The 60948-nt window shown below is 39.2% G+C and overlaps 2 protein-coding genes across 4 annotated transcripts; one reads left to right on the top strand and one right to left on the bottom strand.

Moving 5' to 3' along the window:
• Positions 1-10412: 10412 nt before the first annotated feature.
• On the bottom strand, positions 10413-16736 carry METTL6 (methyltransferase 6, tRNA N3-cytidine). 2 transcript variants are annotated; one of them, XM_075212422.1, is made up of 7 exons: positions 16550-16736; positions 15857-15931; positions 13606-13922; positions 13216-13350; positions 12157-12327; positions 11906-12047; positions 10413-10613 (listed from the first exon to the last, which is right to left on the bottom strand). In XM_075212422.1, exons 3-7 carry the CDS (start codon positions 13891-13893, stop codon positions 10474-10476), a joined length of 876 nt encoding a protein of 291 aa, XP_075068523.1. In that variant the 5' UTR covers positions 13894-13922; positions 15857-15931; positions 16550-16736; the 3' UTR covers positions 10413-10473. The 2 variants fall into 2 exon arrangements, with proteins under 2 accessions (XP_075068523.1, XP_075068522.1); XM_075212421.1 differs by lacking the exon at positions 15857-15931.
• EAF1 (ELL associated factor 1) lies at positions 16467-43515 on the top strand. 2 transcript variants are annotated; one of them, XM_075212424.1, is made up of 6 exons: positions 16467-16712; positions 21293-21387; positions 33256-33392; positions 35526-35692; positions 37572-37790; positions 39131-43515. In XM_075212424.1, the coding sequence occupies exons 1-6, from the start codon at positions 16607-16609 to the stop codon at positions 39175-39177; spliced, it is 771 nt and encodes a 256-aa protein (XP_075068525.1). In that variant the 5' UTR covers positions 16467-16606; the 3' UTR covers positions 39178-43515. The 2 variants fall into 2 exon arrangements, with proteins under 2 accessions (XP_075068525.1, XP_075068524.1); XM_075212423.1 differs by having other exon boundaries at positions 21293-21399.
• Positions 43516-60948: the final 17433 nt, after the last annotated feature.

Below are 60948 nucleotides of genomic sequence, written 5' to 3'. Positions count from 1 at the left end.
TCAGTGGAGGCGCACATACGTTTCACTGCGGAGGTAAGTAAAAGGCTGAACACCGCTAATTTCATTTGTTTAAAAGGTTATCTCCAGGGGGGTTAATTGTCCTCTTGTAAATATAATAGTTAAATATCTCAACTGATAATCCAAGGTATCTATCTGCACGAGGAGGAATAGAGATTCCCAGATGAATAACTGCTGTGCTTCTAAACCTACTGCCTCTAATGCATGCAATACAATATGCGGGGGTTAAATAATCCACTACCTCCTATTTGTGACAGACTGTCTTGGAATTGAAGGAGCTGCACATACTAATATACCGGTAGGTATATTATCTGTAGCTGTTATGCTATAAGTATCTATTTAGTCTTGAAAAAGGCCTTGAAAAAGCATAGCGAAACACTTAACAGATTTTAATAAATGTAACTGTTATGAAGATTGACTCTGCTAGTTTTCAATTCCTCTTAATATCGTCTGTGTTTTCTCTCCCCCACCTCTTCTCTCTCCCTCCTTTTTCTCTCCTTCTCCCTTCCTCTCCCTGCATTTCCCACCCTAGGCTTATATTCGAGTCAATAAGTTTTCCCAGTTTTTTGTGGTAAAATTAGGTGCCTCGGCTTATATTCGGGTCGACTTATACTCGAGTATATACGGTATATATTTTTCTTTATTGCTGCAACCATTATGATTATCGTGCTGGAGGAAGAGGAGTGTAAATAAAGAGTTGAGTTTGTTATAGAGATGGTCTGGCACCCAAATTATTGTGACTTTTATTACACTGCACCACAAAGTGACATTACCTGTGTCCTACTAACTACAAAGAAACACCTGCATGTGCAGGAACCCCCTGATCATTTACACCCATGCCCATCAGCTAGTTAGGGCTTGAGAAGGAGGTGCATTGTGTACCCTTTGCACCTCATACTACACACAGTGACAGGGGGTTACACCTAATTAGTTTATTAATATACTGCTACAATAAGTAGCCAGTCCTTATCTACTATTCACTTTCTCACACCCAACTTATCAGCACACAATTCCAACCGACTGATCTGTAAATAAACTATCGGCACGTACACTTGCCCTGTAGCTGTTGGAACATTATTAATTATTAACATTATTATTAATAAAAGTTTTTGTGGGGTGCGCTGCTCACAGTCAAACACTATCAATCGACAGTCAAAACACTATCAATCGGCACAAACACTTGTCCTGTAGCTGGTGGAACTATGTCTGAAAATAACATACCTGAGAGATGCCCAGAGATTGAATTGGACGGATGAGCGTGTGCTTGACCTTGGCACGTCCTTACTATACATTGACTACATGCATACACCACTTTCCTCCCACATTCCATCCATTAAATCGTAGACTGTCAGAAGTATTCTTTGCATTCGAAGATTAATTGGATGTATTTGCGTTCACTGGCGAATAGGTCTTTTCTGAACAAGTGCAGTACAATTTTACGAAAAATACGCCATGTACCGGCATTTACGTTCCTTAATGAACCGGGCCCACAATTTCGACAACAGTTTTATTTGCGTCTTGTGTCTGAGGCAATTTTATGGGCATAAACTTTTCAACAGACAATCACTTCCTCTCCAGGTACAAATCATTTTTAGTTTTAATGATGGAAACAGGATTTTTATAACTGCTAATCTGAAAAGATACAAAGCCATTTTCTTGGATACATCATCTCCCTGGAAGATACGGTATGGTATGAGTCCTAGAAAAATTGATTGTTTACTGGAATGGCTAATTCCCAAAATGAGAAATAATTGTAAAAATATGTAGTTTTGCAAATGTCTGTATAAAATGTATTAGAAATTTCTCCTGACCATGTTGTCATGTTTAATTGGTCTCCTGATGCAAAAGTGGAAACTGCAACTGAAAACTCTCTTTACACCTGTTCCTATTCTCATCCATTCAAATCCAGAATTGCCATTTGTAAGTCAAACTGCTGTGGGAGCTGGGGCTAAAATGATGTTACATCCTTGCACTTACTATTCATACCAGGGTGTAAATGTTTTAAGCTGCGATTTTGAAAATTCTGCGATTTTCTCGGGAGAGTTGAAACTCGCCGATGTATTAAACTGATATTTAATGTAAAATTGCAGGAGATTAGTTTTTTTAAGCATCGCAGGTTTCCAAATCGCAGCAAATCGCTGTCCTGATTTTTTCCCACTCTAGTTTTACAAGTCTCCAAATGTATGAAGCTCTGTTTTTGCTAACCCGACGGAGTTCCAAATAAAAATCACAAGATACAACAGGCTGCTTCCTAACAGGGTTATACAGCTGCAGGTCCCGGTGGCTGTCAAAAGTTTAAAAATAGATGTTTGAAAAATAAATGAATGGGGTCCCCCCGTCCGAGCACTGTTAAACCTAGTGCTGCCAGCCTACTGCTGTTTGCGCGAAAACCGTGAAAAAATTTGCTTGGGGTCCCCTGATTTTAACGTAACCAGCACTAGGTAAATCAGCTGGGGTGATTGGCACTATAACAGGGACATTTTCATTTTAAAAAATGGTGGGGTCTATGTGACCCAAAGAACAGAAGATTTTATTCAAGCATGGACATTTGGATTTTCAAATACGGGGGTCTATGTTACATTAAGAACAGAAGATTTTATTCAGGAATGGACTTTTTGAATTACAAATATTTTGGGGACATGGTTAACAAGCATTTTTGGATTAAAACCTGCTGACAAAAGAATGGTGTTGTGATTTTAACAATTTTGTTTTAGAACTACAGGTCGCAGCCAGGCATAGGTGTCAGGCCATGTTAGCACTTCTGGTTCTCCAAGTACCAGCATGACCTGGCTGCCATAGGTATGCTGGTGCTTGTAGTTCTACAAGCACCAGTATGCCCAGACTGATTAGAGCAGCCTGGCTTGGCTGGGACTTGTAGTTCCACAAAACAAAAATGGCATCCATTTGTTTTTTTTAACAATTTCATTGCCATAATTACCCTACACCCACCACCCAGGGGTGTAGGAAGAGCCCTAGTGCTTTCAGCACTGGGCTGGTTATTCCTGGAGGGGGGTCTGCTCGTCTTTTTAGCGGACCCCACTCCCTAGGGAATCCAGCCCAGCATTGAACAGCTTGGGGTAGGTTTGTCATTATGGCAGGGGGATCCCTGCCACGTGTACTCCTGCTATAGTGCCAACCACCCCGGCTGATTTGCCTAGTGCTGGTGAAAATCGGGGGGACCCAAGGCAAATTTTTCCCCGGTTTTCGCGCAAACAGCAGTAGGCTGGCAGCATTAGGATTAATAGTGCTCGGACAGGGGACCCCACACATTTATTTTACTTAAAATATTTCTCTATTTTTAAACTGTAAACAGCCACCAGGACCTGAGGCTGTATAGCCCTGTAGTGTAATAGTAATGTTTGCTAATTTCGCAGCTAGAAAGCAGCGTGTTGTATATCATCATCATCAATATCTATTTATATAACACCAGCAGATTCCGTAGGGCTTTACAATTGGGAACAAACATTAATAAAACAATACTGGGTAATACAGACAGACAGAGCGGTAAGAGGGCCCTGCTCGCAAGCTTACAATCTATGAATGGCAATTTTCACCTAAATATGGGAGAGTTAGCTACACACGGGCTTTAATTCCCAGCAAATCACGATTGAAAATCAATAAAAAAAGATATTAGGAAGGATAGCAACATTGTCAGGAGGAAAGATGATGAGCTCAGATTTGGAGATGTTGAGTTTCAACAAGCTCTGTGACATCCAGGTAGTTACAGCAGAGAGACAGCTATACACCTGGGTTTGTTACTTTAGTGAGGGCAGTTTCAGTTGAGTGAAGGGGACAGAAGCCAGAATTGAGAAGGTCAAAAAGAGAGTGGGTCAGACACTTGAAGACAAGCCGTTCGTGAATTTTAGAAGCAAAGGAAAACAGAAATATGGGGCGATAGTTGGAGAGAGAAGATGGGTTAAGGGAGGGTTTCCTAGGAACAGGGGAGATGAGAGCATGCTTGAAGGCCGAGGGGAAAATACCAGTGGAGAGCGAGTGGTTAAAGAGGTGAGCAAGGCGACAACAGGCAATGGAAGAAGGGGAGCAAAGCAACTTGAAGGAGACAGGTTGTAGAAGTAGAGGAGGAGAGAAGAGAGAGGAACTCAGGTACAGTCACAGGAGGGTAGGAGTCAAGGGTGGCAGAGTGAGTGATAGATAGGACAGATGGGGAGACGCAAATCTGATGAGAACAGATATCATTGTGGATAGAGTCAATTTTATTTTTGAAGTAGGTGGCAAAGGTTATGGACAAGGTGGGAGGAGGTGGCGGAGATTAGAAGGCAGGCTATTGTCTGTAAGGTGCATGGCGGCTAAAGGACTATAGTGTGCATTATCCAGAATGGAAGAAAAGTATTAGCCACAGCCAAAGCAGAAAAACAACTGTATCGTCATAAGACTGCAAAACCACAGGTGAGATTAAGCACATGCAGACACATTGACCGTATTTATGTGTAGCACAGGCGACTAGCACGCAGGTACCCAGATAGCATTACAGAACTGCAAATAAGAGACCTAACAAAGGATCTCACAGTATGAGACTGTTTAACCATGAGGGGTGAATGCTGTATAAAAACAAAAGCCACAAGAATATCAATTCCAAAACAAAGTGAGAGCAGAGCATTGAGACCATTTGATCTTATACACAGCGACATGTGTGGCCCAATGAAACCTCCAGCTGTGTGCACTAACATATATAGTGACCTTCACTGATAACTACTCCAGATACAGTCACTTACTTGACACAAAGCAAAGATGAAGTACTGGACAAGTTGCAGGACTATGTAACAATGACTAGAAATACATTTCAAAGAAATCCACTTGCATGTCATAGTGACAATGGTGAATTCACAGGACACAGAATAGAACACTTTCTAAGACAACTCGGCATAGAGAACCACAAGACAGTACCCTACACACTGCAACAAAAAGGGGTATCCGAAAGGAAGAACAGAACCTTGACTGAAATGGTCAGATGTATTTTAACAGATTCAGGACTATCTGAAGAATATTGGGGAGAAGCCACCATGACAGCCAGTTATTTGCAGGACAGACTATTTTCCATAACAGTGGAAAAAAGCAAGAATCCCAATAAACATTAAGGGCTAGATTTACTAAGCTGCGGGTTTGAAAAAGTGGGGATGTTGCCTATAGCAACCAATCAGATTCTAGCTGTCATTTTGTAGAAGGTACTAAATAAATGAAAGCTAGAATCTGATTGGTTGCTATAGGCAACATCCCCACTTTTTCAAACCCGCAGCTTAGTAAATCTAGCCCTAAGAGTTTTCGGGTGTAGGGCATTTGTCTACATTACCACAGAAAGATGTAGTAAACTGCAGAACTGGGCAGTGGAAGGCATTCTTGTTGGGCACACCGTAATTTAAATCCAAAAACAGAAAAAGTAAGTATAACCAATACTGTGACATTTGTTGAGGAACAGGTGTGGTGTAAAATTCAAGTCCTTTTATGGAGTGGAAATGTCTGTGCCTTCCACACAGCAAGCAATGACCCTAAAAATGTGCCACTTTACCACTTTTATGCTCATTTTAATAAACGCATTCAGCAAAATTAAATATTGTTTTTAAGTGTTCTGTAAAACTCTGCGGTTCGCTGCATTTACTCCTTACTTACCAGAAAATGTCTTGAAAGTAGGAAGGCAGTTCTGGACAAGACTCTTCTGACAACAGTCCCACCATTTTGAGCTTGGTATATTTACAGACAACCTCTGCAGTATATATGTTCTTTAAGGCAGTCAGATTCTTAGGGGCATATTCAATTGACGGCGGGATTGCCGAAAATCCCGCGCTCGAAAAATATTACCGTTAATACGGTAATCCTGCACGGGAAAACCGTTAATACGGTAATTTACTCACTGGATTTCAGCTCGCAGCTGCTGAAATCCAGCGAGATATTACCGTATAAAGGGTAATATTTTTCGAGCGCGGCATTTTCGGCGATCCCGCTGTCAATTGAATACCCCCTTAATACTCTTTCAGAAGACCAATGGGCCATGCCATTGTACTATCAAAAATGTATTCAAACTATTGACTTTTACTGAGAGTATTACTGGACTAATGGAATGTTCAAGTTGTACCGCCCAAATCTAGATATCCTACGCACCTACCTAAAAGCCCTGCAATCGAATATACTGTATTGCCAATTGATACGTCTCATTCTGAATATTTTTTTCTCTACTTGGCCTCTCACCATACACATTTAACAGTTACAACACATCTGAATGTCACACTCATTGACTAATGACAGAACGACCCTGCGCTTATGTATAGGGGACCTACATTTTAAACTTCAATAAGTTTATTTGAAGGACAAATTTGATAGCCAAACCTATGTATAACCAAATGGAACCGTGTCTAAAACTGCACTTAAGCACAGATCAACAGATATGCTGAAAATAAAAAGACTCGGAAAACAAGGAAGAATAATATAAGCAAACTAGTTAAACATTTATTTATGGTTCATACAATAAATATCTAATTTCAAACTTAATCTTATCTATCAATGTTTATAATAACCAATATAGACACTTAAATAGACTTACACATACGCTATCTTAAAATAGAACAGAGCACCACAAAAACTCGCAATAAAATAAAAAGAGGATACTGTTTACGGCTCATTATACTGTAGAAGCCAGATCATTTTGAGAGTAAATGAAAAGGGTGATGATCTATACTATTGAAGGAGCAAAATAATGAATCATTCCTATATAGGGAAATGGTTTTCAAATTTTATCTCCAGTATGTGTGGTAAAATTCACTCTTATATTTGTTCTTATCTAACATCTACAATAGTTTACATGTCAGAGATCAAATTTATGATTTATTAACAACTTTAGTGAATTATCCACTTTTACCCTAATATCATAAAATGTTGTTTGATAGGTCTCTGTAAAGCAAAGGGGCATATTCAATTAGCTTTCCGGTTCGCGGTAACGCGCGTCACCGCGAATCCTGCGCAGTATTGCCGTTAATACGGTACCGCATTAATGCAGATTTTCGTACGCAACCCTGTGGGCTGGGAACAAAAATCCACGTTATTGCGGCACCATGGATTGACTACGCGGCCCGTTCCGGCGCGATCCCGCAGACCGGAAAGCTAATTGAATATGACCCAAAGAGTAATTTAAACTCCTTAGACGCACCATTCATATTCAGACTAAAACAGTAAATAATTGCCTTGGAAATGATGACACATTAGTGACATCTAGTGGTGGTTTCAAAATATGAGACATCAGTCAACAGATCTCTTCCACTTTAGAAGGGCATTAATGCCCTGGAGTGCATATGCAAACTTCGGGACTATGGAACAGATCTGTAAACTCACTGGGGCATATTTAATTAGCTTTCCGGTCCATGGGATCGCGCCGGAACGGGCCGCGTAGTCAATCCACGGTACCGCAATAACGTGGATTTTCGTTCGCAGTCCATACGGTTGCATACAAAAATCCGCGTTAATGCGGTACCGTAGTAACGGCAATACTGCGCAGGCGCGTTACCGCGAACCGGAAAGCTAATTGAATATGCCCCTCTGAGTCTCAAATTAAAAACTTGCTGTTCCCATTGAGTTTTCAAACATTTGAAAGGAAAGGAATTAAAAATGACCAGAGCTGTAAAGCAACTATAGCCCGATCTATCATTAATACAAGTGCTTCCAAGACTTAAAAATACTAAAATGATCAACCCTTTCCTATTTTTCCATGAATAAAGTTCCTCTACAGAGACTATGCAAACTGTCATGATTAATTCACTTCTAGAAGATAATCTTTTAAAGTGTGTTAATTACAGGCTCTCTCTGATCTATACTGATCATATATTTGCCAAAATTCTGTCTCACAATCTGTGCATGCCCTGGTGAATCTAGACCAGGTTGGCTTCAGCATGGGCAGTGAGGACCTAACATTATTAATATTATAATCAACGTGTGTTTCCTCTGATTTCTACCAGGGTTCTGGAGAAAAATGCCAAGGTTGTTCTAACCCACCCTCTTAATTTTTGCCCTGCGCTTGGAGTCCTTCAAAAATGCATTACGAAGTAGTCTCTCGTGTGTGGTACATGGCCTCTATGGAATACATCACCAGCCTTCTCCATGACAAAATTATAAATTTCAATAAGGTGTGGAACTTTTGGTACTCCTTTCATCAAGCAAATATGCCCGCTACTTAAAAGGCTATTTTATTCAGAAGCTCTTACCAGGTCCTCCCCCTCCCCCATCCCCCCTCCCTCCTCTTTCTCTCTTCTATCTCTCTCTCTAAAAAATAAAAAAATAAAAACAGCATCGATATAGAGTTCCAGGGCAGTTGAGTCTTCCAACATCCTTGGCTGGGTCAGCCTATCTCCTTTCCATGGGTTAACTTACTGCTTTTTTTATGTTTAGGAATTTGTGTAACAATATGTCATTTGCCTGACTTTTTTTTTTTTTTTTTTCGTTTCTCAATTGACATGTTTTGGCCCTTATGTTCAAATGTTTTTCTTTTTTTTTTTTATTATCTGCTATGTGGAACTCCTTTTTTTTTGCATAAATAGTTTAAAAAAAAAAAAATGCATTACGAATATATCTTGTGTAAGGATTGACTGTTAAATTGAGTTCTTGAACAAATCATATAATTTTCGCTACCATTTTACTGCAAATTTCAAGAATGTACTGTACCCTTTTTTATGACTTATGCACACATTTATACTATTATATAAGCATCAGGTCATATAAATCAAACTTAATCCAAGTACTTAGTTTACAAATTCTTGGTATCATAAACGGGATGTAGAAATGCTGGAGTGGTGGAAAACTAGTACATTGGACTATTTTGAGCTAAGCAAAGGCGCTACTCTATGTAAGGTTTTGCTCTAAGACTACACTTCTCTCCTCTCAGCAACCAGAGCTACTGCATCCAACATTTTAAGTCTTGATTGATCAGACTGTATTTATATTGTTTAGCAAAAGTATTTTCATAAGTAGTCATGGCAGGAGTCATTAGATTTTGCTTTTTGTCTGGGCAGTGACATTGTAATGTTCTAGGTTATGCTGGTATGATGAATGCATATTTCATGAATTGAGTTGTCCTTGTGTGTTGAAAGAATGATTGTTGTTACCAGGTCAGGGACTAAATACAGGCCTGTCCCTATAAAACCAAGTGACTCACAGGAGTGCCATACACCCATAAAACTTTATCTGTCTATGTTCTGTATTGCTCCATACAAAAGTTTGACATAATAGGTTTGTCATTTCAATTGATGCTGATTATTAACAACCTGGGGGTATATTTACTAAACTGTGGGTTTAAAAAAGGGGAGATGGTGCCAATAGCAACCAATCAGATTCTAGTTATTTATTTAGTACAATCTACAAAATGACAGCTAGAATCTGATTGGTTGCTATAGGCAACATCTCCACTTTTTCAAACCCGCAGTTTTGTTTCTCCTTGCCTAAATCCAGATTAACATTTCACGTTGTCCTTGAAGTGATTATGTGAGGCAGATGGAACATGAAAGTGTTGATCTTTTGCTTGTCACTCATGGTTGGACAAAACAGTACCCCAGAATGCTATTGGCATTCACACCCAGAAAAGATTGATTTAATTATATTATCCTATAATGCACATGAATAGGAAGCTTGAATAAGGGTAGCTGTGTTGGATAGAGAACTGAGGAAACCCTTTCCTCTCAGTTCTGAAAGTCGTTCGTTTATATTAAATGATAGAAATACATTAAACTTATGAAAATGTTGCTATGATAATTATGTTGTGTATTAATCACATAGCACCTTATTGTAGTGTACAGAACTTATTGATTACCACCTTTGTCTAATTATTAAACTTCAACAATCTATACTCAGTCCCATAGTTTATTTAAAGTTTTTCTTTATTAACAGACAGCCAATTTAACAGAACATAAAGCACAGTTTTTTAAAGACACGTCCTTGTAAAAGGATTTGGTCCCCCACTATACAGGATTAAAAAGAAGTGTGCATAAATATATGCACACCAACCCATTCATACATACTGCATATCTATTTATAAAACATGTATTTATGAAATGGGGAAAGCGCACAATGTGTAGTGTTTTGAAGTTGATGCGGTTGGAGGCAGGGACAGAATTTGCACATCACATTGCGCTCACACACAAACTATGAGAAGAACATAAGGCCCAGAAGCTGTAGTTAAGTTAAAAGCGGCTTATGAGTACGTAACTTTCTCCTTCCAGATAGGGTATAAAATCTCTGAGGATATATGCTGATTGTGGATGTAATCTTCACTTTTAAAACATAAAACCAAATACATTTCTAAATTATGACACTAAAGTCTAATTTGTTCTAATCGCTTTGCAGGCATGCTTTAAGCAGGCGCAACATCTGCATTACTTATGTGAAAATATACACACAGCCCAAAAAATTAAATAAGATTTTATTCTATACAAAAATATTTCAATGACATTTATAAAAGAGATCTCATAATGGTCTATAGAATTTGCTCTGAACAAAGACCCGTGGGACACAGAGGCCTTCCTTCTTGTTCACGGTCTCTCGCAGCACGTACGCATTCGAAACTTCCTTGTACCCGGCCGTGGTGAAGAGATGTTGCAAATATTCTGAAATAAAGGAAATACAAATATTACTAAAGACTCTTTTGCAAGCACTTTACTTCTGTTTTTAAAAAGGTTAATGAAATATGCTTATACTTTTACAAATATGAGTGCAGTTGACATGATATAATTTTCTATAATATTTAAAAGTAATATACAGTGTTTCTGGAAAATAACTATATTTGAGAAATGAAGCAGCAACGTCTGTGCGGTGGATACTTGCCCTGCTTATTTTCCCTTCTTTTTAAATGGGATCATGCATTTATAACATGTATAAAGCCTTTTCCATAAAACTTGTGAACGCTGCATGCACAGTTATTTTGAAAGTTTCCTTCCTCTTAAGCTATTAAGAACTTTAGGTGCTAAATATATGCGAATTGCAGACTTAATTTTGTCACATGTAAAATGCAAGAACATGTTGATACCATTAAGAAAAATGCTAAATAGAAAAAATGTATGCATGTAATACAAATTATGTAGCTTTGTAATTAGCTTTGATTGACAGATCAACAGCATCTTGGAGAACTATCATAAGAGACAACGTGAAAAATGGTTATTGTAATTTAGCTGCTTTTTACCACACTGGGGCGCTAATGGGATGGAGACCTTACAGACACAAGAGGTATGGTTCAGTGCAAGTTCAACTGTAATCTATGAAGCAAACTTTCATAATGTGTAGCAAAAAATATTTTTTTATTATTAATGCAGTACCGTATTAGCCAGAAAAATCTATGTGATGTTAAATACTTTCGTGTCAAAAAAGACAAAAGTATTATAGGAGCGATACCTTTATTGGCTAACCAAAAAAAATTATTATATTTGCTAACTTTTAGATCTTCCAAAAGTTTTTAGATGGATAAGGATTTTTCTGTTGTAATGTGGAAACTCATTACAAAATTACCCTCTTTCCCATAATGCCTTTACATTCCTCCTACCTCATGTAGCAGTGCTCCTCACTGTGACTAATGTCGACCACACATTCAGCAATATTGGGTGTGCCCCCAAAACAACTGCAATGCCCCAATAACGTCCTCATCCAACAATGTGAACAGGCTCAAGTAGCACCAGAAGTGAATAGGCCTGTGTCTTTGTGTTAATTTGGGCACCCCAGGGTCTCACCAAATTGAACAGTAATTGTATAATTAATATTGTTACCAACCACCAGCAATTATTTATGGTCTTTTTTCAAGACTCTCTAAACACTGGCACATCGGTAAAAAAAGACAACTTGCAGTAGCACTGATCAGTTACCGAACAGGTGTTTATGGTCTAAGGTACAAGCTAACTGAGTGATTCACCTGTGGTGAAAAAGTAACACCGAGTCCCATCTTGTCTCACATAGAAGTTTTCTCCGAGTTTATTTCCTGATTTAAAGCGTAACATGGCATGGTCATGCAGCCCGTAGTCTCGGAATAAAACACAACCACCAGGTTTCAGCACCTGCAAAAAAACACATGCATTAGCTAATTATGTAATTGCATGTTATTGTTTTAATCACTGCCTTGCTGTAAGATCTATAGACAAACTCTGTTAAACTCATTGCGTATACCTTGTAAATGTTTTCTATAGCAAGGTGCATTTTGTCTGGATGGACAGCAGAGAGAACAAAGATTAACATGGTAACATCTATGCTGCCTGCGGGAATGTTGTCTGTCAGATCATCCTTTGTCAGATCACACTGGAAAGCTTTGCAGGTATCTGTATTGTAAGAAGGATTTTCCTGTGTATGTAAACAAATAAAATTAATACTCCAGTAAGGAATTTTCATCAGTGATTTGGGTTCAACATTGATATGCACCAACTTGCTAAAGAATCCAAAGAAAAAAAAAAAACAAGACTTGTATCTATAAGTGAATTATTTATATACACAAAAGGCGAACGCACATCACCTCCACAAATTTAGTAAAATGTTTGCAAATGACCATTCTCTACTGACAAGATCAGGCCTGGCCAACCTGTAGCTCTCCAGGTGTTGTTAAACTACAAGTTGCAAAGCATGATGGGGCTTGTAGTTTCACAACACCTGAAGAGCCACAGGTTGACCAGGCCTGGTCTAGATTTTCATAATTTCTTCGGCTTCTTTGTTTGATTTATTTACAACCAGGAACTCATAATTTAAACTAATGCGCTTGTTTGGGTTAATATCCTGGACCATTTTTTTTTTACATGCTCTAATGATAAATACATCCACACAAAGAATGCCTGTACCAAGAAGAGTTGGGGAGAATAGTGTGTAAAACCTCTCAATACAAATACACTGCTGCTTTCAACTGAAGATTAAAAACAGAATATGAGGAAAATACTGTCATTTGCATCAGTCAGAAAACGACAGATCAAAGAAATTAAGGCTTGCAAAATTACAGCCATTAGCGGACGTTTGACTTGATGCAACAGCATGTGCGGCCCAAAATGCTATCGACCTGGGAGCGTCAACATCCTACTACCACATTAACAAGCCCAATGAGGCTGGAAATTATCTGGCTTTCTGCCTAACAGGCTGAGCTTCATTCAATTTGGCCACCAATGCATGGCAAAATTTGGCACGTACAATCAGTGTGAGGCTTAAGAAATGTAATTTATAAATTCTTTTTTCCATATTGATACAAACCTTCACAAATTGTATAGCTCTAGGCGAAAAGTCACAAGCATAAACAAACAGACCAGGATCTTCTTCCAGGAGGGGAAATAAGCAGTTGCCTACACCACATCCTGCTTCTAGGATAGTCAGACTTTGGTTCTCAAACTGAAAGGCAAGAAATGTACCAGAGTTTATTATTACGTTATATCAAAATAGCAAATTGTGCCTTCAAGTATCACACAATCTAAACACAAAAGTGTTGTTTACACACAACAGACATCCATTTGATTGCTGGACTAATATTAATAAGGAAGGAAAACCTGCATCATGAATATTAGCAAATAAGTGCATCAGTGTATTATATATACATGCACAGATGTAATATAATATAAAGTGTAGTGACTGTGTCAGACATTTCACCTCTCTGCAGGCTTTAAGTTCCTCAAACTCCCTTGTTGTCCAGTGTCTGTCTTTAAAGAAATTAGTGCTGTTTCTTTTGTAGAATAGGTCCCAATTCTTCTGTACTTCTCTTTCTAGCTTGAGCTGTTTGAAATCCGATACCAGCTCCCCATCGTCGTTTTGGACCTTTTGGCCAACTTCAGGTATACGACTTATCACATCATCAACTTTCTTCTGAGATGGCACCTCAGAAGAGGAAAATGTTTCACAGTGAGAGCAATTATTTTCTGTCGATTTACTCCCATCCATAGTATGGGAGACGATGTTATACTGCTACACTGTAATGGGAAAAAGAACAATCCCAAGTAAGAAAAACCATTACCTTATTTGGTTAACCGAGAAGATCAATATTGCAAATTTGCATAACTGCTTAAGCCTATGTTTCGGGTTATAGTGCAAAACAATTATGATGGTCAATTATGGACTAGACATAAAAGAGGATACTATAAGCTGCCCAACTCTGGCTAAAATTGTTAGGACAAACTTGTTTTCTGTTTGATTAGATTATGCCACCTCACCTCCTGACCTTACAGGTCACCAAAAAACTGCAGTTGTTTATGCTTCCTGCAAAATACAATCCCTTATGGTGCTTTTAATATCCATCAATCTAATAATGCTTGATGACGGTGGGGCAATGTCTAAAACAAAGTACAGAGTTTAGTGTGTGATGCAGTTTACCGAAAAAATAAAATACTGAACATATAACATAGGACACTGTACATTATATAACATAACATTTCCATGCCCACTTCATACAGTACATATGTTCTATACAGGTATATCATGGCCAGCATAACAGCCCACAAAGGTATCTATGTAATTTGAAGTTTCAATTATTATCATAGATTTGTAAGGTGCCACAATGCTCCGCGGTGCCGTACAGTAGAGGAGACAAGGACATACATAAAACAGGACATACATATTACAAGAACAGACAAAATTAATGGAGACATGAAAACAAAGGGTATGGAGGACCCTGCCATTAGAGAGCTTACATTCTAAAGGGAAGAAGGCACAGCTGAAACAAGAGGAGCGAGTGTGGCTCAGAGTGGAGATTGGGATAGTTGTGAGGGTGCCTTAGTGTGAATAGTGTTATCGATTATAAGGTTACCTCTAAAAAAGAGATGGGTTTTCAAAGAGCAACTAAAGATTTGAAGGCCGTGGGAAAGTCTGATTGAGCATGGTAGGGAATTTCATAAGTGGGGAGCAGCACAGGAGAAGTTTTGTAGGCTAGAGTGAGAGGTGGTTATCAGAGACGAGAAAAGGCATGGGTCAGAGGTAGATCTATGGGTGGGAGGGAGAGAATTTTGATATGAGACTTGAGATATATGCAGGGGTGTTGTTGTTGAGGGCTTGTAGGTAAGGGTGAATAATTTGAATTTGATTCTGGAGGACACAGGGAGCCAGTGTAGGGATTTGCAAAGTGGTGCAGCAGATGTGAAGCGGTGAGAGAGGAAGATCAGTCTTGCAGCAGCATTTAGGATGGATTGAAGTGTGGATATATGGGTGTCAGGAATGTCAGATAGCAGGAGGTTGCAATAGTCAAGAAGGGAAATGATGAGAGAATGGATGAGCTTTGGTAGCCGGTTGAGTAAGAAAGGGAATATTCTGGCAATGTTTTTAAGGTGGAGTTGACAGGACTGGAAGAGAGCGTGGATGTGAGGAATAAAGCAGAGGGCGGAGTAAAGTGTAACACCAAGGCAGCAGGCTTAGGAGACTGAGGAAATCTTGGTGTTATTGACAGTGAGGGAGATTTGAGGGCAGGTGGTGAAGGAAGGAAGGAAGATAATAAGTTCTGTTTTGGACATGTTGAGCTTTAGGTAGTGTTGGGACATCCATGTGCAGATAGCAGAAAGACAGTTGGTTACACGAGATAGAATAGAAGGATAGAGGTCAGGGGAAGAGAAATAGATTTGGGTGTCATCAGCGTAGAGGTGGTCTTGAATGCAGAATGAGTGAATTAGTGCCCCAAGAGAAGAGGTGTACAATAAAAAAGTAAAGGGCCAAGAACAGAGCCTTGTGGGACCCCAACTGATAGTGGGAGTGGAGAGGATGTGCCAGGTATAGAAACACTAAAGGAGCAGTTCGATATGTAGGAAGTGAACCAGGAAAGGATTGTGTCACAAAGATCAATGGTGTGAAGGGTGTGTAATAAGAGAAGAGGGCGATTAACAGTATCAAAAGCAGTAAGGAATATGTATGGAAAAATTACCATTAGATTTTGCAGTAAGTAGATCATTGGTCACTTTTGTGAGAGCAGTTTCAGTGGAATTTTGGGGGCAGAAGCCTGATTGCAGAGTCGAGAATGGAATGAGAGGAGAGAAAATTAGACAGCTGTACACTAATTGCTCAAGTAGTTTGGAGGCAGAAAACTGTTGTTTTCAGGGATTTTAAAGGGGGCAAACATTTGATAAATAGGCCCCTAAGTAAGAATAAGATGTGCAACTCATGCAAAATTGTACTGTGTATTTGGTAAATATTAAACACAGTGACGTTTATAATGGCAGATCTTTAAAAGCTGATATTGCACAGATAACTTAGGAACTATGTAATTAATGTAGAGGGGCAAGGCAATGCCCTTCTAATATAATAACCAATGTGTACGGCTACAAGTAAAGCGCCTGTTTGGGGCACCAGCTGGTGTTATATAATCTGAGGTAATAACGTTGTGCACCAGCTCAGCATAATACATAAAAAAAAAACAAGGAGCAGCCAAATTCATCTCCCTTTCTCTTCCTATTATTATGATGAATGCACGCTGCTGTGAGACGCTCCGTACCGGAGGAGGGACTCTATGGTAAGGAGTAGTACGTCACAATCTACATTGTGCTTGGGGGAAAGGTACCAGCTACTGGTATCAACGCTACACATGCGTGCAGTACAGTAGAGGTGGAGCCGCATTTACCTTTTTTTGCTTATGCAATTACCGACATAATCTTCTAAAAGATAACAGCTGACGGGAATGAACGGGACTCCACCCCCACCGCCCCTGGACCGAGAAGAGCACCCGCTGAGATTAGGAGAGAGCTTCGAGAAGAGGCCGCGCTCCTCCTTCCACACAGTGCGCTGTGAGTACCCCGAGTGACGTCACACGACTTCCACCAGTAACATTCGGCCAGTTCTCGTGGTGACGTCATCCGTCCTTATTCCTGACCTCCGAGGTCATGTCATGTTAGTGATGTCATCCTGTCATTGCCGTTAAGCCAATTTGTTGTATGATGTGACTCTTTTTTTCAGTTATAAAGATGATGAGGTGACCTCAGGCATTCTTTTATTACCAGATAAAATTGCAACTTTTATTTTTTGGACTGAGATTATGTGTTTGTTTAGGACTGTTAAAGGATATGTAACTTTTGTTTTGTATTGCATTTTGTTTGTTCAGTATTTGCGGAGTCACCATAAATTAACTTTGTTCAGTTCGTTTTCTCTGTTGGTGTCTCTAGTTTAAATCTTGTTCATTTTGTATTCTACTTATTTATCATATCTAATTTTTCCATCACCTTGCGCTTTGTCTGCATGTTGTGTTTTTCTTGGCTGTATTTCAGAACACATCATGCATATGGTAGATAATGTAAATGTAATATTCGGATAGTCTACAGATCTGTAGCAAAAAGGTTCTCTCATCCTACTCCAATGGACCTTAAATAAATTAAAAAAGGCAAATATTATTCCTTTTCCAATATCCTGTATACAGAATAGTCCCTTTCATGTTCATTATACAGTATAGCCACATTGTGTCAAGTGTACAGTACTGTGTCCCTATGCTAGTACACAGTTCGCCCTCAGCCCAAGTTACTCATCTACTCCAGATGCTTCTCAAGCAGAGGCTGTTGTCAAAGTAATCAATAGGAATCAGTTTGTGCTGTGATTGGTTAACACATAGGCAAATGAGGGGGGGGGGGGTTCCTAGTTCCTGGAATCCCCCCTTCCCCAAGCCTGGGGCACTGTATAATTGAGGTGGCTGAACCCTGCCCCTGCTTCACACGGCTCTGCTTGAAAAGGGAGAGCTGCGTGCACCTAACAGTAGTGCATGCAGCATTGCCAATGTATATTATAGGGATAGGAAGAGTTGGAGAGCAGCCAATCACTGTCTAAAATTATAGCCACTCCCCCATGCATGCTGGTCACGCCCACTGGTGGCGTGGTGTGGAAACCCCCTCTACAAATATTGCGTTGGCCCCTGTAACACTACAAGCAACAAAGCTAATGAGAAAATATCGTAACAGTATAATTTCCTCACAGATATTATATTTGTCATACAAAAAAGAACCATAATTACAAACCACCAGAGTTATGTGACCTTTTAATATCACACAGCGAAGTGTCTTTATACTTGTCAAAATACTCTGATATGACTTGTAATTCCCATACTGTTACAGTTGGGTTATTGTTTATAATACATAAATGGTGTAATTGATGACATAACTATTATAAGATTATAAGTAATAATGGGCCTGATTCATCGTCAGACATAAGTCCCATTGTGTGCTGTATTTGCCATGAAATTGCTATGTGCATGCTCATAAATGGACTTTACACCAGTGAACGCAATTGCATCTAATTCATGTCAAAACGCAAATGACACTTTTGACTGCCTCTGACTTAAAAAGCGGAACGGGGGTGGATGCATGTAGGCCATGTACAATAAGGGCGTGCTGAGGTTGAGCTTTAATTGTAAATAATCTTTATTAAATGTTTTTGCTTGTGTTCTGATGGGACTTTCTAATGCACATATGCATGTTCTTATCCTGCACTGTGTTCTGTCTGTCTCCATACGGCAACTGATGTATAGCCAAAGCGTACTTGTACCCAGATTCAAATGGAGATGTTTTGTTACATCTGCTAGTACTTGAATACAGGCGTACATGCGTGCAAGTTGCGTCCAATTTTTTTAAATGTAAGTTGCGTTCACTTTGCGTACACAGATGAATCAGGCCCAATATATACAGCAGATTACATCATAGTAATATTAACATTGCTTGTTTTTTTTTTATATAAAACAAATATTAGACATTGCTGGGCATGGTACCAGTTTGGGAAGCTAACCATTTTCCGGCCTATAACCAACCATATGGGCACTAGTGTTTCTCTAAGTTGTTTTATCCTAATGGTAAAAATGTGCACTAGCTGAGGCTCTGGCAACCAGTTACTATGATTGAGAGCTCAATGCTTTTAGAGTTTAAATATCTGGAACCCAATATCAATGAGTGGAACACTGGTGTCTCTCTCTGGTTGATATAATCTATGCTGTCTATGGGTCAGATTCAATTCGGTGCGAAGTGCTGCAATATTTCTCCAGAACAGCCTGCAGAGACACATCACCTCAGTGTTTTTACTGAAATTTGAGCTCATTTTCCCTTGTGTTGCATAACACAGCCATGTCTTACATTATGCCTCTAACATTATTTAATATATAAATTGCATACTTCTACGTTTGGAGGCTTCAGCTGCTGAACGCTGATTTATATTTCTATATGGTGAAATTAGTACTTAACATCATGAATTATTGTTCATGAATTATCATGAGTCCTTGCTCTAGTACACTTGTCAGTAAGTAAATTTGACATTACACCAGTGTTGGCATTTACTTGATAATGTGTCACATTGCATGGCAAATAACTAATAACAAACTAGAGACTCACAAAAGGGAGTACTTGCAGTCTGGTTTGCTTTCTGAGAACCACCACGTAATGTTAATTTTGCATTAGAGACATTTAAGGGACTCAAAACCTGCTAGTCTTCACACCCATCTTAATCTCCCTTATTGTAGTCGTGTATGAAGGCACTTGCGTGTGTCTGTGTGTGATATAAATTTAATATTAGGGTTGCCAGTTATAAAAACTGGTGCACAAGCAGTGATGTAAAGAGGTCTTGTAACCCATAGCAACTTCTTAGAAAATATAAACATTGTACTGGTGCTGATTAAATGCCAGTAGTAAGGTGGCCATGGCAACTAAAAACATCACAATGGCAAATGCTGGGCTCTGTTTTATAAAGTTTATTTCTGTAGTGTAAGTTGCATTTAATAGCTCAGTATACAATTTTCACATTCTTTTGTGATGTGTTCTGCATGCCACCTATGACTGGCTGTGATTTCCTCCAATGAGAAGTGGCAGTGCTGTAAACTCTGACTCCTAACCAGACTGTAGTATTGGGGGCTGGCCCACATGGAGAAAGAGAGTGGGGAAGTATGCAACTATGGTATCCCAGCATGTTTAATCGACTATAATAACAAAAGAGAAACGCCAGTGTGTATGAATCCTTATGTTGTAACTTAAGTGGAATAACAGCAGAGCTAACATTAATTCATGGACTGAGACTCCATAGTTCAACTGCTCTGCTTTTCCTACATCAGATTAGACAGATTTTAAAAGATAAATGTGTTTCCCAATAACGACTCTGTCGTACTTCCCTCTTGGCAAGAGGACTAAGGTAGTCTGTTCATTGTGGGAGAAGTAACCAGTCCCTCCTTTAACATATTTTCTTTCTTCATTGAAAGATGAATTGGTACTTTCATCACCATGTGCTCTAAAAAATGCATACAAATGCAAACAAACAAAAAGGTGCTCAGAGTGCTGTTCATTCAGACTCTCCACAAGAGAAGAAAGGTCCTTTATCTCCCGGAGTCATAAGGAACAGATTTTTTTCCTTATTGAAATCCCATGATTGGTAATCTTGTAGCACCCAGTGCACAATCAAGAGAATAAATTAAAAATTGTACTCCAGGGGCTTCAGCCCTTTTTCTAAAGCATAAGAGCTCTTTATCCTTGACACCCGAAGCCAACATCTTAGGGGACAAGGGTCTTCAGACTGCACTTTGCTGCAAGGCTACTGGGGGTTAATTTACCCTGGGATTTGCCAAAGCTTAACCCAGGGTCACTCAGTCTTCAGCTCCCCCTAACCATTAAGCTTCAGGGACGCACCATCTTTCCTAGAGGGCAACTGCAACCCTCAAATTAATGAGGAAAAAAAAGTAAAAATACAAACTGAAAGGTGACACAAGTGGGAGAAAAAAACCCATATATGAATAATGATCGTGTACACGGTCCCAGTCTGGCTGGATCATTCAAATGACTTTGGTTTCCCTTATTACCAGCACAAGTGTGCGATTTTGTTATAATATTACAGGAGCCTTCCCTCTGTGTGTTTTGGAAGCCAGTCAAAGTCACGGAAGGCAGTGGGGCAGGTAGGGGTCATTTACTATAGGCAATTAGGTTCTTCTAAGCTACAAACGAAGCTGAAACTGGATCTGAATGCTTGTGAGTTCAAATAAACCTGTTAGTTGTAGATGGTTAAAGAGAGCAAGTTTTTTTGGGGTGGGCATATGATGTACAGACTAAAATAAAAGTATAGCATGAAAATAAGAATTTCATAAAATGAAATGTAAGTATAAATAATAGTGTAGTATTGGTGGTAAAATTTACAAAAAGCAAACCTTGCATACTAAAATGAGTGGTCTCTATCTATTACCCTGGTCTGATTTACATGGGTTACAACAGATTTTTTTGCTCAGTTACATGTATTATAGTTTATAGTTTTGTGAACAAATATGCATACTAGTCCATTTTCCAGTTATTCAATAAATTAGACAATGAGATTAAAGACAGGTTGTTGAAGAGATAATGGACACGTGCCTCTTTTTCTTTAGATGATTTTAAACCAGCATCTATCGACACATCTTGTGAGGGAGAACTTCAAGTTGGGAAAGGAGATGAAGTTACAATAACTTTGCCACATATCCCAGTAAGTCAAAAGGTATTTCTTTATAAAAGCTTTAGAGGTGACATGAGATGTCAGATCTGAAAATTAGGTGATTCTGAAGGGACATTACGTGTGGTATTAGCAAACTGACAACCATTTTAAAGTACCGTATATATTCGTGTATAAGCCGAGTTTTTCAGCACATTTTTTGTGCTGAAAAAAGTCCTCGGCTTATACACGAGTGACCTCCTGTTCTCCAGTCCCTCAGCTTTTAACTTCCACAGTGGAACGTATGTGTGTTCCACTGACAGGAAGTTCGGCATTTGGAACGCAAACTTGCATTCCAAATGCGGAACTTCCTGTCTGTGGAACGCATATGCGTTCCACTGCGGAGGTAAGTAAAAGACTGAACTCCTCCTCCTGATCACTTATTGCACTGCTTCAAGCTGATGACCTTTCAGCAACAATAGCATGAAATGTAACTGGCGCAATGAGGAGACATGGAACTGGGGCATTGACTTGCAGCCTATTTGCACATTGGACCCTTAATTGTGGACACTCATTATAAAAATCTAGCGATCCCAACAGCGCAGTGGAGGAGACCCCGGGGGAGGAAAACTCCATGATTCTGGTAAGGTGCAGCAACTTTAGTAGCCCGCCACAACCAATCAGCATTCAATGACAGAGAGGTTTTAATCACTACAGCATCAATTTGCTTATTTTTTTATATTTCAGGCGCTGGTAGCAATGGTTGCTAAAAACAGGAACTAAAATGTTAGTTTAGTTAACATATTCAGGGAGATCTTAGACTCCAATTTTCCCAACCTATCTGCCATGTCCTGCTGGATCCACCAGAACCTGTAAGATATTAGTTCCCCTCCATCACTTACACATGTCTCCTGTTTACCAGTAGCTGCTGCATTTCCCACCCTAGGCTTATACTCGAGTCAATAAGTTTTCCCAGTTTTTTTAGGTAAAATTAGGTGCCTCGGCTTATACTCGGGTCGACTTATACTCGAGTATATACGGTATGTAAAATAAAACTTAAATTTAAGTCTTGCAAGTTATTTCCCGTGCAAAATTATATTTGCCTACTTTTTGGACTTCCCTTGATTCACATCACTGCATTGCTATGATGAAGCATTTGCAATATTATTGTCATCTAGGGCCTGGTCTGCCCACTTCACTAGAGAGTAAAACGGGATTTGTGGGGGACATTCCAGAGAAGACAGTTATGCCAAAAATAATGTACCCTGGGAAACATTGTCTTATTGTAGTCTACAGCCTTCTCTGCTGCAATTGCTGTATGTTGAATAGTAGAAGATGAATCGACATCTGCACGCTTTAAAATCAATTAAACTCTTCAAAAAGTGTGTTCATACATTTTCAGTGATGCTTCACACATGGTAGATTTCTTGTTTAACCAGTGGGAATAACTCTACAACATGTGTATTTATAAAACAGTTATACAGCTCATTTTAATTTATTTGGAAAACACTGTTTTCTAAAGATGAATAATTTTAATAAAATAAGGGTAGCTCCATGTAATAAAATGTTTTGCTCAAAAGTTGTTGTTCTGTAAGACAAGTGACTATTCGGTTATTTTTTGTGGACATGACATACATACATAAGGAGATATAGTACCATACAACCACTTTGTGATCTCTAAACTGCTTTTATGTCTGATTCTCTGACTTTAAACTTGATATTGAACCCTTCATTCAGTTACTTGATGCAAATGTACTTTTCTCTCCTCTACCACTATTAAAACTCCACCGCCATTGTTTTGCAGCCTTCTTGTCCTTTGTTTAGTAATCATTTACAGCTTTATAATTGGGGTTGGGGGGGGGGGTGCAGGCATAATCAGGGTGCATGGTAATGATTTACAGGTATACTGTGATGTCTGGTCAGCATTTACCATTTACAGCTATACTCTGGTGCTTGGTCAGCATTTACAGCCATCCTGGGGTGCTTGGTCAGCATTCTCCGTTTACATCTAAACATGGGTGCTTGGTAGTCATTTAAAGCTATACAGGGTGCTTGCTCAGCATTTACAGCTATACCGGGGGTGCTTAATAATCATTTACAGCTATACTGGAATTGCTTGGTCAGCATTTACAGTTATGCTGGGTACTGGGGAGCTTAGTCAGCATTTATATGGTTGTTTGGTAATCATTTACAACTATACTGGTGTGCTTAGCCAGCATTTACAGCTATACTGGTGTGCTTGGCCAGCATTTACAGCTATACTGGTGTGCTTGGCCAGCATTTACAGCTATACTGGTGTGCTTGGCCAGCATTTACAGCTATACTGGTGTGCTTAGCCAGCATTTACAGCTATACTGGTGTGCTTGGCCAGCATTTACAGCAATACTGGTGTGCTTGGCCAGCATTTACAGCAATACTGGTGTGCTTGGTCAGCATTTACAGCTATACTGGTGTGCTTGGCCAGCATTTACAGCTATACTGGTGTGCTTGGCCAGCATTTACAGCTATACTGGTGTGCTTGGCCAGCATTTACAGCTATACTGGTGTGCTTGGCCAGCATTTACAGCTATACTGGTGTGCTTGGCCAGCATTTACAACTATACTGGTGTGCTTAGCCAGCATTTACAGCTATACTGGTGTGCTTGGCCAGCATTTACAGCTATACTGGTGTGCTTGGCCAGCATTTACAGCAATACTGGTGTGCTTGGCCAGCATTTTCAACTTTGCTAGCGTTGCTTGGTAATCATTTAAAAGCAGAATGTTGGTGCATGGTAAATAAACTTGTGGGAAATCCTAATGTAGACATCTCCATATTGTGAAATCATTTATTTTAAAACACCATGTGAAAGGTAACTATTCCTATGTCATAAAGTAAAAATAGAAAATATTTTCTCTTTCATCGAATCTGGGGGACTCTGCTGCCATGGGGTTGTATTAGGGGACACAGGAGTTGGCACTTAAATAGTTAAATAAACTGTTAATGTAACTGTTGACAAAAGCTCCTCCCCTCTGCAACCCCTGTAGCTCCTCAGTGTTATTTAAGTGCTCGTAGGAGTTTATAATTACAATAGGATTTTAGCTGCTCTGCAGCTATTTTTGTAGATTAGGTTTTATTTTATTTTGTTTAAATGATTTATTAGTAATTTGTAATGTGCACTGTGTTTTAGCTACACAGTGCTGACAGGCATAGTCTGCTGAGGGAAACTAATTCCCACAGACAGGTTTAGTAGATTTACAGATAAGTGCCAGTTACTCTCACAGTAAGTAAATTTTTGCTGAGCCTGTTTCCTATAGTTACAGTGGCTATCACTGCTGTTTACTATTATTATTAAACTGACCAGTGCTGCCGTTGGTGGCATAGAGTGCCGCGATGTCAAGATAGAGCCGCCATATCTGTGCTTATACCAAATCTCCATTTCAAAATAGGAGAGGGGCACTTGGAAAAATGTATTATTAAGCTGACTCTCCGGTGCTGCTGTTGGTGGCATAGAATGCCGCGATGTCAAGATGGAGCAGCCATATCGGTGCTCATACCAAGTTCCCCTCTCAAAATAGAAGAGGGGCACTCTTAAAAATCAGTGCCACGGAAGGATAAAACAGACACTAATGAGTCAAGGAGGACTTATTTTGCTGGCTTGAAAATAGAAAGCCATCGCAGACGGCATGCATAGAAGCCAGGGGGGCTTCACTCATCAGTGGACTTGGTACATTCCTTAGGCGGGAAAACAACCTAATGTGTTGGCAGTACACTCCTGAGAGGATTATTAAGGAGTGTATTCTGCTATTATCCTTGCTGACAAGATTCTCTCTTCCTGACTGTACTTCAACTATCCTAGAGTGATAAGTACATTGTTGAATTCTTGTATTACTGTCTACTGGTGTAAACTGTATTTATATGACTGTATATATTCATATATCAAACTGTATTACACATAGTTTTGATAACTTGACAGATACAAGTACTATTACACACATATAGTGGTTAAAAACTGAGGAGGAGCTTGTCATTTTCATACAGAACTGCTCCCCCTTCGCAAATTGGTATGTTCCATGGAGCCAATTCAGGAGAAGTGATAGTTGGAGACAATTGAAGAAACTCCTGAGCAGTTTTAGCTCACAGACACTGCTTCTGGTCAGCAGTATATACTGTGTCTGACTGACAGCCTGCTCTCTATCTACTGCTACTGGTCAGCAGTATATACTGTGTCTGACTGACAGCCTGCTCTCTGTCTACTGCTACTGGTCAGCAGTATATACTGTGTCTGACTGACAGCCTGCTCTCTATCTACTGCTACTGATCAGCAGTATATACTGTGTCTGACTGACAGGCTGCTCTCTGTCTGCTACTCAGCAGTATGTACTGTGTCTGACTGACAGCCTGCTCTCTATCTACTGCTACTGGTCAGCAGTATATACTGTGTCTGACTGACAGGCTGCTCTCTATATGCTGCTACTGATCAGCAGTATATACTGTGTCTGACTGACAGCCTGCTCTCTATCTACTGCTACTGATCAGCAGTATATACTGTGTCTGACTGACAGGCTGCTCTCTATCTACTGCTACTGGTCAGCAGTATATACTGTGTCTGACTGACAGCCTGCTCTCTATCTACTGCTACTGATCAGCAGTATATACTGTGTCTGACTGACAGCCTGCTCTCTATCTACTGCTACTGATCAGCAGTATATACTGTGTCTGACTGACAGGCTGCTCTCTATCTACTGCTACTGATCAGCAGTATATACTGTGTCTGACTGACAGCCTGCTCTCTATCTACTGCTACTGATCAGCAGTATATGCTATGTATAACTGGCAACCTGCTCTCTATCTGCTGCTACTGATCAGCAGTATATACTGTGTCTGACTGACAGGCTGCTCTCTATATGCTGCTACTGATCAGCAGTATATACTGTGTCTGACTGATGGCCTGCTCTCTATTTGAGGGATGAAGGGATGAGTACCTTACATCAGTTTTGTCTGACATATATCTGTACAAATAGATATCTGTAGAATATTTACATACTTTTACTAATTACTTCACATAGATAGTCTTACTGTTGAGATTCTTTCTATTGTGAGGATTATTCTCTTAGGTATATTAACACAAAATTGTGTTGGGGAGTACAACTCTAGGTTTATCCCTGTAGAGTTAGGAGATATGTACGTATATTTTTATAAACACATAACTATATATAGCAATGTATAAGCATTTACATATATATATATATATATATATATATATATATATATATATATATATATATATATATATATATATATATAAAAATAAATAAAAAAAAGTGTACTGTAACTGCAACTATTGATTTAGAGTTACTGCAGATTACCTATTTCTGTTGCATCATAAATATTGCAAAAACATGTCTGACAAAGATAAAACAAGCAATGTGGAATATTTTACCTCTGCAAAATGTAAAACCAGACTACCCAGTGGATGGTAGGATCTGCGGTCGGTTTGTGTGGACTGTGATGCAGATGGCTTGGGCGGGTGTGCACGAGGGCCACCCCTCAGATGGGGGAACCAGCATAGGCGACTGGATTGGGACAGTCGGTAGCTGCGCTATTTCAGTTGCTTGCCCATCCTGCAGAGAAATCCGCAGTGGATGCGATTATCATTCTGGCTCAAAATGTATCAGTACAGCCTTCTAAGACTGTTGCCCTTACAACATCTTCAAAGGTTGCAGGAGAAGGTTCTTCTGTCCTTCCAGCTCCTCTTGGTTCCCAAAGTCAAATCCAGGCAGAAGCTTCTTGGTCTACTTCATGATTACAGGACGTTGAAAAATTAAATACATTTCTTGAGTCCACGAGAACTCGGACTTCCCGTAAAAGGCATAGGTCTGCTCATCTTCTCTTAATGGTCTCTGGTTCAGAGGCCCAGTTGTAATAGAATAAATTATGGTACAAATATATAAGTTGGATAAAATTTTATTAATGTATAATATGTGTTTAGATAGAATAGTTGAACTGTCTGTATTTCTATGTATTGTGTGTAAGGGTTAAATTCTTTCTATGTGTCTTAGAATGAATAGGGAGCCTCATTGTATACAGGTTGTTCGAATTGATACCAGATGTTTTAGGTAGGCATAAGCGTAAGGAATGTAAAAGGTCACATATGCCCCTTGACCTAAGGGGCATTTGTGACAGGTTTTCTGTTTGATGAAATATCTGTCAAAAGCATTTATAATTGATGTCTATACTTTTGTAGTGTATTATTTCAAAGTATGTGATATGATTAGGGACGTCTGTTAGGAGAGATGGATTTTTATGTATATAATCTGTGTACATTGAATAAAGAGGTAGTCTTGCTCTGTCCTAGAACTAAGACTCATGCATTGCATTACAGAAGAATAAAAGAACTTTGCCATTTCCACACTTACTGCTTTCTGAGTGCCTTATTATAGTGGGAAAGAGGCAGAAGAGGCGTGTAGTCTACTTCTCTCCTTCTGAAGAGCCGACGAATCTCATTGAGTCAGCATTGAAACAACCAGACAAAAAATTAATTGTACCATGTAGGTTTTCTAGCCTCTTTCCACTTCAGCTGGATGAGATGGCCCAATGGGAACAGGTACCTAAGGTGATTACACCTGTAGCGCGCTAGGTATGCCATACCACTCTTCCTGTACCTGGCTCGGCTACTCTTAAAAATAGCACTGACCGTAAAATGGAAACTTCTTTGAAGACCATGCTTTCTTCCACTCCGGTGGCTAAAGAGATAGAGACCTGGGCAGATCAGCTTGCTGATGGTCTACAGGATTCCGATTTGCTTCCTCTTGCAATACATCTGAAATAAGCCTCAGGTTATCTATATGCGGCAGATCAGAATGCAGCCTCAATGTCTTCTTCCATCTCTGCATCAGCAGTTGCAGATCGAAGAATTTTGTGGTTGTGTTCATGGAACAGAGATAACAAATCCAAAAAGTCCTTGGAAGCTCTTTCTGTCCTTTTAGGTGCAGAGCTGGATGACATCATATGTCAGGCTACAGGAGAAAAAGGTTTCTTCCTCCCCGTTAATGTCCAGAAGCCACGAGGACCATGTTTTGGTTCCTTTAGTCTTCTCTTCCGGGGTTGTTCTTCAAACCATTCAAACAGAGGTAAGCCTATCATGTCCAGGGACCAGTCACAGTGAGGCAGGCTGTCCTATTCTAACAGGTGTGCAGGGCCTAAAAACCCTGAAAAGCCTGCAAACTGATGGGATTCCTCTCCGTCTCGCGACCGTTGGGGGTGGATACCTCTTGTTGTTCCTGAACTAATGGGCAGCTTCCACTCCGGATCAGTGGATAACGGGAATCATGCAACGTGACTACATGATAGACCTCCAAAGTCAGCCACCTCACCTTTTCTTCGCGAGACAAAGGGATTGGCTATAAGATATTTCATAACTCCCGTAGTAAGAAGCAAAGTCATCTGCCAGGTCCCGGAGGGGTAGAGGGGCAGAATTTTGTATTCAAACCTCTTCCTGGTTCACAAACCAGACGGCTCCTTTCATCCCATCACAGATTGCAGTGGGGGACTCCCACCTTTTTAATTCCGTTCAGCCTTTCCAAGGCTCCATAAGTGCTTTGTAAAGACCATAAGTCTTTACAAAGATCATGGCAGCAAGGTTGTGTGCCGTGGGAGTCTGCATCATCCCATACTTGAATGATTTGCTAATAAAGGTGGACTCGGATCAGACCCTTCGGCTCCATATTTCGCTGACCAAACAAGTGCTAAATCCCAGTTGGTCCCCTGTTAGAGGATGTTTTTTCTCGGCCTTCTACTGGGCACCAGACTGCAGAAGGTGTTTCTACCAATCAACAAGGTGCACTTTCTTCAGGTCTACATCCTGCTATGTATGAAACTAATGGGTGAGATGGTCTCCATATTCAAAACACTTCTGTACAGTTCCACTCTCGCATAGTTCAGTGGGACCTTTTTGTCTAACTGGTCAGGATCCCACCTTCAGCTGGCCTATCAGACGCTCCAATTGTTTCCCAGGATGCGCCTCTTTCTTGATTGGTAGCGGGTCACTTGACAGTGGGCAGGTCCTGTAGTCCTGAAACATTGTCGCCACAGAAGCCAGGTTGGGGAGTGGTAGTTCTTCACTACCGCCGGTCTGGCAGTGTCACTTTCTATAAATATTTTGGAGCTCCGAGCCATGCTTCTGGCATGGAGAGCTCAATAATTCCGTCAGGGTGGTCCAGTCTGCCTCCTGTCGGACAATGTCACGGCTGTGGAGTACAAAGCCGGATGAAGGAGACGCCCCAGATATTGTTCTGTGTGGAAATGTATGTTCTGACAAATTCTGCAATATTCATCCTGGGTGCTGAAAATTGGGAGGCCAACTACCTAAGAAGACACACCGTGTTGTCAGGGTAGCGGTCTCTACACACAGAGGTGTTTTTATGATTGGTCCAGAAGTGGGGACCTACGGATGTGGACCTCCTGGTGTCTTGCCGCAACCGCTAGGTGCCCAGGTTCTGCTCCCTGACCAGAGACCCCTTGGTATGCACGGTGGATGTCATGAACATGACATGACATCAACCACTGCAGAATTCCAGTGATCCTGATTGCACCCGATTGGCCACCTCGAGCCTGGAATGCGGACGTACTGCACATGGCAGTCTGTAAAGAGTGGCGGTTTCTACATAGAGACAATCTACTTCTTCAGGGGCCATTTCAATAATCTGACCCCCAAGGTTGATGATGCCATGTTGAAGGCCAATAAAACTGTCTCTGCCTTAAATTATCATAGTGTGGTGGACCTGCATCAGTTGATGCGAACGCAGGACTTGTCATACGGCAGCCTTTTGACTCTCCAGGTTCTTAGCCTTTTCACAGGATTGTTTGCTGGCGGGCTTTCGCCTTAGTTTCCTGATGTCAGGATCTGCCTGCAGCCTTCTGCGGTGCATGCTACTTGCATTGGTAGCTCCTGCCTCCTAGACCTTGGACCTTGGGCTTTTATGTATTATCTGCTGGTGCTGCTATTGTGTCTTTCCTTTCATTACTAGGGGTTAACTTGTTGCACCAATTATCTCTTGCACCTGGGTGTCTCTCTTCTTATTCCTGCTGCTCCCAGTGTACCTTGCTGGTCATTATTTTTCCATTGCCTTCCTTATGGTTTGTTCTCCCTGCTGCTCCTGTGCCTCTCACTTCACATTCTGTTGCTACACAAATTTTCTGGATCTCTCTCCACCTACCTTTCTACCTGTGTCCGCAGTATTCCCTGTGCAGTTTCGGCAATATTGGGTTTGTACCATTTACCTGTACTTTCTGAGCAATATAACCTTTATGCTTCATCACATCCTGGGCTCCTTTGCTCGATTTACTTTGTAGCGTGACACCTGAAGGTGCAGGTATCAGCCCTTTCGATATATTTTGAGAAAAGGCTAGCAGGTATACCGGAGGTGCAGACTTTCCTCCAAGGGGTTCTACACATCCAGCCTCCTTATGTACCACCTTGGGACTTGAAGGTGGTGCTTAGGGATCTTAAATTATTCTCTTTTGAACCATTGGAGTTTACCAAATTCAAGTTCCTTATTTGGAAGGTGATTTTTCTCCTTGCCATCGCTTCTGCAATAAACATTTTGGAACTTGGAGCTCTCTCTTATCGTTCGCTTATCTTGCATTCCATACTGACAGGACTGTATTGTGCATGATACCTTCCTTCCAACCAAAAGGGATCTGTTTTTCTTCTTAAGAGATTGTTTTCCTAATCTTCTAGGAAGTGACTGCCTCTTCGGATCAGGGATCCTTAACTTCATTGGATGTGGTCCATGCTCTAAGAATGTATGTGGACAGGACATCCACTATGCGGATGACGGATTCCATTTTATTTATGTTTGATGCTCACAAGAGGGGTTCACTGGCTACAAAACAAACTGCTGCTAGGTGGATAATGTTCACAGGCAGGCTTATTACTTCTGATCGGCCTGTACCTGATCGTGTCGCCGTGCATTCCATCCGTTCTGTGGAGGACCTATTGAGCTGCGCACAATGGTGCTTCGGCAGATCAGCTCTTCCTGGTGCCAACTTGGTTCTCTGTCCACACCTTTACCCGGTTTTGCATGTTTTTGTGTCTCTTGACTCGAGTTTTGGCCACAAAGTTTTGCAGGCAGGATTGACAGATCGTTTCGTCCCACAAGGGGCTACTTTAGAACATCCCCATGGTAGCAGTGTCCTCCAGATTAGATGAAAGAGAAAGGAGGATTTTTGTACTTATGTTAAATCCTTTTCTCTGATTCCTTCTGGGGGATACTGCATTCCCGCTTTTAGGGCTTTTGTTGGTTGCAAGTTAATCTGTTTCCTTTCCTTGGGGCTTTTCAATTACATTGAAGAGCTACAGGGGTTGCAGAGGGGAGGAGCTTCTGTCAACAGTTACATTAACAGTTCAATTAACTATTTAAGTGTCCCCTCATACAACCCCATGGTAGCAGTGTCCCCCAGATGGAACCAGAGAAAAGGATTTAACATAGGTACAAAAATCCTCCTTTCTACTTAAGTACCTAATTTTTGCAATGGTTAGTTCTTCTAACTGGGAGCTGCTATAATGAGACCTCTTAGAATTGGCGATGCTGTACTGTCAACAACATATCAAATAACTGGTGTACCGGTTTAGTTCTATTTGAAAAAAATAAGTGTGGGGATGAGTGATCTACTTTTAAGACAAATGGATATATATGGTTTGTCTTTTTAAACAAATAGTGTGTGAAAGGTTGGATCTGTTAAGAGTTATATCTGCTTTCATGCACAGTAAGTATGTTGCTTAAATATTCTGTGTCTGCTGGGATCAGTAATTCTGTAACTCACTGTTCTCTGATATAACCAGCTAGTGCTGCTCTACACTTGTGCCATTTAATCTGTTTCACTGGTAAGATAATCTTGCATTTTGAGCACTAGCCCGACATTCTTCTAATTGATTATTTTTTTGAATGTGTAGTGAAAGGTGATTATAGGTAGCTTGTATCTCTGAGATAGCATCCAATTCAACATAGGCAATATGATCCTCACTTGTTTTACTTTTGTTTAAAGAAATGATTAAATACATTGCTGATACAATTTTACATTTTTATACCTCCTATGAAAAGGTTGACATATAATGGAAAGAATACATTTGTATGTACTTTTATGAAGACAATATACCTGGTAGGAAGTGATAGTGGTGTTATAGTATGTGCGTGGGGCGAGGAGTTTATAAAAAAACAAGCATTCTTCAACCTTTTATCTGGCACTTTTGCAGGGCTTGGAGAAAAAATGCTTTTTGTGGTTCCATAGTTTTTTCTTAGACTTTCTTTTTTAAGGTGTGTTTGAGTAGGGTCTGAGCACTTTATTGCATTATCTCTGTGTCTCCTACTTGTACCATAAGTCCTGGGGTTTGAATTGGATGGATAGAGAAAAAGTTAGCTACTCAAATCATCAGGAGATTAGTGTACTGATCTTATGGGAGGCAGTGACCTGTCCACTCTGGTGATTATGTCATTGAGGTCATGGCTGCATGTGAAAGGTGCATTGTGATGATATAAGAAATGAAATGGAGATAAGCGGGAATCTACAGACTGAGAGAGAGATTACTTTCTTCCAACAACACAAAGTAGTTATAAAAGGCTTGTGCCAAAATGATGTAGGAAGATTGTCATGTCAAGCGCACCTCTATATAAAACAAAGAGACATACATCCAACTTTTTCATAAGTGTTTTGGCTACTCTACTTGTAGGTATGACATGCATGATTTAAGTAAAGTCTTAAAAGGAGTTCTGCAAAAAATGGTAACACTAAGTGATATGATTTGCAGAGATATTGGAGCCTTTTTTAATTGCAAATGACTATTTCCCAAACATTGTAACACCCTGTACGCAGTAGTTGGAGACATATTAGTCTTGTTTATGATTGATGCTCAGGTGGGAATACTGACTTGTTCTCTGTTTCAGGGTTCTACTCCTCCCATGACTATATTCAAAGGTAATAAACGACCATACCAGAAGGACTGTGTGCTGATCATTAACCACGACACTGGGGAATATGTCCTGGAAAAGCTTAGCAGCAGTATACAAGTCAAGAAAACCAGGTACAACTAATTGGACATATTTTTTATATGCCTCACAATCTTGTGCCAAGGTTATTGTAGTCACTGAATATAAGCTATATATGGGATGAGTTGGAAGAATACTGCAAGAAGAAGTCTGCAAGCATCTTTCGTCATTTAAAATCAGAAAACACCGTTAATATTAATTTTATGATATATTTTTAATTCATATTGCAGCAGGATGGACTGCCTATGCCACTCTGTCTGTTGTTGTTGGGAACCGGCTGGGGCTTACTTTGCCACGGTTCCCTTTCTTTATCCCAAATTGCGCCCTCTAACCGCAGTAGGAGGGGCTTAATCTGCTGCCCGAATTAGGCTCCTACATCGGCACCTAGAACCGCTTGCATCTGGGTAACTGTCGCTTCAAGTGTACCCCCTCGCTGGGCACCTGGGCTGGTACACCTGACCTCTTGCCTTCAGATCAGGGTTGCTGTGGATGGTCGCCCCCTGGCCTATCGCACTGGCCAGAGCTGCAGGTAGTGGGCAAAACGTTGGTACTGGAATGTTGGGTCCAAACCTCAGAACAGCTGGAAACAGATTAGATTTGGGTCTAACTGTAGTTCACAGGAATGTACAGCAGGGTAATTAGTCGCCAAAGCAGGTTCTTGAAGCAAAATTATGTCCAGTGTCCTAATAAGGACATGTGACAGATACTAGTTGAAGGGTCTAGTGACACCCAGAAAGGTACAGATAGAATGATACATTACATGCTCAAACAGCTCGCTTTTTATACACATTCTGACCCACATGTCAGCAGGGGGGTAATGCCGCCCCCTGATCCTCCCCAACAAGTCTGAGTTATTTTTAGTATCGGGATACAACATGTTTTCCCAAACATAGATTTACATGCAGTGCAAAGTTAACAATATTTACACTATTTAAACTTGCTGCTTGCATTATCTGAGATGCAACCACACCAGACAGGAAGGAAGCAGGGACTGCCCGCTCCAAGGACAGTGGCAGGTGGGGAGTTTGACTTGGGCAGTACACTTGTCAAACTGTAACGCAGGTGTACTAAGGCTCATGGAGGACAGAAACCTCCTGTGGAGCAAATGGGAGGTTTCTGCTCCACGTCTTGGTCACTGAGTGATGAACAGAGCTAATTAGCATGAGTTTTCCTGTCTCTAGGCAGTTCCAAAAACACATCCCCTCCATTCTATTGCTAATTTGGGAATTCCCAGAAGAAAAGTTACAACCCCAAACAAGACAGTTCCATACAAAACACATCCCAATGTAACACGATAAGTGCATTTGCAATTATATACATTGGTGCCTGCAGCACTAATTGGAATACGTTTCTACAATAAATTTAGAGACTGATTTATTAAAAAAGAAAGAAAAATATATGGTTTTAATGTAGTGTGTATCTGTGTTGTTTTTACATTATTAGCATCCATGCATTGTACAGCTTACAAAACAAAACATATCTTATTTAACAATGCAGCATAGAGTGACCACCTTATAATACCCAGCGTTGCCCATAATATATACCAACAAATTTCCACAGCATGTGCCAATCAGCAGGTTTTCTCAACACATTGTTTCGAAGTACTGTACAGGCAGCCCAAAGTTTTCCTTCCCACAGCCCATTTTGTCCAAGGACAATGTTGATCCATCCATCACTTACCCACAACGGAGAGGGTCATTTTCATGTATCTATAATGAGCCTATCAATTCACTAAGAACTTTGTGCTTCATGCTTCTGTGATATTGTTAGCACCTAGTGAGTGGATAGGCTGCATTGTCATATTGGTTCAGCTCACAGAATGGCTGTCTCCTGTGTATATAGGTGATGGGTATCTTTAACACTTGGTGTTAGGGAAAACATTAATAAATGACATTGTTCCTGCGTTGCTTTGGCTTGATTGCTGTTTGCAGCCTGTTACATTTTTTCTACATCCCATTTACTCTGTGTGGTGGACATCAGATGAGTTAGACAAAATTTGGTAAAGAACACTCTTGTGTGTGCATGACTTTGGTGTGCTGGAAACTATGAGTGTATATTGTCCCTTTAGTGTCATAAGAGACTTTTTAGCATTATAAGTAAAATTTAAGTAATTAGTTACTGTGTAATATAATATAGTGGTAACATATTATATATTTTGTCCTATTTAGGGTTGAAGGCAGCAGCAAGATTCAGGCTCGGATAGAACAACAATCTGCCCGCTCCTCTCAGCCGACTTCCCAGTTCAAAACTCCATCAAAACTGTCTGCAGGACCTAAAACTTCTCCTTTAAAAGATCATCCTTCTCCAGAGCCTCAGCTTGATGACATTAAGAGGGGTAAGAGAAAGTTGGGGAATAAAATGATGATCACACAGCAATTTGTAGTTCCAAATGCTAAATAAATTAGCATTTGAGCAGGAAAATAAATTCGAGTGATCAACCCACATACTTTTAAATCCATTTAAAACCATTTAATTTAATGAAATTCATATGTCAATAAATATCAAATAATGAGCAACATTACAGGTGGGCGGGGATGCTATAATTGCCTGTAGCATTCATAGCAAAGGATAGTGAATACCAATACTGTAAAAATGAGAGTAAAATCATGATAGGAGACTGAAGGAACCAAACTGGGAAAACAAACAAAATCGAAAAAAATCAATCTCTAGATCTTTACAGTCCTCAATATGAACCATATAATACAATGGATCTATGATGATTATCTACTAAACAAAAGAATCAGTGTGAATGTAGTGTATATGTAAGTATAAAGAAAACGAATCCTTACAATCAATTTACAGTACATCACATGTAATTCCATTTATAAGTCCATATTAATTGTCCAAGGTTGTAATCAAAATCCTCCACTCTGAAAACCTAGTCAGCTCTCATTAATGATGATTATCTGTGGATGCTAACCAATTGGGACCCTGTAATATGTTTGTCTTGTTAAGCTATATATTAAATGTAATTTACAATATAAATGTATTAGATATTACTTTCTGGATGAACTATCAAACAGACATTCTAAAAAAAAAAATCAGTCTCCAGATTTCCATGTCTGTAAACAATATTATATTACTCAAAATGTGTTCTCTTATGTATCTGGAATCCACTGTTTATCCCTCCTCTCTCAGACGGCACAACCAACCTTGAAGAGGACAGGGAAAATTTAAACCACAAAAAATAGATAAAATGCGCCTCTAGTGAATATTTACACCTTTTATATAAAGTAATTATAGCTTACTCAATTGCCTATTATTAAAAATGCTTGCTAGTTTGAGACCTTGCGATGATGAATGATTGATGTGGCAGGGAATGGAGCAGACACAGCTGAAGCTTCTCGTTAATTGAGCTGCTAGGTTCACCTAACAAAAGTTGTATCTTGTAAAGTGCAGTATCAGGGTAAGTCCTCCCATTACATTAGTATGATATTATTAATTGATATTGCCATAGTTACTGTATGTAAAGGTGATAATGTCCTTTGAGAGAACCTGAGAGATGATGAGATGTTATTTTTCGTGTCTAGGAACAGTTGTTTGTACGAGGTAAATATGTAGGGCTGGATCTTTAGCAGAGTTTATAAGGTTAATTAGACTGAGTTCTTTCTATTGAGGTAAAGTATATCACTGCCTCACCAGATGGTTGCTTTCTCGTTGCTGTTGTTTTACTCTACATTAATCAAGCATTATATATTGGTGCTGCAGGGTAATATTGTGATTTTTCAGCGATACTCTTTTTTTTTTTTTTTTGTTTTGTTTTGTTTTGTTTTATAGAATTGTTGATGTAAGTACATAGTTTGTTTGTTTGTTTGTTTTTTCAACAGCACAAGATATCCCTGAGCTAAAACTCAAATCCACTGCAAACTTATTTTGGCCTACACATCATTTAGCTTAAAAATCTTAAAAATGGGGTTCATTTAAAATATTTTTAAATGAACCCCATTACAGCAAGTATGTATGTTATGCTTATTTATGGTTTCTTTCCCTCAAGGCTTTGAGTGGAGTTACCATTTTTCCTACCATTCAACTTTGATATGTGTGTTGTTTGATCATTAAATATCATTAAAGAAGTTCTATACTGAAATGACACTGACCACCAGAAATTTAGTGGAACAGTGAACCATGGAGTGATTGCATACTTTTTTGGCCTGGCTAGCTTATTATTTAATTCCATTACTTTACACTGAGGCTGTGTTCTTTATTTACCATAGAGCTAAGGGCAGAGGTGGAGATTATTGAGCAGATGAGCAGTAGCAGCGGCAGCAGCTCCTCTGAATCAGGAAGCTCCTCGGGGAGTGATGATGACAGCTCTAGCAGCGGTGGAGAAGAAGACACACACACATCCCCCACTCAGCAGTACAGTGGCAGAACGCCCATCTCCAATGGCAGCAACCGACCCCAGGGAACTAATCAGCTAATGAACACGCTCAGTAAGTAACTCCCTCTGCTGTTCCCTCAGTGAAGTGACAATTGCATCTTCCAACTCTTTATAATCATGTAGCCAGGTATTGAATTTAACACTGAAATTATGATACATAATAATTAGATTGATGCAAGAAATGAATACATGCTGGTAGCATTGAGATAAAGTAACTTCAAACCAAATCAGTAAGGTGTAATTGGAATGGAGTACCTAGATAATACCCAGTCTGCACTATTAGTACAGCAAAGTATGCAAGGGATAATCATTTTCTCTTTAACATTTGTTCTATAAGATGCTTAAAATAATGGGTTTGTGCATAATGGTTTTATCATTAAGTCAAGATAAATACAGTCACACTCAATTTTGTAAAATGGAAAGCTTTGTTGTGCAACTAATATCTATTGCACCTAATTGATAATATTGCAATAGGCATTCTGTAGATTATAAGGAAAATTTAAGTCACCATGGAGTGTGTCTGCGTCTTTATTTTGAGTTCACGAGTCCCAAGATAAATGGAAGCTAAAATAGAGAGCATAGATGCATCTCAAGCAAAAGTATGCCAATCATTATTACCAGCTTATGACTGGCGTATAGATGTGGACTTCTCCCTCTGGGCCAAACTGTTTTACTAGCCTGAGGATAAAGTTAATATTGATAACTGATTACATGTTCTTGTAAAAATAAATAATTTTTATTACTATTCATTAATTTATTATTTTTATAATGTACAGCACATAACCTTCACCAGCGCTATGCAGCTTTTGGTGATTCCCACTAAATCGGGAGGACAATGAGGGTCCCCTGCTTAAGTAGAAACCAGCACTAGGCTGAATCTATGTACTTCTGCTCTTTGTAAATGACCTCTGTAGTCTACAGTAGTTTGTCACAATCTTAAGTTTTATCATGTATTATGTGTATGCTAATCAGGCTAACTAAGCTCATTTAGCTTTTACGTTATATATCTCTTCTCAGAGTTATCCTGAACACAAAACAATTACTGATGAACAGAATTTGATTTATTGGCTCACAGCAATTGTGTATGTATAGTGCTGGTGGCAGTTAAATAAAGTGATTTTTAGATCCGTCTCCAGTAAACCTAACTTTTTGTTTGCTGCTTTGTTTTCTATACTTGTATGCAGTGGTCGAAGTGGGGGTATATATGGTGGTATGCATACCGCCACTTCTCCGACTGTCTTTGTTGTAAAACTATCAAATTCCATTCACTTACGTTCCCATAACGTCTTTCATACCGCCACTTCTAAATTTCCACTTTGACTATTGTTCGTATGTCATACTATATATGTTTGTCATCTACATCCTAATTCTGTTTTCATTTTTTTCCATTAGGAAATGACCTGCAGCTGAGCGAGTCGGGAAGTGACAGCGATGATTAGTAGAAATATTGTTCTTTGTGTAAATATTTTATGATGTACATAGACGCACAGATTCTCCCAAATACGCAATCAGTCGCTGGAATAAATACGTCATTTGCAGGATGCAGTGGAATGAAAAATATCATATCCAGAATTTTGCATACATACATATGGACAATTTAATCCTCTGTGTGCATTAGACATATGTCAATTCCCAGCATATCATTTGCGTTTATGTAACCCATACCTACTATCAGGTCAAGGGAAAGCTTAGTAAGCCGTTGGGACAGAGAAATGTAGTGAGCATTGCCAGAGTGAGATTTAGAATCCCACTTCAAATGACACAGCAGTCTTCAATTTGGGGGAAAAAAATCACATTTTCTCTCTTTCTGTTCTAAATGGTGGTTTGTAAATGTATCTAAAGGAGAACTAATGTTAATATAATAATGTATGTCTCCTTATATATGCACTGATAAGGGATGAATTATTTTTAAATATATCAGAGTTTCTTGCCCTATGGTACATGTATCTGACATAAATAATACCTCCGCCTTAATTTAAATAACTCACAGCGATATATTTTGTAAACATTTACAGTCAGAAAAAGGTATTTAGCAAATTCTGCTCCACAGATATCTCTAAATATTGCTGATAATGTTTTTATATAAAGGAGTAACTGGTAATTTTCACAAATGTAAACTTTCCAGTAGCATATAAGTACAGAAGATATTTGAGATGAAGTTCTAAAGACGGGAAGATAATTTCTTCTTTACACGGCAGACTTCTTGTCCGTAATCAATATGAAATGACAGCTATGGAAGGAAGAGCATGACTAGTGCTTCCTGAAAAGGGTAGCCTTATGACATAAATAAAAATAAGGTTCACAATTCGCAGCCTGGAGAAAGTGGAAGTCCAACATTTCTTGAATGGCTGTAGTTACCGTCTGTGGCTGACAACAGGGAACAATGGCTTGCACTGTACAGGCAAATACAGTGTAAAGTTCTGTGGAGGTTTGAGAGCTTTTGTATATGTATTTGCAAATAAGGTAACATATCTTCTTGCAATGTTATACTAATGGATCATTGTCACTTTATAAGAAGTGTATGTAGTTACTGCTAAAGTTTTCACTTTTCAATACATTTTGAGAAAAAACATTGTCTACCATTAATAAAGTGAGAGCAGAGTAGTTTCCATTAAAATATATTTGCTTTCATCATATATTTAACGTCGACCTGTTGCCTACACACAGTGTCTCATGTCATCACTAGTTCCTGTGCATAGGTGACTAGTACACTTTCAGTGCAGCTTGCTCATATGTGACAAACTCTATATGTAGGTGTGTTTACATGACTGTTATCCATTTTATCATGGGACATTTTCAAAGAGAACAATGCAAATCTAGTAGGTGGGGCTTGTTAGCAATTATTGTTGTTATTAATATTATCGTTGGGTGAGAGGAGAAACTTTTAAATGCCTTTGGAAAAGCACCTATAATAAATAGTTTACGTTTTCAAATAGTTATGTTCCCTAAAGCGCTCGTGAAATAATTGTTCTATTTAAGACAGTATCCTCTTCCTAAGTTAACAAGTACTTTGGCTTTGTCATTTGGAGGTGGGTGAAATGATTTTCTAATGTAACAGATTTATTTTTATTTCAAGGGAAAGTTGAAGAACATGTCACATTGTACTAAAATTGTTTTGGTCGTTTTTTTTTTTTAAAAGTTACTTGCATGTTAATCATCAGGACCTGCCTAATAGAAGAAACAGTGTGGATTCCTGGAAAGGACCCCCCACCAGAGTTTCATAATGGACAAGGGATAAGATTTCAACAAAAATGTGTAAAACCCTTTTAGCCAAAAATACATGTTGTCTGATCTAAAAGTTGTATGATAAAGTTGTTATTTTACAGGAGTGTTCCTTACTTTGCAGGAGGGACTTAAATTCTCCAACACCTCTGAGGTCCTAGAGATTGGGTCTCATCACTATACTTATAATAAGATAAGCGCCATGTAGCACTAATTAGTAAAATAAATGTATTTTAAAAAGGTGCGACAGAAACTCATCATATATACATAAGTAAGGCTGGGTACACACTACAGGTTTTTCACCCAATTATCGGGCCATGAGGTCCGAAATCGCATTAGTATGTACGCTGCAACGAACATGTTTTATTGTATCGTTTGATTTGATTACATAAACGGACCAAAAATCTCTCTAACCGATGGAACAATGTTGTGTCAATTTTGCAGTGTGTATGCACTCGCGACCAGCAGTGTAGGCAGATCTCTAAGGAGTGTGCAGAGTCACGATCTTTTCAGCAGATGGTTATGATAAATGAAGAGCACAGATCTGAAGGTAAATCTTGTAAAATCGTGTAAGTGTGTACACATGAATCGTCATGCTGATCAGGAGTTTCAGACGTTAGTCAAATTGTTAACGATATCGCATCGGGAGTAATTGATTTGTAGTGTGTACTCAGCTTATGTTCAATTAAACAAGATCACTTTTAATATATAGTACCTTATCAAAAATTTTGTAAAAACATTCACAATTCATCAAAGATTAAAAAGATATACCACTACCTTTAGGTGTATCTAGATTTTTTTTTTCTGTCTCCACTTATAATAGGATACATTTAGCCCCTTCCAGACTACCACTATTACAGGAAAGCGCACTTTGAGCAATGTAGGTTAATTGGCTACTGACTAGATCAACCCTAGTCTGTGTGTATATGTTAGGGAATTTAGACTGTAAGCTGCAGTGGAATAGGGACTGCTGTGAATGACAAATATTCACTGTACAGTGCTGCGGCATTAGTGGCGCTATATAAGTAAATGATGTAATAATAAAAATCTCCAAACTCACAAAAGTGACACATATTAAAGACAGTCTTGAGCTAAGCTGTACTTTTAGGAGAAAAATGTTAAGGGTTAAACTAATGAAGGGGGTTGTCCTAAAGTGATGGTAGTTTGGACTTTGATGTGATGTTTTTACTGTTTCCACCCTGCACATTTTCCAAAGAATCCAAAAAACTGATTTTGCAGGATTGTTTCATGTGACTGTCGGGTGATGTGCACGTTAAAATGCACTTGGTCAAGTAGGAACTGTGAGTCACAAAAAACTCCCTACATGTATTAGAGTTTCCTAGTGTGAGATAACAATTGTCCCTAGTGTTGTAGTTTGTATATTGTTATGACCCTTCGTGTTTGCTACCAAAAATCCATAGCCATAGACTATGAATTGAAATGAACTTATTAAGGCATGTTCACATTTCCCCTGTAATGCACTTTGCATGAGGTGCCTTAATACTGAGTTGACTATACAGTCATTTACAAGCATAGTGCTTAGTTAAAATCTCCTGCAGCCTTCCCAGCACCTCCTGTACTTTTATGTTCCCATTTTTGGAAAATTAACAGTATGTTCTATATCTGTTAACAGCTGAAAATATTGTTTAGGTTTAAACTTATAATTTTGTTGTATAGACTTAAAATCTACAGGAATCCCTTGCTATTTCTGTATACAAAATATATTTTTTTTCTTATTTATTTGTATAATATGGTTGAATTGTTAGCACTATTAAATGCAGCTTAAATACCTGTTCAATGCAGGGTTTCTCAACCTTTTTATATCATGCACCTACCTATAATGGTACATGTTTACAGACTATTGTGTAGCTTTTTAGCCAAGTACCTCCTTAAATGTGTACATTTGTTCTGTGTATCCTTGAATGTTTAAAAATGTTTGCCAAGTAACACTTTATGGGGTATATTTAATAAACTACGGGTTTGAAAAAGTAGAGATGTTGCATATAGCAACCAATCAGATTCTAGCTGTCATTTTGTAGAATGTACAAAATAAATGAAAGCTAGAACCTGATTGGTTGCTAGAGGCAATCTCCACTTTTTCAAACCTGCAATTTAGTCAATATACACCTATGTCTTTTTTGTTTTTTTTTAAAAAACCTGATAAATTGTTTTAATATTTCTTCATTTACTACTCACATACACGTTCCAAGGCTGAGAAACCCTGTATTATGGGATATAACTTATTTCACTTTGTTGTTGTATCTATATGCAATGGAAAGCAGACTGACCTGGGCAAATGACATGCCCATGTTTTTAAGTAGGATTTAGATTTTTTAGTCGAATGCCTTGCTTTGTGAATGTACACAAATACTCTACTGGTTCTTTTGGTAAAGTTTTACTGCAATGTTATGGCAGATTATTTGGGGGTTGGGACTTGTCCAGGTTTGTAAATGTAGCATGTCAATTGAAAAGTGGAAAACCAATATTTGTTGTTTTTTTTGTTTTCATTTTTTGTTCCTGTTTCAACACTGGCTTATTAAAAAGGCTGACATATATACCTCGTGTCTCTCAATCAATATTTATTGGGTCACTGAAATGGTAATTTTATAATACCACTATAAATCAATGTGCAAAAAACAGAACAAAGTTAATAAAACATTGTCATCTCACCTAAGTGTTTTCTGGCTATATATAATGTACAATATACAATAGTTATCTAACATGCTTGATATTTGTGCTAAAAAGGCTTACTTTTACTACCTACTCCCTTTTATCCTGGCATTACCTTCAAGTACCAGCAGCTCTAGTAGGCAAATACGGGGAAGGTGACAGATTCTGAGGCAGGTAATATAAGGGCTTGAGCACATCTTTGTGTTTGTTCTATGTCACATAATACTGAACAAAAGAGCATATTGGTTTGTCTCTCTAAGTTAGTTTAATAAAGAAGAACATGATTGCATTAACACTTTGGAATAATATGAGCTCTCCATTCACACCATTCCATATCCACATATGGAGTATACAGCATGAAAACCATGAAATATTAGTGCACCCAATCATTCAGATAGCAAGTATTAAGTGGAATTTAACTCGTGTTAAACCAGCTGCTCTGAGAAGCAGTGTGACTGATATTTATATCATGTAGAAGTTTTCACTGATTTTTGTTTCTTATTGAGGTTATTCGGAGCAACTTTAAGGAACAATTTGTAAGATCATTACACCATGGCTCTCTACCTCTGTGACACGTCTGTTCCGGACTGGAAATCTACAACTCATATTACTTATGTGGGACTGTTTTTGGTTTTTGAAGTTTATTATGTAGCTTTGTAACTATTTGCTCTAGGCTTATACAAAATATTCACTACCTGTTTAAGAAAAGCTGATACAGATTAATTTAACAGTAGAGAGCAAAGCTGAAGAGAAGTGTGGCTTTGTTTATGCAGGTGGATTATGCATTATTTGATATATGGATGTGATATGATGATGCACTATTGATGTTTTTTAATATCTGATGAGTTTTTACAATTGTTTAATTAATCCACAGATATGTGTGATAGGAGGCAACGTATCCTGAATATTTTGGAATCTGTAAACAACAGTTCTTTTTCTGCTATACATAAATGATGCAGGTTCATTGTAAATAATTGCTCCTTTGCCATTCCTTTAGGTGGTTTGCTTAGCCTTCTCCTTGATATATTTAGCACTCTAATGTCTGAGACTTTTGATGTTTTTTATTCAACTTTCTAAAGAATGGATTATGCTACTATTCCACCCTATCCTGGCTCTAAAAACAGCAAACCAGCCCAAAACTAAACAAAATCAAATTAAACTTAAACTAAACTATATCAAACTAAACTTAAAATTAATGTGTGAAAAGGAGTTGCCTGATAGTGTAGTATGTAAAATGTAATAATAACTATACAGATAGGCAAAAACTAAAAATGTAATTAAAACAGTACTTACTAGCAAAAGTAATTCTACTGTTAAACATGCATTTTACATTTTAAAGCCCTACATATTTCAAATGCTTTCAAGCCAATACACAGGAATTATGGGTGACCATTATTAGCCCCGTTCCAGGATGGCTGTTGGGGAGTTAAGATGCAGAGGACCAACCACTTGCAACAAGACTCTATGTATGTTCACAATTGGTGGCTGCAGTAGCACACTATTATATAAGACATAGAACTACGCATAGCCATCAGGAAGAGGCTAAATACACAATTCGGATGATTTCGTATGTGCTATCATGGTTTCTTTCCAGCAGCATGTTCATGTGAGAGATACTATCATACTGGGCATGTAACAAATTTGAATGCCCTGCACTGTGAGACTGAATAGATAAAAATACATCCAACAGATCTGTACTGATTGCATTAAAATTGAATTGAATCTCATGCTGTTCAACTGTGTGTTTTCAACTAATGCTCTGTTAGTCTGAAGTACCTAACAGTGCTTTATTGCTAATGAGCTAAGGCAAAGACACAGGAGGACTGCATAACAGGTATAATAGAAATACATTTACAAGCTTTCTTCTAGTAAGAAAAACTCAGCTAACTAATTATTTGGCCTTGCTTCTCACCAAAAAGAGCAGACCATAGGCCATTAGACCAATCCAGGTAATCATACCATACCTGATGAAGATTACTATTTTTATTTTTGTTTTATTTATGTAGCACAGTCATATTCCGCAGGCCAGTACAGAGAATTCTATAATTGGATCTTACAGTCTATATTCCCTACCACTTTTTACAACAATTTTTTTTACCTACCAGTATGTTTTTGGAGTGGAAGGAAACCCACTCAAATGCGAGGAGAATGTACAAATGCCATACAGATAGGATCCCGGTTGGAATCGAATCAATGAACTCAGCGCTGTGAGGCAACAATGCTAACGACTGAGGCACCATGCTGCCCAGAAGCCCAATTGTCTGAGTACCAGTATGTGACCGCATTGCAAGCAGAGGCAAGCCAGAAAAGCTCCTTCCTTCTTGCTAAGGCAGTCACCACATCATGAGTAAGAACAACCCCTCTGAGCTGTAGGCAGAGACGTTATCAATGAATTTGGAAACCTGCTCCCAGGGTACATGAGATGATGGCACTGTAGAGGTGGAAGATGGGGTGAAGTGAACCTCAAAAGAGGCGAAAGAAGAGAGAGTTCAGTGAGAATGACCCAGAAGGTGCAGCATGGGATGGCAGGATCCCTATGCCACCACCTTGCCAGCACACAGGTCTGGATGTGTGGAAGAAGGAAAGGTCCCCAAAGGAAAGAGCAGCAGGAGAGGTGGTGTAAGCCAAGGATAGCCAGGTTTCAGTGATAGAGAAGAGGATGAAGGTTGCGGATGATGGCCTGTTTATTGGAGACTAATATGGAATTCCAGAAGGCACAGGAGAGGAGGAGAGAGGGAGTGAAGAGATGTGTATGATGTTTGAAGGGTTGCTGGTTCACAGAGGTGGTCTGGGTTTATAGCAAGGGGGAAAGTGAGAGGGCAAGGAATGGGAATAGGGAGTGAGGGAGGATTGGCAGTAACATTAGAAACAGGCTGGAGGGTAGACTAAAGGTAGTTGTGAGATGCAGGTAACAGTGAAGTGATGAGAATATGTATGGCAATTAGAAAAGTAATAGTAATGAGGATACAATGTAACAAGCTAAAGTTTTAGTATGAATTCAGTGTAACAAACTTCAGGCAATAAACATCAACAAAACTAAGAAAATATTTTTCATAGTGTAAAACTATTGAGAAATGCAAACAGTTCAGGAATAACACAAAACAAGCTCTCCCTTTTGGGGCAAAAAAAATGGCTTAAGGGAAGATTCAAAGGGACCTGTCACGTCACTTACTTTTCTGTCTGATAAGAAGGTCGTCTCAATTCTAAGTCCACAAAATCTTAACTTATTTTTTATGTATACTTAACTAGCAAAAATCCAGTGCTGATTGAACATTGTGCATGATATACAGCTCTGGGAAACACTGCACATCTGACCGTACTTGCCAACTTTGTAGGTAAATTCCAAACCATATCACATGAGTCTAAAACATAATGATATTTATGATGCATGCTCCCTATAGGAGATGAACATAAAATATGAACTATAGTTCAGCCATATTGCTTTTTTTTTTTAGAATGCAACTTTAAATGTATCAAATAAAATGTGCTTTGCTTAGTATTTTTGAAGCTAACAGGAAATAATATGAATAAAACAACAAGTTAGCATATTGTATTGTGTGTGTTTAAATTATTTTATTTCTGAACAAAGGACTAGCCACAAATTTGGCTTCATGAAAAAGCCCAGTAACACATTGTAGTACCAGGAAAACCACGTGCCCTTGCACTTCGTACGAGCCTGTTGCGTGTCTTAAGTTCTTCACACCAAGCATAAGAGGTGTAATGTTTTTGTATGACTATAACAGTAACATAATTGTTAATTAGTAACATATTTAATTCTGAGGTTGTTTCTCCACTCTTTGATTTGTTTTGCTGTGTCTTGGAAATAAAGGCTGAGATAAAGACTACGACTTTGGTAAATTCTTCTGATAGACTTTATGTTGGGAGGCAGTCTCAGGTATCCAGGTGTCTAACACTCCCCAGGCTAGTCTGAACTCAGCATTTCTCCCTGTCATTCACACATGAATATCCTGATGTCAGCAACAGAAAGTCCTTGAAGAAGTCCAGTCTACAATGCACTACGTGTAAGCCCATTATATTTGCTGGGAGATCCTCTGTCACTCCATTCTGTGCATTGTTACTGGACACATTACATCTTGATGGGTATCATTAATTGTAAGAATGTATGTACAGTACAGTTGATGCTGCCCTAAGCATTTTAAATGCCTAAGACCTAAAATAGTAATTGAGCAGACTACTGGCTCTTCATTCAAACCCAAATGCATCCATAGGCGGGTGGTAAAAAAATGAAAACCAAAAATGAAAAATATTAAATTATTTTTATTTCCACTTACCCAGCCAGAAATTCAGTGCTGATTGAACTTTGTGTATTATATTCATCTCCCTGCACCCAGCCTGCACTGTAACAATTTGATGTTTCTATGCAGCTCTGCTACCACTACCATACATTATAATGTGTGATGTTTCACACAACATGCTAGCTTGCACTATGATGTACTTTCAAATATAGCACATTACCATGTATCAGGGAGACTGCTTCGGCAAACAGATCTGCAGACCTATCAAATCTTTAACAGCCAGGGAGAAATTTGATGACTGGCATAGAGTGTGCTGGTTTATCACAGTGGGATTGCAGGCTAGGTAAAAACAAATAAAAAATGATTTTCTATTATGGGTGGAGGGGGGGGGGGCTTGGATGTTGACATAGACAATATATTGAAACTTTTGTGTTTTGTACTATTATTTGACAGTAGTATTGTAAGTATGAGAAAACCTTGATGAAATTATAACGTACCATAACAAACAAAATTCTGATTTTGTGTACCCTGCCTCAATCAAGTCTTAATTTACATGGAAAAAGATATAAAGCTAGTAATTGTAATTAAATGTGATCTATCTATGAGGGCTGCCAATTATTGCGCATCCATAGTAAGCTTATACAGCTGCAACTACAACACCCAGTCAAAACACACACTCCATCTCTGGAAACCATTTGCAGTGCTCCTGAGTCAGTGAATAGGTATCCTTGACACACCAGACTGCTCGCACTGAAGTTCATGTAACAGGAATTTGTTACCTATTGCTAGAACCGGTGTTGGACTGCTGATCAGTGAAACATAGTTTATGACATTTTTTTTTCACTGATTAGCTGGCCAAATAGAACAGATGTAGCTATATTGTATTCTTCCAACTATATCTTAGTATGCAGTCTAAGGAGAAAAACATGTTTGGCGTGTGACATGTTTTGGCTTTATTACACTAAGTAGGTTTTCTCACAAAGTGTTAGGAAATGCATTGTTAAACAACAAAGTAGAACAAACATTAACAATTTCTGAAGACATCTAAAGCTACATCTACTACAACCTGACTCTGCACTTCTCTAGCTGCAGGAACATTGCAACTAGGTATTTTGTTTTGTTTTTATATGCCTCAGTTTCTTGCCCTTTATACTTAAATCCCAATACTTAACAAATTGCTTTTCTTATTAACCTTTCATCGTATTATGTTTATGAGCTATATTATCCTTCATCCTTCCTGCAACACACACCTTTGTCCACACTGCCCTCTTACTACTCCACTCCCATCTAATTAACCATGAACTTTTTTCCTATTTGTGTTCACTACCTGTAACATCCCCACCCTGTTCCCAGGACACACGTTTTAATCATCTTTCCTATCTTTCTCTCTCTCTTTCTGCTTCTACTAGCTGGTGATATGTCACCAAATCCTGGGCACCCCCATAAATCCCACATCCCCCATAGGTATATATCAGAACACTATTGAAAAGCAGCAAACCTCAAACACATCACCCGTCTCCCATATCTTTCAACGTTCATTCAATGTGTTGTATACACAACCTTTTCCACTCAAACAACCTCAACCTTCTGGCAATAACAGAAACATGACTTACACAATCAGACATGGCCTCACCTGTAGCCCTTTGACATGGTGGCCTCCATTCCACCCACATCTCCAGATCTGAAATCAGGCAAGGAGGTGGGTTGGACTAGTAATTTTCCTGGATCTCTCTGTTGCATTTGACTTTGTTGACCAATTTCTTTCTCATACAAATGCTACAATCCCTAGGTCTACAGGACACTGTCCTCTCCTGAGTCTCATTCTACCTACCTAATCACTTTTTCAGTTTTAGTTTCCCAGGATCCACCTCCTCTCTGCTTCCTTTATCAGTTGGGGTACCACAAGGCTCAGTTCTTGCCCCTCTTTTCTATCTATACTACTTATTTTGGAAAACTAATAAGCTCCTTTAGATGTCAGTATCATATCTATATAGATGATACCCAAATTTATCTATCCTCTCCGGATCTCTAGCCATCTCTGTTGGCTCACGTTACTGACTTTCTACCATTTCATCTTGGATGTCCTCTTATCAACTCAATCTCAATATTTTAAAACATAGCTAATAATATTCCCACCAGCCAACAGAAGTTACCTCTATTTCTGTTGACAAAATGACAATTAATCCTACCCCACAAGCTCACTGTCTAGGTGTAATCCTTGACTCAGAACTATCCTGTGGTCCCTCATCCAATTTATACTTAGATTCTGTTATCCTTGTCTCATAATTTCTCCCAACTCAACACCTCTGTTATGCACAAGATCATCATCATCATCATCAACATTTATTTATATAGCGCCACTGATTCCGCAGCACTGTACAGAAAACTCATTCAAATCAGTCCCTGCCCCATTGGAGCTTACATAAACATACACACACAGACAGAGAGAGAAAGAAAGACTAGGGTCAATTTTGATAGCAGCCAATTAACCTACTAGTGTGATTTTGGAGTGTGGGAGGAAACAGGAGCACCCGGAGGAAATCCACGCAAACACGGGGAGAACATACAAACTCCACAGATAAGGCTGTGGTCGGGAACTGAACTCATGACCACAGCGCTGTGAGGCAGAAGTGCTAACCACTTAGCCACCGTGCTGCCTGCTCTGCGATTATACGTGGTCTTCCGCTTTGTGGATGAGTTGCTGTAGTTCCTAAACGCATCTACTTTCTAATAATATCACTTACAGTTGACCGTGGAATATCCAGCAGGGATGAAATTTCACAAGCTGTCTTATTGCAAAGGTGAAATCCTATCACAGTACCATGCTTGAAGTCACTGAGCTCTTTAGAATGACCCATTTTGTATCACAAATGTTTGCAAATGGAGACTTTATGGCTAGATGCTTGATTTTATACACCTCTAGCAATGGGTATATATATGATTCTGTTGTGTTATAGTATAGTAAAGTAAATTGTTAAACACATCTAAGAAAAATTGAAAATTGCTAATAATAGGCATTTTTCTGTTACTAACAAAGTGTGTATGTGATTTCATATGTGTGATGTAAAGCTAAGTAAATACTTAATAAAAGTATAAAAAGAGAAGTATAAGAGTTTGAGGTTTGCATTGTAATCGTAAAACGGATGATTAACAGTACCATTTAGCCAAGCATATAAACCATTTATATTGCAACCATAGTCATACTATAGGAATCTCGATGGAAAAGGTTTCCGGTCGAGAATAGTGGAGTGGACGTCACTTTAGATACGTCTAGCCCTGTATTGATTATAAGGAGATAACGTCTGGGAATACTAAAAATAGGACTCGCTATTCTCTTGACCTACCCTAGTGTCCTGAGAGATTACAAGCATAAAATGGGCTTCATCACAGGCTATGGGAGCCAGGCAGTTACAGGGGGCAACATACATTATGAGTAGAAAATATGGTGCAAAAGAAACTATGTATTGTAAGTGGACGAAAATAACTGCTGAATGTGTGCGACTTTTTCCTACTGTTGGCAGCTTTGATCCTGAGATATTGAATACGGTTAAATATAAAATTTGTACGTTAAGTTTGCAAAAAAATGGCAACTTAGATATATTGCATGTTTAAATTTCTTGCAGTTTGAATGCAAAGTTAGGTGCCAAAAATTAGCACTCGCAAAGGAGGGAAATAGTTTGCAAGTTGCGCACGCAACCGCACCACCTCCGCCATATATGGATGATGACAAAAGTACCGCCAGTGAGAATATTAAACCCTGTAAATTATACCCAGTTTTGGATAATGATAAATGTAATAATCTTAGTGAAGGGGAAGACAATGGGCATATTTTAATCACTGCATTAGCTCATACAATACAATTACAACAAGGTCCTCAGAGACAAGGGAGAGGGGATACTGTCCCACCTTCATTGCTTGTTATAGACACTAACAAAGCCCTTTCACATGCTAATAAGCACAGGAATATCCATTGTGCTAAAACAATAGTTCTAGCTATTGACTCTGAATGTAGTGATACTGTAGGAGTACACCCAGTGTGTTACAACTCTGCCTGTTATTTGTATCTAGCAGCAGTACCTCATACCACCAGAGGTGCTGCTGTTCTGTTCCTGAACTCTCCTACATGCCTGAATGAGTTAATCTCCTTGCATAATGCCTAATTAGAACTGCACCTGTCTCACTGTATTTAAATACCTGCCTCAAGCTGTGCTCTGTGCAGTTCATCAGTTTGTTCCTGACTGCTGCTAACCTGCTCCTGTGCTGTTTGGTGTATACCTTCTGGATTGAGCTTCTGTGTATGACCCTTGCCTGCTTGCCTGTGACCCTGATTCGTTTGCCTGTACCTTGGACCCTGCTGTTTGCCTGTTGCCCTGACCTTTTGGCCTGACTTCTGGACCTCGCTTATTTGCTTGTGACCTTGATCTCTGCCTGGCTATTTGGATTTGTTTGTCTGATCTCTGCTTGATCCCTGGACTCTGTCTGCTTTCCTGCACAGCCTTGTGCCTTCTGTACTAGGGTAAAACTTATAATACCTGTTCCTGCCATTTTTACTATACAGTCTCCTTAGGAACCTGTTCTTATCCGTGGATCTGAGTTATCTTTTTTTGTGTATTTACCTGAATAAAGACACTTTGCTTTACACTTCCGTTGCTCCTCCTAACACTGATCTTCAAAATTTTATTATAAATAGTCAACTTATGATATCCTAAAAAGCATCAAACTTGCCACATCTTCGGTGCGTTTTCAACAAATTCATTTTTATATTTTGCATAGGGTATATCACACTCCAATGTCTATGGCAACAATTGATTGGGCTAGGAACGCTGATTGTCCTAAATGTTCTCAGCCAAGATGTGATTTCTGGAATTTGCTTTGGGAATGTCAGGTAGTCCATGCCTTCTGGGAAAAAATATGGAAATGTATTGTTGGGGTGGTATCGGTGTTCCTCCACTGGAACCTAAAGTATGTCTATTCGGGATATCACTAGAGGAAAAACTAACTGTGCCCCTTTATAAATTTGTCTTCATAGCACTTACCTTGGCAAAAGTGGTCATAGCGCGTAATTGGCTTGCAAATGCAAAACCAGATTTCCATAGTTGGGGGGCTTTGGTAAATGAGACCATGGACCACGAGAGATACACATATACTTTGTGAAGGGCGGAACACAAATATCATGAAGTTTGGTCATCTCGGTACGAATCCAAGCATAGAAAAAGAAGGGTAGCCCAGAATGTTGGATAGTTAAATGTGAGAGCCCTGATTGGTCTGGTCTGGTCTAAAGCTAAACTAATTTAATTGCTATATTTAGACGCTGATAAACTTTGCTACTTTATGCAATATTTCTGACAAGATTTTATGCAGGTTATTTACACAATTTACACATTTAAATATGTTTGTAGGTATTTGTTCTGTTGAATCTGAACTTGCTTCATTTCCGCTATATATATATTATTCTGTATTCTGTACGATATATAGATTTTACATCTATGCCTTTACTCGCATTGATCTCACCAGGGTAACCTTAGAGCGTTGCTAAACGGCTGACATATGTTAAGTAATGTTTGTTTTGTTGGTTTTTTGTTATGTACTAAAATTCAATAAAAAAGTACCTGATTTTAAAAAAAAAATAGTCAACTTGACGAGGATAGAACTCTAACCGATTAAGATAATCAAACAAAGATAAAGAACATCAATGTGTAATTAAGCACATGCTTTCCTGTGGTAATTGATTAGCATAAACTATTTTCCGTTAAAAGGATAGTGAAAGTGCTGTAGATTATTTTGCAAGGGCAATGTCAGAATCCAAGATATCAAAGATAATATTCACCATAGTGAAGTAGTTGTGTCAGTTTTAATGAATGGGCTTAGAGAAAATGTAAAAATTAGGGTTCAGACAGCAATTCCAAATTGGAGAGGTATAACAGCGGCCCTCCGGGAGTCTGCTACTAGTCATGATAAAAATAGAAAGAGTAATAAACTAATGACAGTCAATATACAAGCTTTGCAGAAACAGTGTTCTCTACGGCGAACATGTAAGCACCCAATAACAAGTTATAAATGTGGGAAAACAGGCCATGTTGCTAGACATTGTAGAGTAAGAAGGAATAAGAAACCCTTCCATTCCCATCCAGATAAAATTACACTAGACATTTAGCAAAGAATGGATCATATTTTAGAGGAAGAGCAACATCAGGGGAATACTCATTTGATAGCAACAAATGCAATGTGTACAGGTAATAGTTCCTGAACTTTAGGCTACACCTGTAATGTATAGATGGTTAAGTTAATTAATAATCAGAATAAGGAACCAAATGTAAAGATAAATGTATTTGGTACTAATCAAACTTTTCTTGTAGATACAGTGGTGGCCAGATCTGTATTAACTTCAACTCTAAATTTGTCAATCATCAAGGACCGTTCCACCTGTGGAAGTAACAGGAGAAGTACATTATTATCCTTTGACTGCAGCGGCAGAAGTTACTATTGGGCCATTGATGCTAAACATTCTTTTCTTCTAGCTGCAGAGGCTCCTACCAACTTACTTGGCCTAGATTTGTTATGTAAAATGGGATTTGTAATTTACTGTACCTCTAATGGTGTGTTTTAGATATTCCAGGAAACTACGCACAGGAGGTACAGGATATACTGGTCACCCGACAAAGGTTAATGTTGCACTCCTCTGTCAGAAACAAGTCTCTCACAGGTAGAAGAAATGTTGTCACTGATACCGGGTTCCTTATGGACTAAATGTGGACAGGACAGTGCATTGATGGCTAATTGAGAGCCAATTACCCATAGTGCCCAATCCAGTTTTCATTCTGATGCAAATTCTTCCTTTTGTAAGCTGTTTCACTGTTTGCTCTTCCATCTCTTCTGTCCCTCTCCATCTGGACTGTCAGTACCTCTTTGCTTTCTCTTATAAAGGAGTGCAATATACATGGACCAGATTTCACCAATGATTTATTGACAGCCCCAGTATCTTTTCACAAGTCTTACATGACTGTTTGCAATCTTTTCAACCTAGCAATGGGTCTGTTCTAATTCAGTATGTAAATGATTTATTGCTGTGTTCTGATTTGTTTATGTCATCAGCGCCTGATTCTAATTATTTGTTGCTTCATTTCTCACAAACACTGCATAAGGTTTCAAAATGAATGTGTGGGTATTGCCGAAACAGGATCCCAGGTTTTTCTATGTTGGCTTTACCATTGCAGGAATTAGTCTCCTCCTCTAAACCTGAACATGTCTCGCACACCGAGGAGTCACTGTTCCACAACCTCGAATAGATTCTGACTAAAGCACTTGCTCTGTGAATACCTGACTGTGAAAAACCTTTTGAGTTGTACTGTACTGAAGCTGCTGATTGTGCTGCAGAAGTATTGACACTAGAGATGCTTACTGACCCCCGTGTTTTGGTTTTATTTCTGGTTTTGGATCTGGATTACCGTTGTGTTTTGGATTTGGTTTTGCCAAACCGCCATTGCGTGTTTTGGTTTTGTTTGCTATTTACTATTTTGTTGAAAAATCAATGTTTTTGGGCATAAACTAACCAAATTTAGTGCTCCACCTGTTTCTTGGATAAGTAAGGTAATTCTAAAGCTAATACATTAGGAAGAAAATAGTTTAATCCCTGGTAGGCCGTCCTTAATTCTCCACACAACCTGGTTGTCTTCCTCTCCATCTTAGCCTATTGGCAATGCAGCCATCGTCTTTGGGTGTATATTACACCCTACACTTATAGTTAAATATCTAAAGAAATGGACAAAGTCAGTTTGGTTTCTGTCTCTATAGCGCCCCCCCCCCCCCCTTCACTTGTAGTTGAATAGAAAAAAAGCAGCCTGCATAGACTGAACAATATAAAAAATAAATGGACCAAGGTAGTTTGGTGGCTGTCTATGACCCCTCCCCCCCGCCCTCCACTTGTAGTTGAATAGAAAAAAAGCAGCCTGCATAGACTGAACAATATTAAAAATAAATGGACCAAGGTAGTTTAGTGGCTGTCTATGAGGCCCCCTCCCCCCACCCTCCACTTGTAGTTGAATAGAAAAAAAGCAGCCTGCATCGACTGTAGAATTTGAATATAAAAATAAATGGACAAAGGCAGTTTGGTATCTGTCTGCATCAGATCCCCTCTCCACTAGGAGTAAAATAGAAAACTGTTCAGCCGTTTTATAATCTAGAATATAAATAGAAATTGAGAAAGGCAATTTGGTATCTGTCTGCATCATCCTCATCAACATCATCATTAGCGCCCTCGTCGCCTACACAAATCTCTCCCTCATCCTCTTTTAATTCCAAAGTGGCATCCTCAATTTGTGTATCACCGGCTACACTCGGGCTGTCCAGGCACACATCAGCAGAACTGCTGAAAGGACCCTTCTTTATGGGAACACTGTCACTAACAGAATGCTCAAGATTACACATACCACTGGTGGATGGACTCTCCACAGGGATTGGTGTCATTTCTGATTCAGAGCATACATTATCCTCTAATGCCTTACTGTTTTCTTGCAGCTCGGCTTTCCCGCGTAACAGTAGTTGTGCACCACTTTTAGACTCCAAATGACTTGGTCTTGCTTGCTCACGAGTGGCCTTACAAGAAGAAGGCTCAGTAATACTTTTAGATCCGGCAGTAATAGAGAAAGGCGAAGTCTTCATTCTTTCTTTGCCACTGCGTGTGTAGAATGGCATGTTGACAATTTTTTTTGTATTGGCAGTTAACTTTTCCTCAGTTACACTTCTTTTTTGCTTCAACAAAAGACTATGTACTTTTACATCGCCTTTCCCAGATGACGTACTGGGAACAATACCATCAGGACTGGTGACAGAACCTGGTTTCTGATTCTGCTCATATGTGGACTGCTTTGAATCCATTTTAATGAGCCCAAAGCACTTGTAGTGCAAAATATTGTATTAGATAGATATTGCTGACAAAGATGACTTTTTGTGACAGCCAGAAAAATTTAGTGTAAAACACTGGGGAATATGAGACACCCCAAAAGCACTTGGAGTGCCAAAAAAAGAAAAAAAACCCTCCTCTATCTTCCTCTATTACTGCTCTAACAATTGTAAATGGTATTGATATTAGAATTGTATAGAATAGAATAGGATAGAAACAGTTATGTGTACAATAATTGCTCTGTCCTTGCGCTAATATAGCCTGTGACCTAACCTTGCTTTCCCCCTCTGTCAAATGGCGATGGATTGCTGTGGAGGCTGATATTTATGCTTTTCAAATTTCGCGAGAACCGAGCTCAGAAATACGTATACGTCACGATGATGTTTTGCCTCCATTTCGATTCCGAATGGGCGGTAGAGTACCGAGCCTGCTCGGCTCGGTACTCGGATAGGCGAAATTCGGATGGATTCGGATTTCGGGAAACCGAGCTCGCCCATCTCTAATTGACACAAAAACAGTGATGCTAGCCAACCAGCAGCATAATACAGTGCACAATTGGACACTGTGGAAAGATCCTACGTGTCTAAGAAGTATAGCAGCAGCTGCTCTTCTGGTAAGTAGGTAGTACTGGGACATGATTCGACTGTGTATGCAGCACATGCGGTATCTGTCCTCCTGAATTCTGCCCAAACTAGGCATGTGTCCCCAGCAAGATTTACTAAATGGGAGTTGGTGCTAATAGCACCTGCAAAGATCATAATTAAAAGGTGTAATACGCTAAATCCAGCTACATATTTGCCTTGAGATGCACAACGGGTGGAGGAAGATGAAACTCTAGCTGAAGGTGGATTTGGCAGGAATACAGATACACGATTGCATGGAGTATCTAAATTAGACCTTTACTGCAAGACCTGACATATATTACACGCCTTTAGAAAATGTAGATTTTACGTTTTATGCGGATGGGAGTTGTTATAGGCAGACGGATTCAGGAGAGTTATGTACTGGTTGTAGCTGACAAAGCTATTATACAAGCTGAACCCCTTGGCCCTCCTCTTTCAGCACAAGTAGATGAACTTGTGGCATTGAGTATGGCATGTAAGTTGACAGATGGTAAGTCAACTAATAAATATATATATATACATATATATATATATATATATATATATATATATATATATATATATATATATATTTAGTCTTTATGAGCTACTTTGAGCTAGTACAAGTCTTTGGGGCTCTGTGGCATTATAGGAATTTTATGGCAGTGGCAGGTGAGACTGCTAAGAGAGCAGCAGGCTCAGCCATAAAAATACCTGGAACTAAATTAATTATCTTAATTCATTTACTACCCTACAGGAATTTCAAGTATGTTTTAGAGTGTATTGACATTTTCTCTAACTGGTTAGAGGCTTATCCAGCGGGCCTTTAATACTGCTGTTTTCACTGCTAAGAAAATTGGTCCAAACTGGTCTGAAACTGGATTGGCGTGGACAGAAGCACTAGTACTGCACAGCAATAGAACCACTCCTAGACCACCTCTTAACCTGTCACCTTTAGAGACACTGTTTGGCTGACAACTTCTCTTGCTGGTAGATCCCCAAGATAATTTAAAGTGTAACAATGAAGTGACTGTTCAATATATAATAAAGATGAGCAAGCACTTGAGACAGCAACAAAAAAAATCTCAAAATACTGTCTCCCGATATGCCATCACACTAACTGTTATGATGTTGAACCCAGGGAATATGTTATGATCCACATTTTCTTTTGCTCAGAATATTTAATACAAAGGTGGGATTGCCTATACCAAGTGTTGATGACTAGCATCACATACCTGAAAGAAGCAGAAAGACATACTTCATTCCACTCACTGCAGAAAAGTCAGCAATCTGGAGAAGGTCCGAGACAAGTCAGACATTGACCCTACAACACCATCACTCATGAACCTGTTCTGTGAAACTTAAAATCACAGTCAGTAATACCTGAGCAAGTGATCCCGCAAAGTGTGCTCTCCCAGCATGGAGCGACAATGTTTCTGTTTTTCTTTTTCTATTGCTGTTTCCATCCTGTTTTTCAGGATGATCTGTTTTTGTTGTGCTGACCAAATGATGGAGATTGGTTCAGGTAATGGTACTTGTTACGGTTAGCCCCCTCTAGCTAGTCCCTAATTTAAAATCTTATCATATATTCACATAGTCAAGCAATATATCACATCTATTTTGTCAGATAACCTCTCCTAACTGTCTTTACCAGTCACAACCCGCGCTCTGCGCACTTGTGACTTGGAAGTGTTTACTTATGGGGTTACACATGATTCCCGCACTCAATCTTCCTCTCACATATTACACAAGTTACAGATTTGCTGAATCGCCCCCGAACAGCGCTCACACAACCACACCCACTTCAGTTTGCCACCACCTAGTGAATAATGGCAATAGGACCCCAATATACTGCCTCACACTGGCACACAATGAGCACTCCTTGTTACACACAGTTAGCAAAACACACACCAGCAATCAAAGGTTTAGCACTTAACCCCTTAAGGCTCTATGATAAAAATGTACATGCAGGCACCCATTCGGCTTGGTATACAGATGTATTCACAATTCACCCCTCAACACTTAAAGGTTTAGCATGGTCAAGCAATCTATTACTTCTAGACAGGCAGTGAATTTGTTTAGAGCAATAAGGACATCACTATTACATTTTTAGATTTAATATACAAAAAGTACAATGCTTACAGGTAATAAAAATAATTAATAAACAACTGACATACATGCACAAGCACAATAGTTTAAAACAAAGGGATTAAATTCAGAGTATAATTTACAGATAAGCTGTATATTCTGTGCCAAGGGAAATTGGCCTGAAGATGGACAGCTTATCAATGATGATTGATTTTCCAAAAGACCGACAGTTTGTCCTTTCACAACACAGGTTTTTAAGCAAACTCAAATGGGATGGCATTCACAGGGGCAGCGTAGATGCTAATGTGGGGGCGGAAATGTCCCTTGGGTGTCACCTAGGGCTTGGTCAAAACTATTCCTAACTTTTGACCTGTCTTAACTTTTCTCAGATATATCCCAGAAACATAATTCTCCCGTCAATAAACCGGTCATAATCTCCCGCACATATAAATACCAAACATGATGGGATTATAACAATATGACATACCTTTCCCAAAGACATGTGACTAGAGCTGTTCCCTGGTACCGCTAGTACCTGTAATTCACAACCCTGGTGTGGTTTCTGTCCCTCAGTATGGAGTGGTACACGGATTGGCCAAAATATGAAATATGAAGGCATTGTCTTTGAAGTTCATAATTCTGTATACCTGCATAGAGAGCCTTCATAGGTTACCTTTGTCTACAAAGATCTTAAGCTGTGAACAGTACCTTAGTGTCTCGCTCGGTGTCAAAAAACTCTCCAATGTCAGGATGCAGCTCACTCCAGGAGCCTTTGAAGCCGCTCAGCTTTCCCTGAAAGTGTTACTGTTATCTTTTAACATAGAGGTGGGCAAAAGCATCAAGTAAACACACACCAGACCCTCTGACTTCACATATTACACCTTAGTAGCTCAATTTATCAATGGATTAATTTTATATAACATATTTACACTGCAGTTACGAATAGGCCTTATTCCCCACAATTATGTTATTGGTTAATCCTTCTAACTGTAATTTCTCTCTGTTCACTACAGTAGTATTGTTGTGGAGATGGAGGAGGACTTGTTAGCACATTCAAGTCAGCCTAACGCTTTCATAAATTCAGGTGTAAAGAAAAAATCTAATAGCTTTATTGTCTGAGGAATATTGTACTTGTTAAAACTGTGACCCCATAATTGAAGAGAAGTGCATCCAGTCTGACAGTAATTGGAACCTGGACAGACATCCATTAGACGATTATCAGTCATTAGTGGGTAAGGTCTTAAACCAAACTGAATACTGGGTGTGTTCTCACGTGCCTCAGGAACAAAATAATGTATAATTAGTACCTTTCCATTACATATCCCTGAGGTTCTCAAATTACAAGGGGGGATCCAATATAAGGAAAGTATAATATTGCAAGATCCCCTTGTCACGAACGCCCAGCCTGTTCCAGATACAGCAATCTGAACTGCTGGCCGTGACTGGCGTCACTTTAGTCACTTTGCAATGAAT

This window comes from Mixophyes fleayi, chromosome 5 (assembly GCF_038048845.1).
Source record: "Mixophyes fleayi isolate aMixFle1 chromosome 5, aMixFle1.hap1, whole genome shotgun sequence".
NCBI lineage: Eukaryota > Metazoa > Chordata > Amphibia > Anura > Limnodynastidae > Mixophyes > Mixophyes fleayi.
The sequence above is the reverse complement of the archived record's forward strand: the minus strand, read 5'-3'. Positions and strand labels throughout refer to the sequence as shown.

What these genes read in the sequence shown, in the direction of transcription:
- METTL6 (XM_075212422.1), bottom strand. Translation starts at nt 13,893, where the DNA reads ATGGATGGGAGTAAATCGACAGAAAATAATTGCTCTCACTGTGAAACA. An exon ending in AACTTAAAGCCTGCAGAGAG is followed by an intron (nt 13,351 to 13,605) that starts GTGAAATGTCTG and finishes CTTGCCTTTCAG; the next exon opens with TTTGAGAACCAAAGTCTGAC. An exon ending in GAGCTATACAATTTGTGAAG is followed by an intron (nt 12,328 to 13,215) that starts GTTTGTATCAAT and finishes TTACATACACAG; the next exon opens with GAAAATCCTTCTTACAATAC.
- EAF1 (XM_075212423.1), top strand. Translation starts at nt 16,607, where the DNA reads ATGAACGGGACTCCACCCCCACCGCCCCTGGACCGAGAAGAGCACCCG. An exon ending in CTCCTTCCACACAGTGCGCT is followed by an intron (nt 16,713 to 21,292) that starts GTGAGTACCCCG and finishes CTTTTTCTTTAG; the next exon opens with ATGATTTTAAACCAGCATCT. An exon ending in ATACAAGTCAAGAAAACCAG is followed by an intron (nt 33,393 to 35,525) that starts GTACAACTAATT and finishes TGTCCTATTTAG; the next exon opens with GGTTGAAGGCAGCAGCAAGA.